At 35.5% G+C, this 72,089-nt stretch overlaps 2 protein-coding genes across 3 annotated transcripts; both read left to right on the forward strand.

Annotated features, from left to right (window-relative positions):
• Window positions 1–29,472: 29,472 nt before the first annotated feature.
• On the forward strand, window positions 29,473–31,263 carry LOC128133504 (uncharacterized). The gene has a single exon (XM_052770972.1). It carries the CDS (start codon window positions 29,473–29,475, stop codon window positions 31,261–31,263), a length of 1,791 nt encoding a protein of 596 aa, XP_052626932.1.
• A 23,087-nt stretch (window positions 31,264–54,350) lies between these two features.
• Window positions 54,351–58,031, forward strand: LOC111899668 (DEAD-box ATP-dependent RNA helicase 9, mitochondrial). Of its 2 annotated transcripts, none has more exons than XM_023895524.3 (8): window positions 54,351–54,951; window positions 55,353–55,480; window positions 55,814–56,225; window positions 56,292–56,390; window positions 56,482–56,706; window positions 56,816–56,977; window positions 57,067–57,531; window positions 57,690–58,031. In XM_023895524.3, the coding sequence occupies exons 1-7, from the start codon at window positions 54,571–54,573 to the stop codon at window positions 57,517–57,519; spliced, it is 1,860 nt and encodes a 619-aa protein (XP_023751292.2). In that variant the 5' UTR covers window positions 54,351–54,570; the 3' UTR covers window positions 57,520–57,531; window positions 57,690–58,031. The 2 variants fall into 2 exon arrangements, with proteins under 2 accessions (XP_023751292.2, XP_023751291.2); XM_023895523.3 differs by having other exon boundaries at window positions 54,352–54,951; window positions 57,687–58,031.
• The last annotated feature ends 14,058 nt before the right edge of the window (window positions 58,032–72,089 follow it).

The raw sequence follows: 72,089 nt of genomic DNA on the forward strand, positions 1-72,089 counted from the left end.
TGTACACCCTTTTGACAAACACTTTCTGGCTTTCATCATGGAGATCATTCCAGAATTTACTCTACGTTTGTCCCTATACACCATAAATGGTTTTCTTCCAGGTGGTTTGATCACTACAATCTTCTTTCTAAATTTAATGTCGGCATCGTTCACACTAAGTCAATCCATTCTGAATACAATGTTGAAGCCGTTTAACTCAATTGGCAACAATTCCTTGTGGAATTTATTCATATTCAAGTCGATGACGTTGTTCTTTATGCAATCACTAACAGGTACGAATTTGCCACTAGCAACTTCTACTACTAGAGCACTATCTAATTTATCTACAGGAAATGCTAATCTTCTACCAAATTTATGCTAAGGAGTAATTAGCTCCAAAATCAATCAGTATATTGGCAGGAAAATCATTTACAAGAAAGGTATCTAAAGCGACATCGGCATGCTCCCTTGTTGCTTCCAGAGTCATTTGGAATGCTCTTGACTTTGGCCTAGGAGGCACATTAGGTTTTGCAACCTTCTTCTTCCTCGGACAGCCTTTTGCAATAGGCCCTTCTTTATTACATTTGTAACACACCTTGTTGGATGTGCACTCATTGGCCTAATGACCAATCCTTCCATACTTGTAATAGGTCAACTCTTTTCCACAATTCCCATAGTGCTTCTTCATGCACCTTTCGCCCCATTTTGCTTCTCCTCCACCTCCAAACTTTTTGGAACCTGACTTTGAAAATCGATTCTTCTTGTTGGACCTTGAAGATCCATCAAACTTCCTTTTCTCTCCAACCTCCATTCTCTCTAGAATATTCTCCCAAATTTGGGTCACCATATTTTGGCTGCTCTGACAGCTGCCATCAAAGTGGTTGCCATATTTACCGTTGGACTAAAGTTTGTTGGTAGTCTGTTAGCAAAATTTTATATCTTGGATACTTCATTAGGCACCAAGTAGGGGAATACCTTCATCTTCTCGATGAATGAGGCGGCATACTCATCAACGCTTATCTTCCCCTTCTTCAGGTTCTGAAACTCGTTGTTCAAGTCTATCAGATCCACCTTCGAGCATTATTGTATCTTCAACTTCTCCAAGAATTGTTCCCAATACATCCTCAGGGCTTCTCCCTACGACATTGTATCTGCCAACAACTTCCACCAACTTAAAACTTCGGTCTTTAGTTTCCTGACTGCAAGAACGGTTTCCTGCTTGTTGCTGCAGTTGCAGCTCTTAAATACCATCTCCATCTCAAAGATTCAGTCCATGATTCTACTGGCTTTGGAATTCCAGAAAGATTTGGTGGCTTGGCACCCATAAAGTCTTTATACTTACACTTACATCCATCATTTCCTTCATTCTTTCTCTCCGGGTTGTCTCTTCTAACCACTTGAGGTTCTGCTTGACTAATAGTCATGCTATAATTTCCTTCCTTAGACTGTTTCATATTCAAATCAGGTTTCTCAATAGGCATCGTAGGCTCTATACCGTTCTCACGAATTAGTTGCCTCATTTCCTGTCTTTGTTCAGCTAATAAAGCCCTAAGTATTGTCATAGTGACATGTTCAACTACTGGTACTTCTTTGGGTGAACGCTCAATCACTCATGGCTCAGGCTGTTGGTTTCCATTAGCGTTTCCTAAACCGCTGCGTCTTCTCACAATGATGTTCTATACACCAAAGTAGACGTTCAATATCCAGTGACATAAATTTAGGTAGGGAAAACTCTATTTATGATTGACGCATAAATCTCCTTATCACTCCGAAAAATTATATGTCAATTCTAATATCATGGTTAAACATTTAAAATCCTGGACACATAAAATTTCCAGATTCGGTCGGTAATTGTGACATCCCCTAATTTCTCGGCCAGAAAAGACCGATTTTATTTATACTTTTTAAAATAAAATCAGAGAAATCTTTTTAAAAGATGTTGCAGAATTGGTCCCCACACAACATATGATAAAAGTTTATCAAAACCCTTCATTAAGAAGGTATATGTTTTCCATATATATATCAAAACCTCGGGATGTCATGTTCCGATACAGATCAAAAGCATAAACAAGACATTATAAGCCTTTCAACAGTTATTTACCACTACTGGCCTATAATCCAAAAATCTCTCGTTGTCCTCCGACTATGCTCAGGGTCCATTACCTGTAACATAAAAAGATGAGTGGGTCAGGCTTGGAAGCCTGGTGAGCATATAGGGTTTTCAACCCAATATAATAATAAACTTACTAAGTTCATCAATCAACAATAACCCTGATTACCCGTTCCCGTTATCCTCACTTTATGTCCCTAAACACTTGTCACAAGGGACCTAGCTTAAAGAATATTATCGGGATGGACACTACTGCTAAGGGGTTTCCTCAGCCATACAAGTCCTAAAGGCAACCATGAGGGGATGGAGTACAGTGAATGAACACCCAAGTTCATTAACACCTACAGGTTGCGGACCCGCTAATGTTTCCCACTGGACTGTCTAGAAAGTCTGTGGTCGTCATCCAAACTCCGCTAGATGACTGGATCTCAAAACACATCGAGGCCTCTCATCAATTTTATTTTATCACACATCACTATCTACCCATGTTCTACTCAACATATTTGTAGATAAAAATACTTATACGGTTTAAAACTTGTATAAAACATCAACTCAACAGTCACCTCAAATAAACAATTAATATATTTACAGATAGCATGTATTATAAGGTAAATACTTCATATCTATGTGTAAAATGAAAGTGACTATACACTCACTTGATTTGATGATAATCGGCTAGCAATTCGTTTCCTAAAACGATCGTTTCTAATAAAACCAGGAGTTTTATTGAGAAACCGGGCTTTGCAAAAGTCGGGATTCGAAACCAAAAAGATAAATTTTCTGGGCTTCTCGGGCTCTTCGTGGCGTATTCCGGGGTTTACAATCGATATCGGGGCTTCGCGGGATATTAAGATGAAAGAAATATAGGTTTAGGGGTTAAAATTGACAATTTTCCAAAGTATACCCGGGAGGTCTCGCACCCTTGTATTTTTAAGGGAGAGCTTCTGATCGGACGGCTGAGAGGGATCCACGCCTCGTAGATCCAAGGGCTCGCAGGGAAGGCTCGCACGAGGGTAGCATGTGCGAAGGGGCTGCTGGCTTCTTGTGATTGGTCCGAAGCGTGTGTCCGAAGTCAGCTCCGGTGCGCAGGTGGTCAGCACGTGCGAGGGCCTCGGTGGCACTCGTTGATTGGACCGCGGAGTTATGACCCATGTGCGAGGCTCGGAGCTAGGCGATGCGAGGTTCGGTCCATATGCGAGCCTCGGATTGGACCTCCCTTTGGTCAAATCAGATCTGACATGTGGCTTCGCATGACTCAGCAGCTCGATGACTCAGCAGGACACGTGGCACATGCGAGGCGAGGGTGACGTGGCAACTCGTGACTATGCGAATTTTCTCGGTTTTCGCGCCAAAACTTCTAAAATCCATAACTTTCGCATACGAGCTCCGTTTTTGATGTTCTTTATATGCACACGTAGCTAAAATTACGCTCTACAACTTCCGTTTAGACTTTGTCGGCTAATTTTGAATTTAAATTTTATATTATTATTTTTAACAGACCGGGACAGGAAATCCGTTAAAAATTCATAACTTCTTCATCCGACGTCCGTTTTCGTCAGACTTTTTACTGTTGTGCTCCTAATGATGAGACATTCAATTCTCGTTTAGGTTGTGTCGGCTAAAAATCGCTCGATCTAAAATTCGAGTTTTTAGTTTTCTACTGCTAAGCTGAAACTTTGAAAAATCATAACTTCCTCATACAAAGTCTGATTTGGGAGTTCTTTTTATCGAACTTCTCGGTTTGACGAATACTACGACTTTCATTTATATTACTAAGGCTAAAAAGTAGTTTATCAAAAACTCACTTTTTACGACATTTAGCGTCGTGCCGGTTTTGTCGCGAAACTTCGACAGGTCATAACTTCTTCGTTATAACTCGGATTTTGGTATTCTTTATATCCCCGAAATCCTTGTTTCGACCACTACAACTTTATGTAAAGATATCGGGCTTATCTCACACTTTAATTTTGACGCTTATTTTTATTCTTAATTAATTAAACGCTAATAATTAAGCATAAAACACATAATTCACATAATATTCACATAATTTCTTTTCATTTCTTCAAAATGAGTTACAAAGGTTAACCTAGACTATCAACTCAATATAAATTCCTAGGCTAGAAATATGAGTGTTACAGTAATAGACCATAAATCTGATCAAATAATAACATCCTAAAGCATATAAGGCCTCTTATAGCTATATCATAAATCATTTAGCACATAATAGCAATTTAGGCATCTTCCCTAAAATAAGCTAGTGCTCGTGTCTATTCAAGCATACTTCCTAAATCTAGCAGACACTCATCTCACAATCATCGATTAGCATTCTAAGTATAAGTCTATAAATCCTACAAATTCCTAGGTCGCTTAAACTAATGCTCTGATACCAACTGTGACATCCCCAAGGACCGGAGTGATCTAGGCTTGGGAGCCTGGTGAGCACATAGGGTTTTGAACATACAATTACTATATTATTTTAATTATATATTTTCATCAAAACATTCAACCCAATTACCCATTCCCATTATCTTCACTTTTTGTCCCTAAAACATCTAATTTAGAGGACCTATCATAAGGATCATCCTCGGGTTAGACAATAATACTCATGGGATTCCTTAGCAGTATATGCCAATAAGGAAACCATAGGGGGATGGAGTACACCTGGTGAACACTTAGTTTAAAAACACCCACATGTTGTGAACTTGCTAGCGTGCCACTAGACTATCTAGAATAGTCTGTGGTCATCTTCTATACTCCGCTAGACGACTAAATCATCTTTAAAGTCAATGACTCTCATCATCTATTTCATCTTTCATCTATATTATCCTTTATCTACCCATCTCTACCATATATATTTATAGGTATAAAATACATATACAGTTTAAATCAAGTATAATATGTATAAATCGTTCATCTAGCATTGATATCAGAGGTAGGTTTCGTTTGGTATACATAGTATATTGTTAAGAAATCACACTTTAAACACCTCACTAAATCCAACCTAGACATCATCCCCTTAAGTAGATTATGTTGGATTAGGTGTCTAAGCCCATAACTATTATTGATATATATTTAAATTGATAATAGCATAATCCTTTTGGGTTGCCTTCACTCTTGCAACTTGACTGTGACAACCCGAAATTTCCATTTGTTTTATCTCCGTATTTAAGCACTTCAAAAAAAATAGCCAAATTTATCCCAAAATATTTTTGGCCGGATTTAAGCCTGTTAGAATATTTTAAATAATATTCGTCAAGCGAAACAAAAATAAGGAGGTATAATTTAAAATTTGTCGTGTTTAACAGAAGTCGCGAAAAACCCTGTTTGCGGTTGGTGTTGGATGGACCCCCACCAAGGTCATAAACTCAACCTTATATAAGGGTTGAGTGGGTTTCATCCCAACCTTTTCACACTTTAGGAACCTCCTCTCTCTACTTTCTCTCTCTACACAATCGGGTTTTGAACAAGAATCGCCCCTTTTCGAGCTTCACAACGGTAAGTAAACCTTCCTAGCTTCTTGTGTGCTTAGTAGGAACTTGCTTACACCCGAAAATCATCATCTTCCCCATGTTCTTATGGGTTTACGGTTTGGGGAGGCCATCCCAAAACCGTAAACACCTCCAAAAGGTGTTTAGATGTCCCTAATGCCTTCAAATGGTTGTGTAATGGAGTAGAACCTTACTTGCATGAACTAGGGACCCTAAGAACATGAAATGAAGGGACAAAGATGAGTTTACAGTTTGGGAAGGTCTCCTAAAACCGTAAACACCTTCTAAGGGGGTTTAAGTGCCCTTAACACCTTCCAATGCTTATATAAGTGACTAGAACCTCGCCTACATAGCCTAGAACCACCAAAGCACAAAATAAATGGACTAACATGAGTTTACGACCGTAAACTCATGTGTTTACGGCCGTAAACTCCCAAGGGAGTGGTCCAAGGGCCGTAAACTCCAAAGAGTGTCCATTTTGAGCCCCAATCACTTCCTAAGCCCTTGATTTGAGTTTAGCATAATTCCTTGAGTGAGTTAAGACCTTTGAGCATCCAATGACATCACTTCCATGAGTTTACGGCCGTAAACTCATGGGGGAAGTGGTATGAAAACCGTAAACACCCTTAAGGGGCACCATTTGAGGAGTAAACTCTAATGTGAGTCCATACTCTCCTTATAGGCAACCCTTGGTACTCCTAGCACTTATAGCAAAATGTTTTCATGTAGTAAGACATCCTTACTTGCTTAATTAGTTATTTAATGACTAATTGGATACTTAAATGTATCATTACTTGCTAAATAGGATCCAAGTGTGTGTTCAAGACCTCAATTGACACATAGCATCCTATATCGTCCGACCATCCGAGTCGCCCACGACAGGTGAGTTCATACCCCTGAATCAACCTTTTAAATGATTTTAACTGTTTTTATGGGGGGAAATACAAGTTGAACTATACAATTATTAGATAAATCACATGTGATTAATAACTGTATAGCCAAAATAGATTTTTGCTTGTCAAACTGCTTTACCCAGCTGAAGGTTTTCAAATCTCGTTTTCAAATCTTGTTTTAAAGTATAAATTTCTCTTTTAGATTATCAAAGATTTTCCAAAGGTTTTCCGAAGGTTTTCAAGGCTTGTTTTATAAACTGACACCAAGTCATAAATTCTTATTTGTAAAGTTTTCCAAAGGTTTTACCAAAGTTTCTTCTATGCTTTTATATTGTTAAATGCATGCCTATATATGTATAGTTATATAAGCAATGTTTGAAGGACTTAGGAAGGCTAACTTTGCTTAAATTCTTTTTCCTTGTTTGGATGTGGTTTAGAGTATCGGTTATCCGTCCGAAGGTCGTCTAAACATTGGTTATATATCATGTATACATATGTAGTCATAAAAGCTCTCTCAGCCAATTCATTTCCTTTGGGTAGCAAAGGCATCCCTCCATTCATTATTCATATTTCTAGAACATTATTAACTATTACAGGAATAGTTAGGAGATTCTATTTACTCTTTCTAGTATGAAGAATTACACAAGAGCCAGTTCATTCGTGAGTCTATACTATTACCATATTACTTTAAATAGAATGTGACGTACAATTTCCCGATGCGACGTTTCCAAGCGCCATCGCCGTGTAACCAGAGTCTCCTGGAGGGAGAGCGGACATAATGTGTATAGATCTATATGGGATAGACACTCCCGCATCCTGACTGCTAGCTACAGTCAGAGTCGGTAAGGCCCATGGGTGACATATGTCACAATACATCGCATGACCTGGAGGGTCAGCAAGGATTCGATCGTCAATCAGCAGGGTTACATACGAGTTCACATTCACCCTTTTATCCACCCTTTTATTTAGACTGCGCCAGGCGTATCGTTCATTCGATACCCTCCTGGAGTCTATGTTTTCCCCTGTTTTAGACTTTGCTAGCTGTATCTTTCATTTGATACTGTCTGGAGTCTGTGCTTCCTTGTTTTAGACTGAGCCAGGCGTATTGTTAATTCGATATCCTCCTGGAGTCTATGTTTTACTTATTTTTAGACTTTGCAAGGCGTCCTGCCTGAAGTCTATGATTTACTTACCTCTAAGCTTTGTGAGGCGTTCCGCCTGCAGTCTAGGTTTTATTTACTTTTAAGCCAGTAGTGTTCATACTGAAGAAAAATATGATTTTCCTTATTATTTCTACTTGAGGCTTTTCTCATAACTCCTTTAAAGTAAAAACTATATTTTGATAATGATAGTACTTTTAGGGAAATTACTCCTTAAACATAAACAATTTGGTCTTGGTAGAAGACTACTTTTATTTATAAAATATGGGATTTTCTGGAAAGAATTCTAATACTCTGTAGATTCTAAACTACCATCTTTCATGAGGTTATTTTGAATAAAAATGTGTATTTATACTAATACTTATGAACTCACCAGCATTATAAAAATGCTGACACTCGCTTTCAAAATAACTTGTATTCTTAGATCATCGAGAGAAAGGTACATCCCGGGAGCTTTTGCGAAGTCAACCTAGAACCAAGCTGCATCTATATTATGCTTTGTATTTACTTTAATATTGCTATGTAATGTAACCCATGTAAAATTATTACTATTAATGCAATGGTTGTTGTACTTTGATTACTATACTGCATATGTTGTGATACTTGACATGACGTCCTCCACCCCATAACGTATTCCGCCGTTCTCGGTTTTGGGATGTGACATTGACAGAATGACTTTTGGAGAGAAGTTAAGTTTATTATTTGGAATAATAAATCTAGATAAATGATTTATTAATATGTTATGAAAATAATATATTAATTGGAAATCATGTTATTTAATTAATATTTAATCAGAAATTAGGTTAAAATTAATTTTAGGATTAAATGAATTAATTAAAAGTGCAGGGGCTGATAGTTACGAAATTGGGCTCTTGGACTCCTTAGATAGGAGTAGACGAAAATTATAGGGAGGCCCCATAAGTTTCTGTCCAAGGCTTCTAGAAGAGGCGTCTATGGACTGCTTAGGCCTTAAGCAGGAATTTAGGGTTTCCACTTGCAAACCCTAGCTTTGGGACTAAGCAACCTTAAGTATATAAGGATGCTAACCCCTAAGGATTTCGGCCACTTGCTTCTAACCCTATAAGATCCGAATTTTTGGTGCATCTCCTCCTATCTCTTTCTCATCCTCTTGCAAAGAGTGTTTGTAAGCCATTAGAGATGTCACGTTTGAGGCACTTGCTTTCAAGAGTTCTAGATCTACAAGGATTAATTGTTATTACTACGTAACAATTGAGGTATAAATCTAAACCCTATTATTTGGTCAATTTCAATTATACAGATGCATATTAGGGTTTCTCCTTTGTATTCAAGTTTGCATGTTCAACTAGTGAAAACCTAGATCCAAAGCAATTAGGGTTGCATGAACACATATGATTTGTAGTTATGCTCAAAACCCATCAGTGGTATCAGAACCTAGGATGTTTTTCAGTTGAATTTGATGCAGTTGTGAATTGTTCATAGGAGAAGGGAGCATAATTGTGATTCTATTCATAGAACTCGATGAGTTCATATTTGGAACTCGACGAGTTGGCCCAGCTCGACGAGTGCATTGCACAGACTCGACGAGTGCATTGCACAGACTCAACGAGTTGACCTGTCAGATCGCTAATTTTTCGATTTTGATAATTTTGGCTTGATTAGGATTATTACCTTAATTCGTTTTTCTGCCTAAAATTGGATTTTAATTAAATGTAATTGTATATCCTTATCAAATTTAATGATTTGGTTTAACTTTTGATAAAGATAGAACTAATGGTTAATTTAATTATCAAAAATTTAACCTAGTATTTTTTAAAAGTTTTAAAAATGCCCCCTTGGTTTTGAAATTTAAAATTTAATTAAATAGTTTAATTTTGAAATCTTAAATTCTAGAACCCGAGTATTTTAAAAGTTTAAAATACACTCTTATATATATATATATATATATATATATATATATATATATAAGAAAAGTCAATCTTACCGTTAGTAGGCCTCATTCACGAAGCTGGTCTGTAAGGGGAGTTTAAGCAAGCGGCCTATACAATGACCGACATTTGGTATCCACTTTTACCCACCACTCTCTTGACTAGTGAAGGGTCGTTAGCCAAACGGGTATGATAGGACATTAAACTCTCATTAATAAGTATAATGAAGTAAATAGAGTAACTAAATGTTTTCATGAAAATTCTCAATCTTATTTACTTTAGGAAAATGTGAATTTGAGCTAATCCATGAAATTGCACATTGCACTTTCTAAAAGTCGTTTGTAACATCCCGGAATATCAAGCGTAAAGTTGAAGGGCTAAAAGTGTAATTGGGAAAGGGCAACTCGGCGAGTCCACGAGTGGACTCGGCGAGTAGGGTCGCGATTTTGGTCGCGTGTTAAGTGGCCAACTCGGCGAGTCGGCGGCTGGACTCGACGAGTTGGTGCTGAATGGAGAAAACCCTAATTTCGGAGGATGAGCCCTATATAAAGGACATTATACCCTCTCCCCAGCCTCCTTACCCTCCCTTGAAGTCCAGAAAACCCTAGAAACGCGATTGTGAAGGATTGGAGTGCATTTAAGCCTTGGAGAAGAGATTTTGGAGGAGATCTTGGAAAGTTAGGAGGCTTGGAGCAAGGGTCTTTGCTAAGATTCGGATTTCCTTGCTGTTGGGGCTTCCTTTTGAGGTATTATCTCGTTCTTGGGCTGCTATTCATCTAGATTCATCATTTTTAGGATGTGTGGGAGGTTTAGCTTGTGGTATTTTGAGTTTGAAGGATAGATCTGAGGTTGCTACCTCAGATCTGGAATGAAGAAGGTCTAGAGTGCATTAAAGTCCCTGTTCTTGAGTGTTTGGTGAAGCCATCTTGTCCCAAACCCTAGCCCTAGAGTGTAAAATGCCTAGATCTCTTTGGATTCACGTAAAGTTTGCCACTTTACGTGATGGATGGGTTGTAGGAGGGTAGATCTACGTTTTGGATCAATTGCATGGCCTGGAAGGCTTCTGTATGGGATGAGATCTAGAGGCACTCGGCGAGTCACAAAGGCGTACTCGGCGAGTTGCTTGAAGACGGACTGGAACTCGGCGAGTTGGAAGAACAACTCAGTGAGTAAGTTGAAGATAGCGTTACACTCGGTGAGTCTGTTCTTGGACTCGGCGAGTCTGGTCGTAAGGTCCTAATCCTTCTTCAGGGTGAGTTGTGTACCAGTGAGTCAAGGGATGACTCGGTGAGTCGAGTGAGGAAGGACTCAGCGTTGTTGGACTCGGCGAGTCTCGGGGTGACTCGGCGAGTTGAGTCGCGGATTAGGGGAAACTCTGAGCATGGGGACTCGGCGAGTCATCGGTTTGACTCGGCGAGTAGAGTCAGTCAGGGGTTGACTTTGACTTGTCTTTGACCAAGGGTGGTCCGGTTATCTTCTGAGGGCATTTTGGTAATTGTTGGATATCGTTTTGAGTTTAGTGTTTTGTTGGTTGGTCGGTGGTGGAGATCATATCAGTGGTCGGAGCAGCTCGGGTTTATCTGTTCAGTCGGCAGTTGCGAGGTGAGTTATCCTCACTATATCAACAGGGTCTAAGGCACCATGGCCGGCCCTTTATCGGATTGAGATCCGGGTATTTGTTGTTATGATTATTGCTTTGATATGGTTACATCCTGGTAGCTAGGATGGTATATGTTAGAGACCTGGTTAAGGTCGGTATCCTGTTATGTAGGATGATGCTATGCTAGTGACCGGTTAGGTCGGTATCCTGGTTAGGATGATGATATGTTATGTAATCTGCTAGATCGACTTGTTGACTGTGAATTGTTATATGATTGTATGTTTATGTGCACATGGTTGTTAGAATGGGGTTGGGTTGAGGCGGGTCCTGCTTTGTGCTGTAGGCCAAGATACCCAGGGCGGACCGGTTGTCCCGAAGGCCCAGCGAACGGTCCGGATATGCTGTAGGCCCCAAGAGGGCGGACCAGACGTGTCGAGGCTCGGAGAGTGGACCAGGCCGACTGAAGGCCCGGTGCGGGCGGACCAGTCATACTGTAGACTCAGAGAGTGGACCAGGTGGATTGAAGGCCCGGAGCGGGCCGACCAATCACACTGTAGACTCGATGAATATGGCTAGACTCGGAGGGTGGACCAGGTGGACTGTTGGCCGGTGCGGCGGACCAGTCACACAGTAGACCCGAAGTGCATGGTTGTTCTGTGATCGGATATGATATGGCATGTTATGCGTGTATGGTATATGTGGTTGGTATTTTGGGGATATCTCACTAAGCTTTCGGGCTTACAGTTGTGGTTTAATATTTTTCAAGTTCTTCACGAGATCGTGGCAAGGCAAAGGCGTGATCGTACCGCTCCTAATGTTTATGTTGTGATGTGATTCTGGGAATACTCTAAATTAATTGTATTGAAAACCTTTTTGTAATAATTTAATGAAATTGGGTTGTTTTTGAAAAGTTTAAATTGGTTGGAATTTTTCGGTCGTTACATCGTTGGTAGAGCGTGTGTGGTTAACTGATACACTAACATGGACTAACAAAGGGTGGAAATGGGTAGCTCATAAATTATCATTGATTAATGGAGCGTGTGTGGTTAACCGACACATTAATTAGGTGATAATAACATCAAGAGTATCAAGCTAATTTGCATGGTTATTCACACATTGTTTGTGATCCTTGGTATCCCAGTCACTAATGGAAAGGGTATGATCGAGATTAAATTGGCCATTGAATAGTTCAATGAATCTCAAAAGATCTAGGAATTTCATTTAAAAACCTAATTCGTTTAAGTTTCTTTTTTCGTGGTGAAATTTGTAAATCGTCATTTACCTAACTTTAAATAAACTGCAATTGGATTACGACATCCCTCTTCTGAATTATGAATTAATTAGTTGGGTCCTAGCCTTAATATATCATTTGGGTGTTATATTAATAATTTCTTATCTAATCAAAAACTTGTCCTTCTTTGGTATATGTCAACTTCAAACAACGCTTCCGGTTCCTCCAACAACAACTCCGCGAACACTTTCTCGCTCTTGAGCTTTTGTGCCAAGGTCACATTCGATGCCTCCAACTTTAGCGATTGGATGTTCTACAATAGGATGGCCTTGCGATTCGAGGACAAGGAATATGTCCTCGACAAAGAGTTGAACGAGATAGATGAAAAAAAATCTACTAATAAAGAAATAGTTGAGTATAGGGCTCACTGCAAAGCCGCGACCAAAGTGTGGTGTATTATGGTGGCAACTATGACTCCTGAGCTACAACGATTTTATGAGGACTATTGGCCTTACGAGATGTGCAAGGACTTGATGGAGAAGTACCATCAAAGAGCACGTCAAGAAAGGTGTGAGATTGTCAAGTCACTCATAACCACCAAGATGAAGGACGAAGAGTCAGTCATGCCCACCTGCAACGCATGCAGCGCTATGTGGATTGTCTCTTGAAGCTTAATGTGAACTTTGATGAGGAATTGGGTATTGACATAGTCTTGCTCTCATTGCCTTCTTGTTATGATCAGTTCAAAATGACTTATCGTTTGAACAAAGAGGAAGTCACGTTGAGTCAGCTTCAAAGCTTGCTGAAAACCGTTGAAAGTGGATTGAAAGGAAAAGGTATTGAATCCACTCTTATTGTTGTTGCTCCCATCTTGGCCATTGGGAAATGGAAGGGGAAGAATAGGAAAGTTCCCTTGAAACAGAAATGGAAGGGAAAGTCTCAAGTTGGTTCGTTTAGCATTGGCCCTAAAGGAAAATCTAGTTCTGAAGCTCCCCCTGCCTCCGATCCCAAAGATGCTACCTGCTTCTACTGCCATAACAAGGGGAATTGGAAGAGAAGCTGACCCAAATACTTCCAAGATATAAAGGATGGCAAGATCAAGCCTACCACGGCAGATATTTACACTATTCAATCTAAAAACTCATTGCATTCTAATTCTTGGGTCCTTGATATAGGATGTGGTTTTCACATTTGCTCTGACTTGCAGGGACTAAGAAGAAGTAAGGATGTGGAGCATGGGAAGATGAACCTAATTATGGGAAATAGGAGATTGTCGCCGGTTACCAAGATTGGGATTTACTCTTTAGTGCTTAGTGGTGCGTTAAGTTTAGATTTAAATAATTCTTGTTACTCGTCAGAAATGACAAGGAATATTATTTCTTTTTGTGGTTTGTACAGACAAGGTTTTAGATATTCTTTTAATAACGAGAATGGTTCTATTAATGCTTATTATAATGGTGTATTTTATTTTGAAGCATTACCTTGTGATTGTGTATATAAAACTATGATGGTTGTAGACAATTTAGGAAATAGTGTGTTACAAATTGATGTGTCTAATGGTTTAGACAAAGCATGCTTGTTGCATTGTCTTCTTTGACATATCAACAAGAAGCGCATTGTCCAACTCCAAAAGAATGGAGTGTTGGAATCATTTGACTTGAGGTCAGATGATATATGTGAGTCTTGTTTGCTTGGAAAGATAACTAAATCACCTTTCATGGGTTCATGTGAAAGAGGTGAGGGATTGTTGGATCTCATACACACATATGTGTGTGGGTCCTTCAGAGATCCACCACAAGGGATGCAAATCGATTTTATGTGACTTTTACCGATGATTATAGCAGATATGGATAGATCTACTTAATCAAGCATAAGTTAGAAAGCTTTGAAAAGTTCAACGAGTTCAAGCATGAAGTTGAAAATCAATTGGGCAGGAAGATCAAGATGCTCAGATCTGATAGGTGTGGTGAGTATCTTGGTATCGAGTTCCACAACTACCTCAAGGAATGTGGAATTCTTTCACAATTGACACCTCCTAGGACACCACAACTTAATGGTGTGGATGAGAGGCATAATCGTCTTGGACATGGTTCGTTCCATGATGAGTCAAACTTCACTTCCGATATCGTTCTAGGGGTATGCCTTGGAGACTGCCACCTATATTCTTAATCTAGTCCCGACAAAGAAAGTTGCCAAAACACCTCACGAGATGTGGACAGGGAAGGTTCCCTTGTTGGCACATATCAAGTTTTGGGGTTGTGAAGCTTTCTTTAGACGAGAGACTCGTGAAAAGATTGAACCTTGAAGTGAGCGATGTATTTTCATCGATTACCCGCATAAGTCCTTTGGATACTTGTTCTACAGAACTAGTGAGAATGTGATCTTCGTAGCATGAAGGAGAGTCTTTCACATGAGAGAGATCATATGAAAAAAGGATAGTGGGAGCACAATTGATCTTGAAGAAATTCAGGATTCAAGAAATAAAGGAACCTCTAACACTAGCGCTCAACCGGAGGAAGAAATTTCGGTTAAACCAATTGACGAGTCGTTACGTCTTAGACATTCTAGTAGAGTTACCATTCCTTCTGTGTTGTATGGTTTCCATATAACTGCAAAAGGTGATACGTTTATCAGTGATAGCATACTGGTAAATTTGGATGAACCTGCTAACTACGGGGAAGCCATGATGGGCCCTAATTCTACCAAGTGGAAAGAGGCAATGGACAGCGAGATCAAGTCCATGTATGACAACCAAGTTTGGAATTTGATTGACAATGTACTAGATCGTAAGACAGTTGGGTGCAAATGGATCTTCAAGAAAAAGACCAACATGTACGGAAAGGTACACACGTTCAAGGCTCAACTGGTTGCGAAGGGCTTGACTCAAACCTAAAGGGTTGACTATGATGAGACCTTCTCACTGGTGGCTAAGATCAAATCTATTAGGGTTATGTTAGCCATAGTTGCATTTCATGATTATGAAATTTGGCAGATGGATGTCAAAATGTTTTCCTTAATGGAAAGTTGGCCGAGGATGTTTAAATGAGTCAGCCAGAGGGTTTTTGTTGATGCTAAGTACCCCAATAGAGTGTGTAAGCTTAAGAAATCAATCTATGGATTGAAACAAGCTTCTCGCAGATGGAATCTTTGCTTTGATAAGAAAGTCAAAGAGTTTGGATTCTCTAGGAGTAAGGATGAGTCTTGTGTATACGTCAAAGCTAGTGAGAGTATAGTCAGCTTTCTAGTATTGTGTGTTGATAACATACTACTCATAGGAAACGACGTTCCAACCTTGCAAGAGGTTAAGTCATGGCTTGGAAAGTGTTTCACTATGAAGGATCTAGGAGAGGCTGCATATATTTTGGGAATAAGGTTTTTGAGAAATAGGAGTAGAAGACTAATTGTACTTAGTCAAAAGTACGTATTTGGATAAGGTACTAAATCGTTTTAGCATGGAGAATTCAAAGAAAGGAGAGCTACCTATCCAGAGCAATACCAAACTAAGTAAGACTCAAAGTCCGAGTACAGATGCCGAGATAACGGAAATGAGTCGAGTTCCATATGCTTCCGTCGTTGGCTCGATCATGTATGTTATGACATGTACTCACCCTGACGTGGATTTTGCTTCGACCATGGTTAGTCGATATCAGGGAAATCTAGGTAAAGCTTATTGGATAACGGTTAAGAACATTCTTAAGTATATGCAAAGGATGAAGGATTGGGTCCTTGTGCTTGGTGGCAATGATGACTTAAGAGTTACTGGGTATAGCGATGCCAGCTTTCAGAGAGACAGAGACAACTTCCTTCTTATTCAGGCGCGGTGTTTACCCTTAATGGAGGAGCAATAACTTGGAAAAGTTCTAAGCAAGAGATCGTGACAGATTCAACATGTGAATCAGAATACATAGCTACGAGCGAAGAATCAAATGAGGCTATATGGTTGAAGAACTTCATTAACACCTTGTATTTTTGCCAGCCATGAAGGAGCCGATGGATATTTTCTGCGATAACGAAGGAGCAGTTGCATTTGTAACGCCCGCAGATTCAGGCTAGTCAATTTAGAGACAATAAGTGTCGAAAATGACTTTTTTATAGAAGATTATTTAGAATAAATAATCTTAACTAAGTTGTAGAATATGTCACAGGGGTTCCGTACATATAAAGAAAGCCGAAATCTGAGTTAGAACGAAGAAGTTATGGCTTGTCGAAGTTCTACGGCAAAACCGGCACGGCACCGCGTAACGTAAAAAGTGAATTTTTGATAAACTACTTTTTAGCCTTAGAGATCTAAATGAAATTTGTAGTATACGTTAAACCGAGATCGTGCATAAAAAGAACACCCAAATCTGACTTCGTATAAGGAAGTTATGATTTTTCTAAGATTTGGAATAACAATGCACGAACCGAAATTCGAATTTTAGATCGATCGATTTTTGGCCAACGCAACCTAAATGAGAATTGAAGATCTCATTAGTCATTTAACAGTGTAATCTTCTCATACTGTTAAATTTAAAATCGGTCAAGAATTAGCTGATGGAGTCAAAAGGAAAGTTGTAGATCTTGTCATTACCTATGCGTGGATATAAAGAACGTCAAAAACGGAGTTCGTATGCGAAAGTTATGAATTTCTAAAGATTGGTTGTTTTACCTGCGTCTTGTGCCACGTGTCAGCACTAGGCATTGCCTTGGTGCCTATGCAAAGCTCACGACGTGAGCACCCTTTCTCACAACGTGAGAGGCTCCAAACAGCCTATAAATAGAGGCATAAATCACCCCCAAAACTCACACCTTTAATATTCTTTCTCTCCCATTACCCCCAAACCCTCTCCCCCCTCCCTAGCAGCTTCTAAGTGCTAGAGGCGAGTTCTGGAGTGCCAGAAGGCTCCAAGAAGAACGGCTTTCGGCTCAAAAGTTCTTCCCCCGCAGAGCCCACTTTCTAGCAAGCCTCCCGGTAAGTGAGTTATGCTTACCCAACTTTAAGTATAACTTATGTTTAAGTTCATTATCGTTATTATAAACCCATAAAAAAAGATTTATCAGTGATTCCAATTCGTTATAATGATTGATCTACTTACGGGGATGATATGTAGGCTGTGATTTAGTGAGGTGTTTAATGGGATTTCCAAACAGTATACTTCGTATACCAAACAGACCCTACCTCCAATATGATCCTACTTGGTTGTTCCTTACTTGATAGATCATGAAAGTAGACTTTGAGTTAATGATGATGTAACGCCCGTAGATCCGGGATAGTCAAATTAGAGACGATAAGCATCAAAAATGACTTTTTGATGGAAGATTATTTAGAATGATTAATCTTTACCAAGTTGTAGTATATGTCACAAGGTTTCCGTGCATATAAAGAACGCCAAAATCCGAGTTCTAACGAAGAAGTTATGACCTGTCGAAGTTTCGCGACAGAACCGGCATGACCCAGCGCGACCCAACGCGACATAAATAGTGAATTTAAGGTAGATAGATATCTATCCTTAGTGATCTAAAGGAGAGTCGAAGATGTCTTCGATAGTAGTCCAACGATAAAAAGACAGACGAAAACGGAGTTCAGATGAAGGAGTTATGAGTTTATAACGGAGTTTTCCTGTCCCAGACTACTAAAAATAATATATAAGTAATATAATTATAATATATTAAAAATAAAGTAAAAATTAGCCAACGGAGTCTAAACAAGAGTTGTAGAGCATAATCTCACCTTCGCGTCGATATAAAGAACGTTGAAAACGAAGTTCGTATGCGAAAGTTATGAATTTCTGAAGTTCGGGGCGCGAAACCCCGAAACTGTCAGAGACCACAACGTGGCAAGCAGTGCCACGACGTAGCAAGTCTCCTGACACCTCCGGGAGTCCCCCAGATGCAACTTGCGATGACGCATGCAGTGACGACCAAGCCCACGATGTGGCAAAAGGTTCCACGACGTGGAAAAGGCCAGTTTTGCCCTATAAATAGATTTAAAGGGCCAGCCGAGTTTGGTTGCTCATTCTCTCATCTCTCTCCCATATTACATCAATTTACATGCAAAGAAGTACCCCCGAATCCCCGGTATCAACCCCGAGACCTGAAGCAAGTCCCAAAGCCCGAAGATCCCGAGAAGAAAAGAGTTTCCGAGCCGAAGCTCTGCCCGCAAGAAACCCGATGTGTGAAGTGATCCCGGTTTCACCGAAGAATACTACTTCTACAAGCCGTAGTGTTGTCCGATCATCTTCTGATCAAGTGATTGTATACTACCTTTCATAAACACGATAATAATACAAGTATGGTTTGAGTGTATTAAGTATATTGTTGTTTATATGTGTGAGTGTGTGGTTACTTTCTTCTAACACATAAGTATGAAGTATTTGCTACGAAATACGTGCTATGTGTTTATATATTGTTGTTTATTTGAGGTATTGGTGGAATGGATGAACTATATAGATTTTAATGAGTTAAACTATATATGTAATTTATATCTACAAATATGTTGGGTAGGACATGGGTAGATGAGATCCGTGAGTATGGATCAGATCAAGAGGTTAGTTTTAGATCCGTGAGAAGGGATCAGATCAAGAGGTTAGTTTTAGATCCGTGAGTAGGGATCAGATCAAGAGGTTAGTTTTAGATCCGTGAGTATGGATCAGGTAAAGAGATAAAACTTGTTATTAGTCCGGGAGTATGGATTAAGACTAAGTTAATTGTCCCTAGTCCGGGAGTATGGATTGGGCACAATTATTGATCCGGGAGTATGGATCATATCAGGAGGTTAGTTTTAGATCCGTGAGTGTGGATTAGGTAGTTTTAGATCCGTGAGTATGGATCAGGTGAAAAGGTTAGTTTTAGATCCGTGAGTATGGATCGGGTGAAGAGGATAGTTTTAGATCCGTGAGTAGGGATCAGGTAAAGAGGTAAATTTTAGATACGAGAGTTTAGATCGTGTCGTTGTGAGGATCGATGGGGTGGGATAAGAGTTGACTTTATATGGTAAAATTGTACAAGTTTGAATGTTTTATATTTATAAATATATGATATAAAATTGTGGGATGAAAACCCTATATGCTCACCAGGCTCCCAAGCCTGACCCACTCAGTTTTCTTTGTATCACAGGTATCGATATGAAGACATATTTCACAGAGAGATTTAAAGGAGATATAAATCATTAGTGTAATTGAATGTAAGTTCTGTTTATGCTTATATGTCTGTATCGGAACATGACATCCCGAGGTTTTATTATTAAATGAAAATACATTCTCTTTGAGAAATGTTTTGATAAGTTATTATCATATCTTGTTTTGGGAACAAATTCCGCAACCGTTTTCTTTAAAAGATTACTCTGATTTTATAAAACAAATCATAAACAAATCGGTCTTTCCTGGACGTGAAAATGGGGATGTCACAGTTGGTATCAGAGCATTTGTTTAAGAGAACTAGGAATTTGTAGGAAATTTCTAGACTTAAACTTAGAATGCTAAGTAATGATTGTGAGGAGTGTGTGTAAAATATGTTAGGTAGTACACCTAATTTGACACAAGCACTAGTTTATTTTAGGAATGATGCCTAAAATGCTTTTATGTGCTAAATGTTTTGTGTGATTGCTATTTTGATGCTATTATTTGTTCAGATCTATGGCCTGTTGCCGACCGGATCTGGAAACCTTATGTGTATAGGATTCTAAGTGTACGTCTACGATATTAGAACTAGCATGTAAATGTTTCGGAGTGATAAGGATGATTTGAATATCTATTTTGAATAAGGATCTAATTTCACCTTATTGGGTGTGTAGATCAAAAATGGTGAGAACAAGAAGTGGAGTTGGAAATGCTGATGAAAACAGGAATCAACCACCAGTGATTGAGCAAATACCTATCGTAGCAGCAGCACCTGAGCTGATAACAATGGTTGGTGTACAATTGATGATTCAAACGATTTTGGATCGTCAAATAGAGGAGACTAGACGGTTGATTCAACATAATCGTGAAGAACTGTCAATTCAAGTGGAAGAGCCCGAATTAAATGAAGGGCACTCGGAAGGTGGAAACTTCAGTGGATCGGTTGGTCAAGCCAACCCACCGATAGTTAGGCAAAACAACCATGATGGAAGGAATGATGGAATGGGATGCAAGTACAAGGACTTTCTAACTTGCAAACCATCGACCTTCACTGGAAAGGAGGATCCGATCAGAGTGATGGATTGGATCTCCGAAATGGAGTTAGCCTTCATGACTTGTGGCTGCAGAGGCAAGTTGCAGACTACCTATGCAGTGCGTCAGTTCCGAGGTGGAGCCGTTCATTGGTGGAACACTCTAGGGAAGACTTTAAGCCCTAATGAGCCACTGCAATTGTCATGGGCAGAGTTCTTGGCGCAGTTCAAGCACAAGTTCTACTCGGCTCAAAATCTGTTGGAATTGGAGAATAAGTTTCTGACATTGACGAAAGGCAGCATGTCAGTTGATGAATACACTAATAACTTTACAGACAAGATGGATTTTGCTTTGCGCATCGTTCTAGATGAGCTGGCAAAGGTTGACCGGTACGCAAAGGGACTCTCATGGGAGTATGCAGTGCCAGTTTGTCAGGCGCCTAGTCTAGAGGCAGCTATCTGGGCTGCTAAGTCTGTTGAAGATATGATTAAGGGAAGAACCGCCAGAAAGGTTGAAGTTGGCGAGAAAAGAAAGATTAAAGGATCTTCAAGGTCCGATGAGAAGAGAAAATTTTCGAAGTCTGATGCGAAGAAGCTCGAAGAAGGAGCACAATGGTGTGACAAGTGCAAAAGGAAGCACATTGGGGAATGCTCTAAAGAAATGAAATGTTTCAAATGCGGGAAGACAGGTCATTACGCCAGCAAATGCCCAAACAAAAGAGAAGCCTGCTTCAAGTGTGGTGAAGAAGGACACTTCAAACAAAACTGCCCAGGAAGGGAAGAAATTACAAAGCCAAATGTGCCGCCAAGGCCAAAGGCAAGAGCATTTCAAATGATCCTTGATGAAGCAGATGGCAATGCAAGGAATCAGGAATGAGGATTTTATATCCAAAGATCAAGTTATAAAGTAGCGATATGAAAAGTAACATGTGGTGTAGCCTATTAGAGGCATAGTATAGGCTGAACTTGAAATTTTGTGTAATCATTTCAAGGAATTAATATAAACCCTAGTTTTACTAACTGATGTGTTGAATGATTGTCTGATTTTCTTGTATGGTGAATTGGTCGACTGCGGGACAATACTTGGGACAAGTATGAGTAGGTGTGAAAGGTAGTAGATGCATATACTACCGGAAGCACAGGACTCGCATTTGGATCAGGGAAAAGTCACAAGGTTACCAAGAAGCTAGTAATTGATTTCGTTTTGTTCAAATGTGTCATTACCCTTGTTTCGGTAGTGACTAGTAAGATGATTGTTAATCCGACCCTAGTGGTCATATTCAAATTGAGTCCGACTACGGTGAGTATGTTACGTGGTTCAAAGAACCAAGTTCGAAGTAACACTGGACGTAAGTCAGAGATTGAAGTTAATGCGATCATTGGTATCGCACTCGTTGTTCATAAAGTTTGTAGCTAGAAATGCTACATGCTGGAATGTGATTATATCACATTAGAATATGAAGGAAGGTATATTCCATTCTGGAATTTAACTTTAAAAAGACCGATTCTAAGTGTTGCATTGTGCGATGAGAGGTCAATAGAGCACGACCTATCGATCTGTTACAATAGATAAAGGAAAGTATTTATACTAAAAAGAAGAAGGAGTCCACAATAAGGACTTATTTGGTAACTCGAAGGTTACGATCGAAAGTACAACATAGTACGATAAGCAGATGCAAGATTGGGCATCGTCTGCGGTCAAGAAAGCCATAGAGTTAATTACTCTATCGAGGAAAACATAGAAGTTACAGTTATTACCTAGGATGAAGAGATAATGTGTGGAATCATTATGCAAGCCCTATTTCGTTGATGATTCCGGGACGTAATCATCCTAAGGGGGAGATAATTGTAACGCCCGTAGATCCGGGCTAGTCAAATTAGAGACGATAAGCATCAAACATGACTTTTTGATGGAAGATTATTTAGAAGGATTAATCTTGACCAAGTTTTAGTATATGTCACAAGGTTTCCGTGCATATAAAGAACGCCAAAATCCGAGTTATAACGAAGAAGTTATGACCTGTCGAAGTTTTGCGACAGAACCGGCATGACCCAGCGCGACGTAAATAGTGAATTTAAGGTAGATAGATATCTATCCTTAGTGATCTAAACGGGATTCGAATATGTCTTTGATAGTAGTCCAACAATAAAAAGACAGACGAAAACGGAGTTCAGATGAAGGAGTTATGAGTTTATAACGGAGTTTTCCTGTCCCGGACTACTAAAAATAATATATAAGTAATATAATTATAATATATTAAAAATAAAGTAAAAATTAGCCAACAGAGTCTAAACGAGAGTTGTAGAGCATAATCTCACCTTCGCGACGATATAAAGAACGTCGAAAACGGAGTTCGTATGCGAAAGTTACGAATTTCTGAAGTTCGGGGCGCGAAACCCCAAAACTATTAGAGACCACGTGGCAAGTCTCCTGACACCTCCGGGAGTCCCCCAGATGCAACTTGCGATGACGCATGCAGTGACGACCAAGCCCACGACGTGGCAAAAGGTTCTACGACGTGGAAAAGGCCAGTTTTGCCCTATAAATAGATTTGAAGGGCCAGCCGAGTTTGGTTGCTCATTCTCTCATCTCTCTCCCATATTACATCGATTTACATGCAAAGAAGTACCCCCGAAGCCCCGGTATCAACCCCGGGACCTGAAGCAAGTCCCGAAGCCCGAAGATCCCGAGAAGAAAAGAGTTTCCGAGCCGAAGCTCTGCCCGCGAGAAACCCGGTGTGTGAAGTGATCCCGGTTTCACCGAAGAATACTACTTCTACAAGCCGTAGTGCTGTCCGATCATCTTCTGATCAAGTGAGTGTATACTACCTTTCATAAACACGATAATAATACAAGTATGGTTTGAGTGTATTAAGTATATTGTTGTTTATATGTGTGAGTGTGTGGTTACTTTCTTCTAACACATAAGTATGAAGTATTTGCTACGAAATACGTGCTATGTGTTTATATATTGTTGTTTATTTGAGGTATTGGTGGAATGGATGAACTATATAGATGTTAATGAGTTAAACTATATATGTAATTTATATCTACAAATATGTTGGGTAGGACATGGGTAGATGAGATCCGTGAGTATGGATCAGATCAAGAGGTTAGTTTTAGATCCGTGAGTAGGGATCAGATCAAGAGGTTAGTTTTAGATCCGTGAGTAGGGATCAGATCAAGATGTTAGTTTTAGATCCGGGAGTATGGATCAGGTAAAGAGATAAAACTTGTTATTAGTCCGGGAGTATGGATTAAGACTAAGTTAATTGTCCCTAGTCTGGGAGTATGGATTGGGCACACTTATTGATGCGGGAGTATGCATCAGATCAGGAGGTTAGTTTTAGATCCGTGAGTATGGATCAGGTAGTTTTAGATCCGTGAGTATGGATCAGGTGAAAAGGTTAGTTTTAGATCCGTGAGTATGGATCGGGTGAAGAGGATAGTTCTAGATCCGTGAGTAGGGATCAGATAAAGAGGTAAATTTTAGATACGAGAGTTTAGATCGTGTCGTTGTGAGGATCGATGGGGTGGGATAAGAGTTGACTTTATATGGTAAAATTGTACAAGTTTGAATGTTTTATATTTATAAATATATGATATAACATTGTGGGATGAAAACCCTATATGCTCACCAGGCTCCCAAGCTTGACCCACTCAGTTTTCTTTGTATCACAGGTATCGATATGAAGACATATTTCACAGAGAGATTTAAAGGAGATATAAATCATTAGTGTAATTGAATGTAAGTTCTGTTTATGCTTATATGTTTGTATCGGAACATGACATCCCGAGGTTTTATTATTAAATGAAAATACATTCTCTTTGAGAAATGTTTTGATAAGTTATTATCATATCTTGTTTTGGGAACAAATTCCGCAACCGTTTTCTTTAAAAGATTACTCTGATTTTATAAAACAAATCATAAACAAATCGGTCTTTTCTGGCCGTGAAAATGGGGATGTCACAGATGAATCTAGACTAATAATTAGTCGCAATGAAGATTAGACTAAAACTTAGCGATAATAATGTTAGGTTTCGTCGAAGGAAAATAGAATTGTTAGAAGCGAAGTGCATCCCGAGTTTGGAATCATCACTTTAACAAGTGAATGCATAGTTACTTTCATCTTATACATAGATATGAAGTATTTTATATAAATTATGTGCTATGTGTGCATATAACCTGTATACTTACTATCTATGCTCGATGAACTATTTTATACATGTTTTAAATAATTTAAATTGTATATGTATTTTATATCTACGAATATGTTGGGTAAAACATAGGTAGATGAATGATGAGAGATGAAAGATGATATGAGTGAATATTGGAAGCTATAGACTTAGTGCCTAATAAATAACACTAACAGCTATGGACTTCATGCCTATTGGATAACATTGGTAGCTATGGACTTAGTACCTGTTAGATAAATGTTGGTAGATATGGACTTAGTACCTATTAGATAAACACTAGTAGCTATGGATTTAGTACCTGATGAGTGAACTTTAGCAGCTATAGCATTAGTGCTTTACGAACGAGCATTGGCAGCTATGGACTTGATATAAACCTTGGAAGCAATGGACATCGGAATGAACGAATGCAGGATAGATGATTCTTAGGGTAGACCCTTAAGAGTAAAGAAGATAACGGGGATGGGTAATTAGGTTGATTGTTTGATGTTTAAACATAATAATTATATTATTGTGGGTTGAAAACCCTATGTGCTCACCAGGTTTCCTAACATGACCCACTGAAGTTTATTTGTATCACAGGTGTCGATATGAAGCTAGTTTACACTGAGAGATTAAGGAGATGTAGATCACTAGTGTAAATGAATGTAAGGTGTGTTTATGCTTATGTTTTTGTATTGACGATGACATCACCATTCTGAAACAAAACACATAATCATCAGGGTCATACATAACCTCAGAGAGCCTCACATACTACAAGTTCCCTGGTTCTATCTTGACCCTCCTTGACTCGAGTACAGATCCTCTGCTTTCAGTAGTACGGGTCCATACTACCTTCCACATATATCCGTATTTTCCTCAAGGATTGCTTTGACTTCACCAAGCCCCTTCTACTATTACTACTCATTACACTAATCTCATCCTAGGCTTACCCTAGGGTAACTCTCCGCCATCAGCTGCATAAGAAGTCCCTATCATCTCTCCCTAACTAGCTTGCGAATACCATTACATATTACTAAGACCAGATAATTCTTCAAATGAGAGGTCCTGCCCTACAACTAGGACTCAAACAAGAGCTACGAAATAGGGCTAGACCTAAACTTCTGAAATTATTTCATCCTCATAATATGTAACTTAACATATTCGTCTACTAGTTAATTAAAGATAACTAGGACTCCTAAAAACCACAAAGCAAGCAGCATTCGGGCATTGAGTATCCCAAACCAGCATATCTTATCCAGGCCATTATATCATTGTCTACTCAGTACTATCATGCAACTCAATAAGCACATACAACAGGCATATATTCATCCTCCTAGTTCCTTATCCCTATTCTAGCATGCAGTTCACATACACATACAACATGCATAAAAGGCATCCTTCCTAGATCCTTAGCCCTAATCTAGCATGCAGTTCTCATAATCATATCATAACATAACATAATGTATGGGTATCTTGGGGAAAACTTACTTGAGCTCGGTCGGTCGCATGCATCACACGCCTTGTTCTTTTCAAAGTTCTTTGCTCTTTTACATTTCTTTTGAAACTCCTTTTTTTTAAAAAAAATTACTTTTGAAAATTTTCATACCAAGTCCTTAGTTTGAGTTTAGACACACCCGAGAGTACACCCGAATCCCTCACACCAATGCTCTGATACCAACTTGTAACATCCAAAACATCATGACCAAAAATTTTATTTTTAATTATTTTACTTATAAAAACCATTTACCGAAAACATCATCCATATCATATTAGCCCGTAATCTCATAAGTCAAATATCATAAAACATGTTGTGGAATAATAATAATAATAATAACAACAACAACAACAACAACAACAACAATAATAATAATAATAATAATAATAATAATAATAATTATAATAATAATAATAATAATAATAATAATAATAATAATAATAATAATATCAGAGTACAATCCCATCGATCTCAAAATGCGGAATCATATGGCTGATGCGCTGCTACCGTGCCAGCTCCTTCCTCTTCGACGAAGAGGTACCTGAAACCAAAAGTGAAAAACCGTAAGCACGACCTAGCCCTGCTAAGCATACTGGGATGCCTAACCTACCCCTATTAGACATACCGGGGTGTCCGACCTACCCCTCCAGTTTATCTCAACCGGTTACCAGGACTATTTCACCCTTATTACTACCACATAAACATATCATAATCATACTGTCAAGCATATCGGAGTTCCTAACCTACCCCTTTTGCCCTATCGACCAGATATGGGGACTATTCCCCTACTACCACTATCACATAACATCATATTAGGCTATCACATAATATATCAGATAGTTCAAACCAGACAATTATCACGAAGAAAATTATCAATAATCGCTCCTACTAGTGGGCTGACATTGTGGCCTTAGACCCACTTCTACTGGAAGGTAACTCACCTTAATGTTGTGAAGTGTTTGAATTGTCCTCGCTACCGGATCAACTTCTCTCAATTCCTACACGTAACAACCTTCCTTAATTTACCATTACATACTCTTAACCCTTACAAGGGTTACTCAGGTCAAAGCCAAACTCAAGGTCAACACCTTGGTCAAAGTCAACTTTGGGTCAAAGTCAACGTCTGGTTGACTTGACTCGCTGTTAGGTGCATTTCATGCATTCATTTTTATAGTTTTAGTTCATAAAAGTGCATTACATTTAGGTTTAAACTCATGCATTTTGTATATTTTCGGGATTTTTCATGATGCAATTCCATTCACACGCTTTTAGGATATTTCAGGGACTTATGAAGGTTGGATCTTGTTGGAGGAAGTTATCAAGAGTTGGAGACAAAGTTGTAGAAGTTTTGGAGCTTTGAAGAGAGAGAATGAAGAAATGAAGAATTTGGCTTCACAGGAGTTTACACGGCCGTGTAAATGTATACCTATAATTTACACGGGCCGTGTAAACGTATATGCAAGGACATTCTACTTCGAAGACCTGGAAGAATTAAGCATTCTACTTTTCTTGTTTACACGTCCGTGTAAATGGAACCCTTTGGTTTACACGGGCCGTGTAAACGTCTCGGCAGTTTTTAAAGTGGTTTTGTCTTCTTATAATTCAGACAATCAGTTTTGATGAGAGTTAGGTCGGATTTTGGGAGGAGAAGAGACGATTTTCAGAGCCTTTACAAGTAGATTAACACTTGGAAAACACTTTAATTTCTTTTTGTAAGTCAATTTGAAGTTTAAACTTGTTTGATTTGTAGTCCAACCTAGATATGTGTGGTTGATTTTATTATCATTTCCGAATCTGGATTCTTAAGTATGTGTTGTTAGGCTATGACTTGAATTTGACTTGTGTTTAACATCTAGTAATCTTTGATTTGATCTTAATCATGTGTTTGGTTAGTTCTCTTTTTCACTTGATCAATGAACTAGGGTTCTATTCAATCTAGTTAATCAAATCATGAAATTCGTATATGTTTTATGATTTGATGTTAGTAACACTCACTTACTTGGTTGTAATTAGATCAAAATTAGTGCAATCAAAGATTAAATGTTTATATTCCCAAGCTTAAGAGGAATGTTAAACATTGTTGGTAATTAGTGCAAGAACCTAATGTCATTTAATGATTTAATGCAAGAACTTATTTGGGTTGAATCAATTAAATGAAGTTTTATTTAAAGAGCTTATTTTGAATAAAATACTTTTGCCAATTTGGATATTAGAGTTTATTAATATCCAACTTACCAACCTAGATTGAACATGAGTTATAATCATATTACATCTTTCAACATAATACATATATAAGAGTCAGAATCGGAAATGTACTTCTTTTACTGCGTTTGTTTTCAATCTTTCTTATTTATGAAGTTTAATTCAAGTTTAAATACAAACCCCCATTTTAATATTACTTGTATTATGTGTGAAAATATGGCAAGATAAAAAGTCCTGTATCTTTGTGGACCGACCCTGCTTACTCTGTACTATCTTTAGTATTAGAAATAGCAGTGATTTGAGTTATATTAATATTATTTTATCCCATCATTTGTTGGTTTGACACCCAAACAAATTGGCGCCGTTGCCGGGGATACGGTAGTACTAATTGTTTATGCCAAGATCTTTTCACACAGGTACACCTTTACCAGTTGATTTGGAAATAGAGAAATCTACTAAACAGAGAAGGAAGCAAGCCAGACTTTTAAAGAAACAACAACAATCCAGAGCTTCTTCATCAAATCCATCAACTACATCCTCTCCAACATCCAAAAGTATCACCCCACCATCTTCACCTACTCCTACCATGGCAGACAACCATGGAGGACATCAAAATCCTCCACATCCACCACCTGAACAAACCTTTAGACAATGGGCTACTCAAGATGTCACCCAACAACCTTTGTGCATAAATTACCCTGCAGCAATAAACTTTGAACTCAAGTCTGGACTCATCCATTTGTTACCCACATAAATTCCTTAAGGAATTTCATGTTGTTTGTGTGGGTATGAAGCCACATGAAGTCACAGAAGATCAAATCAAGTTAAGGGAATTCCCCTTTGCTTTACAAGATTCAGCCAAGGAGTGGTTGTATGATTTACTACCGGGGTCAGTCACAACATGGAATGAACTTGCAAGGATGTTTCTGGATAAATATTTTCCCGAAATGAGAGCTTCAGCTTTACGCAGAGAGATAATTGGAATCAAGCAACAAAAGAGAGAAGCCTTGCATACTTATTGGGAACGGTTCAAGAAACTGTGCTCAAAATGTCCACAACATGGGATTACCGAGTATCAATTGTTGTAGTATTTTTGTGAAGGAATGTCATCTTGGGATAGGAGATTACTTAATGCATCAAGTGGTGGATCTATAGCTGATAAGACTCCAACAGAAATTAGAGTTCTTATCAAGAACATGGCAGAAGAGTCCAAGCATACAGTCCAAGAAGAAGAATGGTACATGGATGCACCCCGAGGTGTAAAGGAGGTCCAAACTCCTCAAATTGAAGCTCAATTGTCCGAACTTACGAAAGTGGTTATGATGCTAGCCAAAGACAAAGGTGTGCAACCCACACCCCGTCCATGTGGTATTTGTACTCAAGTGGGGCATCCAACCGACATGTGCCCTCAACTTCAAGAGGAAGATTATGAAGAAGCAAAAGTCATGGGAGGTTTTCTTAGGTCTAGTCAAAGGGGATATGAGCAGCCACTAGGTGATCAAAGATGGAACAACAATCAAGGTTGGGGAGGAAATCAACAAGGGAACTATCAACCAAGTCAACCACATCAATACCAACAAAGACCACCTTTTCCACCACAAAACTTTCAGCCAAGGCAACCACAACACCCTCCTCAACAAGCGGGTTCATCAAGTATGTCTTTAGAGGACATAGTAAAAAGTTTGGCAACTAGTACAAAAGCTTTCCAACAAGAGACAAGAGCAAGCATAAAGAACTTAGAGAAACAAGTTTCACAGCTTGCTATTTCCGTAAGCAAACTAGAATCTCAAGGAAAGTTGCCTGCCCAAACTGAAGCAAACCCAAGGCACAATGTGTGTGCCATCACATTGAGAGGCGGGAAAAGCTATGATGGTCCAAAATTTTCGGTTGATCAAAAAGAAGATGAAATAGTGGTTGAAGAGGCAACCAAAGAAGAGAAGGAGGAAGAGAAAACAAGCGAAAAGAAGCCTTTCATCGTCGAGTCCAAAGTCACACCTGCTCCATTTCCCGAAAGATTAAAGAGCACGAAGAAAGAACGGGAGGAGAATGACATCATGCAAATGTTCAAGAGAGTTCAAATCAACATTCCACTCCTCGAGGTCATCAAGCAGGTACCTAGATACGCAAGGTTCCTTAAGGATCTTTGTGTATCTAAAAAGAAATTAAAAGGAAATCAAGTCGTAACGGTTGGGGAGCATGTATTCGCGGTTTTGCAAAAGAGGATGCCCCCAAAGTGCAAGGATCCCGGTGTCTTTACCGTGCCTTGCAAGTTGGGAAATCTTTATGTACCCCGAGCTATGCTTGATCTAGGTGCATCTGTAAATGTCCTACCATGTTCTCTTTTCAAATCAATTGGTGTAGGAACATTGAGCAAAACCGGTGTGATCATCCAACTTGCTGATCGGTCTTTGGTACACCCAAAGGGAGTATTAGAGGACGTGTTAGTGCAAGTTGATGAATTTGTCTTCCCGGCTGATTTTTATGTCTTAGATATGGGAGACGATGACTCTCCAAGTTCAAGTTCCATTCTTTTGGGTAGACCTTTTCTTAAAACTTCTAAAACAAAAATCGATGTCTACAATGGAACCTTGAGTATGGAATTTGATGGTGAACTTATCAACTTCAATGTGCATGAAGCAAAAAAGACTCCTTTTGATGTTCAATCTGTTAATTTTGTCAATTTGATCCATCCATCAACAAAAAAGGGTTTGAACTTGTCTAACAATGAATTTCTGGAGTTAGTTTTGTCACGAAAACTAGACAGGGACAAAGCCAAAGAGCTTGCAAAGAAGTTTGATATGGATAATGAAGTGTTGGAGATTTTAGAGTTTATTGATGACAAGAAGCATGTGAGGAGTTATGATATGTTAGAGAGTCCCACGTATCGAGACTGAAGCACAAATAGTTGGGGTCCAAGTCGAGTCAACGACATTAAAAAGGGGCGGCTAACCGGGAGGCAACCCGGGGGTATTTTTGTCATTTCGTATATTTTCATTGTATTTTCTTTATTTTCAAACTTCCAAGTTGTTTTTCATGCTAAAAAAGGGTTAAAAATCATTTTTCGGGTAGTAGAGGTTTAGCGGGTTGCAATTTCAAAAAGTGAAAAAAATCAAGTATTTTGGCTTTCTCAGAAGTTTACACGGCCGTGTAAACTAATGCCTTGCATTTACACGGGCCGTGTAAACGATTGAACACGGGTTTTATGATTCAGGGATTTACACGGCCGTGTAAACCCTCCCCTTTGATTTACACGGGCCATGTAAACGCAAAAACAGGGCTGAACGATTTTAAGGTCAAATCTCGATTTTTCTAACTCATTCTTCACTCAATATCTGCGATTCCCTCTCTCCCTACTGCCTCCTTCGAAAAAAACCTTCCAAATACTCAATCTTCCTCAACTTTGCATAAAAAATCAAGCTCCAAGGTATGAAATTCTTCCCTTTTCTTCATCTTCTTTATCTTTCACATCTATTTCAACCTCTCATGGCCGATTTTGGGGTTTTTGAGCAAAACCCTAGAATTTTTGAACCTCAAAATTTCGACCTAATGCTTGAAATTTCTTGTAGGATAATCTTGGGGATAGCTTGGGGAAGCATTGGATATCATCTTACCACCATTATCAAGCACAAATTGGTATAATTGTTCCACACTCTTACTTTGTGCATTTAGATAGAACCTCATTTTTTTGGGTGATTTTTTTTGTGAGACTTGCTAGTTCTTGTGCTTCTATTGTCTTAATTGTGTGCAACTCTTTGTTGATTCATTTGGGTAATGGCTTCTCGGGGTAAAAGACCTAGAATTGGAACTTCACGAGATGAACAAGACCCACACCCCATGGACAACCCTTATGAATTTGGTCTATTTTTTAGACCAATAGACAAGAGTTATTGTATGCAAATCTTGTTACAAGAACCATGGGTGCTCAAAAATTTGTGGATATCCAAACCCTCAAAGATTTGCATATCTATAAGGGTGTCCACAAGCTCTTTAAAAACATAGGATGGGAGGGTCTTTTGAATCTTCATGCAGTTAGTTACCAAACACCGATGTTGGAACTTTTGTCTTCGATTACCTTTGACTATCAAACTCATCTCCTGACTTTCCGTTTGCTCAATCAAACCCATCAGTTTCATGCTGACATTCTCTGTGATATGATTGGTGCTCCCGAAGCAAAAAGGGATGTATACACAGCAAAGGGCAGAAAAAATATCATTTTTGAGCAAAACTGTACACATATTTGGAGAAGCATTTCTTGTGAGTATGATTATCAGTCAGGAACAGCCAAAGCTTCTAGCATTATCCATCCGGTCTTGAAAGTCGCCCACCGGATCATTGCTTCTCTCTTATTCCCTCAAGAAGAGATTAGCAAGGCTAATAAGAAAGAGCTAGAAGTCTTGTGGTGTATGATTCATAAGCCTGCTGAAGTCCCTCATTTTGGGTGTTGGGTTATTCAAAAAATGCTCAGAAATGCTACGAGCCATGGTGGGCAGTTACATTGTGGAGGCATGGTTATCCATGCATTATCCCGTTGCATGTAAATTTTGTACATATTGCATTGCATTGCATTATTTTTCTTTGTCATTCTTTAGAAAAAATTTCAAAAACCAAAAAGATTTTCTTTCTACTCTATTTTTATTATACTTTTTGCATTTTGCATCTAAATTTTTGCATTTTCATTTAACTTGAAAAAAAAAAAGTAAAAGTAAAATTTTTTGATCCAATTCGAAGCAGCCAAATCTTCTCAAAACAGTTGAGATGGTAAGTGAGTTGTGTGCCTTGAGATTTTACTTGCTATTTTTATTAAAAAAAAAATCTAAAAGCAAGTTAATCACACGAGCACATCTCCCGAAGCTACTTGTACAAAGCAGAAAATGAGAAGATTGTCAACACTGGAGCATAACAACAGGTATGAGTCGATTCTTTGGGACATATGACCGGTCTTATGAGTAGTAATGCTCAATTGAACTTAAAATGCCAAATTCAAAAGTTCATAAAAAGAATGCAAAATCTCAATGTTCCGCCTTCCGGCGCTCTTAAAAGTTCTTTCTACTTATTCCCTTTTATATACCCTCCTTGAGGACATAGCTTTCAACCATATTTACGGGTTTTTGCATGTTAACATTTAGTCCCCCGAAAAATGTCTAGAAGTCACTCACGGTAATAGACCGTGAGATGTCCCATAACAAAAAAGTCAAGGACGAAAATATAAAGAAATCGGCCAAATAAATAAATAAATTAAGTGTTATGTGTTAATTTAGTTATTTGTATTTAAATAATAATAATAATAATAAATCTTACGTATATATGAAAAAAAAAACTATTATTAAGTTAATCTGTGACCTTTGGGATTCGAACAAGTAAACTCTGAGGGGTGTTTTACACCTAATCGCCTAAAGCTAAATTGTTTGGGACTGATTGAGTTGAAAATTCGTTACACGGGTTCCATAGAAAGTCATGAACTTAATAATAGCAAATAAAGCTAATCTGTGGCCTTTGAGGTTCGGGCAAGTAAACCCGAGGGATCTCTTTAAATCTAGCACACTAAGGTCATTTGATTTGGATGTGTTGGTTGAAAGCCTGTTACACGGATTTCAAAGAAAGCCATGAGCTTTATTTGTAAAAAAAATGTAATTAGAAAGTTTGTACATAGTTGTGTTTATAGTTTAATTAGATGTTGTGTTTAGGAAAAATACTTGGCTGTCAAAAGATTCCCTTGGACTTGGATTTGAATTTATGACATTGGACTGAATGTTAATTACTTCGACTGGTGTAAGTGGTTTGAAGTTTGTAACCAATCTGGATAAATATTAGGGAATTTTTAGAAAAGATTTTTCAGAAAAAGATTGTTGTTGACCAACAAATAGCTGGAATCGAACATTGTTATATTTTATGAAACAAAGATGGTTGAGCATGTTTTGTCACATATAATTTCACGAGAGTAAGACCATAATTTGTTCCAAGAATTGACTTGATAATATTGAAAAGGAATAAGTGTTGTGATCTTTAATTCTGTTGAGTTGTACTGGGGAGTGGCCAAAGTCTTGTTTCTATTATCATTTAATATTTTGAGACTAAAGCAAAGTTAACTCAAGGCATGAAAGGTACATTCTCAACTATGGTACAAAACAGGGTAATTGGGTTGGATTTTTTCATGTTTGTTTTGATTTCATGCATTAAGTTTTAAATAGTTTTAACTTTAATTTTCTTTTCTTCTATTCTATTTTATTTTTTTTCCAGTTTAAATCTTCTTATTCTTTCTTGAGGACAAGAAAGGTTTAAGCTTGGGGAGATTTGTTAGGTGCATTTCATGCATTCATTTTTATAGTTTTAGTTCATAAAAGTGCATTACATTTAGGTTTAAACTCATGCATTTTGTATATTTTCGGGATTTTTCATGATGCAATTCCATTCACACGCTTTTAGGATATTTCAGGGACTTATGAAGGTTGGATCTTGTTGGAGGAAGTTATCAAGAGTTGGAGACAAAGTTGTAGAAGTTTTGGAGCTTTGAAGAGAGAGAATGAAGAAATGAAGAATTTGGCTTCACAGGAGTTTACACGGCCGTGTAAATGTATACCTATAATTTACACGGGCCGTGTAAACGTATATGCAAGGACATTCTACTTCGAAGACCTGGAAGAATTAAGCATTCTACTTTTCTTGTTTACACGGCCGTGTAAATGGAACCCTTTGGTTTACACGGGCCGTGTAAACGTCTCGGCAGTTTTTAAAGTGGTTTTGTCTTCTTATAATTCAGACAATCAGTTTTGATGAGAGTTAGGTCGGATTTTGGGAGGAGAAGAGACGATTTTCAGAGCCTTTACAAGTAGATTAACACTTGGAAAACACTTTAATTTCTTTTTGTAAGTCAATTTGAAGTTTAAACTTGTTTGATTTGTAGTCCAACCTAGATATGTGTGGTTGATTTTATTATCATTTCCGAATCTGGATTCTTAAGTATGTGTTGTTAGGCTATGACTTGAATTTGACTTGTGTTTAACATCTAGTAATCTTTGATTTGATCTTAATCATGTGTTTGGTTAGTTCTCTTTTTCACTTGATCAATGAACTAGGGTTCTATTCAATCTAGTTAATCAAATCATGAAATTCGTATATGTTTTATGATTTGATGTTAGTAACACTCACTTACTTGGTTGTAATTAGATCAAAATTAGTGCAATCAAAGATTAAATGTTTATATTCCCAAGCTTAAGAGGAATGTTAAACATTGTTGGTAATTAGTGCAAGAACCTAATGTCATTTAATGATTTAATGCAAGAGCTTATTTGGGTTGAATCAATTAAATGAAGTTTTATTTAAAGAGCTTATTTTGAATAAAATACTTTTGCCAATTTGGATATTAGAGTTTATTAATATCCAACTTACCAACCTAGATTGAACATGAGTTATAATCATATTACATCTTTCAACATAATACATATATAAGAGTCAGAATCGGAAATGTACTTCTTTTACTGCGTTTGTTTTCAATCTTTCTTATTTATGAAGTTTAATTCAAGTTTAAATACAAACCCCCATTTTAATATTACTTGTATTATGTGTGAAAATATGGCAAGATAAAAAGTCCCGTATCTCTGTGGACCGACCCTGCTTACTCTATACTATCTTTAGTATTAGAAATAGCACTGATTTGAGTTATATTAATATTATTTTATCCCATCATTTGTTGGTTTGACACCCAAACACTCGCTGAGTTGACCCAACAACTCGTCGAGTCCCCGAATCCTAAACAGGTAGGATTATATCGGATGTAGGGTCCGTTTGGTCTACAAATTATACTATTTGGAAATCCCACTTTAAAAACCTTACTAAATCCAACATAGATATCACTCCCGTAAGTAAATCAATCAATATAACAACTTGGAATCACTAATAAATCTTAATTATAGATTCATACTAATGACTACGACAATAATTAAAAGTTACACTTAACATAAACTAAGTGTAGTTTAACTTATAGAGGTTTTGATGAAAACTGGGATCTAAATGGACAGGATACTGACTCGAGATCTCCTACTCGAAGGCTACTATTCAGATGAGTACTCAGGGGTGTCGCAGGACTTTGCCGTAGGCCAGAAACAAAGGAAAATGGGCTTAAAGTAGAGCAAAAGTTGAGAGAATATCGACTGAAATGGTGTGAGGACGAAGGAGTGAATGAGATACCATAGTGAGGTTTGGAGCTGTGCGCGTCGCGCTCCTGGTCGGAAGAAGGTGACATGGAAAGATGTTGGCCTAACACGTGGCGTGAAATAGGTGGGGTTGCGTGGTATTTTCGTGTGTGTCGTGCTCATAACGCATACACATACTGTTATTTAGATTTTTTAAATTGCGAGATCTTATTCATACGGGTTCCGTTTTTGGCGTTCTTTATATCTAAGCGTAGCTATTGACGAAATCTACAACTTTCATTTAGATCCGTCGGCTAATTTTGACTTTATTTATTTTACACAGGCTTAGACTGCTAAAGCCCGTATAAAATACATAACTCTCTCATCTGATGTCCATTTTCGATTGTCTTTATATTGACAAATTTCTATTAACGAGATCTTCAACTCTCGTTTAGATTATTACGGCTAAAAATCGACCAATCTAAAATTCGATTTCTGGGTTGTATACTCCTACGCTTAATATTAGAAAAATCATAATCTCCTCTAATAAAGTCAGATTTAGACATTCTCTATATAAATGTTTAAATATTTAAGAAATTTTGATTTATAAAAAAATAAGAAAAGTAATGAATTATTAAAATTCATTTTTTTATCTTTTAAATTTAAATAAAAAACAAAATAAACCAATGAACTTTAATTTTGGAATTTTGAAATAAGAAGGTAAGTTCATTAATGAAATTGATATTCATTTATTATTACATTTATTGTAATTATTACATTAAAGTATTATGTGGAATTTATTAAAATAGAAAAACTCATAAAATGACATGTGAAACAGAAATTAATTCAAAATAACAACAAAATGATATTTGACAAATTAAATGAGGATGTGACATTTAATAAAAAAATCTTTATTTATTAGAGTAGATACTCTTACATTGATCCCACTGTTTATTTTTTCTTAAACATCAATTTTTTCATATTAAATAAAAACTTTATTAAATTTATATTTTTTTTGTTTCGGATACTTGGATTGAAAGTGGATTCAATATAGAATTCTTTATATATATTTTAATCTTAACATTTAACATGATGAAGTGTTTTACTTTTTTTGACTAATATTTTCATTTTTTTTTTGTCTGTTTGAAGAAGATCAGAATAATAACTTATATTTGAAAGATACTCGATAGTGAAAGGTGAAATCTACATCATTATGCATTGTATCTATAGAATAATCATTCGTATTTTTTAAACCGATATATCTAGGGGTGTTATTTGGTTCGGTTTTCGGTTAGATCGGTTCGGTTTTATTAGTTTTTTTATATTTTAAATCTAATCATAATCAAACAAAATAAGGTTCGGTTTACTTGGTTTCAGTTTATTCGGCTCGGGTTACCAATTAAACCAAATAAAATCACACATAAAAAGAAAAATTAAACTAAAAGAAAAAAAAAACTTACTAAACTATTACCAAATAACGAACATATAATAATATATAGCATATTATATTCAATCTTTCATAATGTCATGAAGAGTCTATACAGACACATAAGTTTTAGAGATAGGTTACACATAAGTTGTAGAGATAGGTTAATATAACTTTAGTCATATATGAAGATGAGAGAAATGACTGAAAGTTAATTTGTGTTTGGTTAATTTGTTTTTTCTTTTTAGAGATAATTACAAAATTAGCCAAATACACTAATTACCTTACAAATTTAGCCAAAAAAAAATAAATAAAAATTGCAAATTTAACCACTGAAATTGCAGATGGAAATGACCCATCTGCGATTTTGGGTTTTTCATCTGTGAAGGTACAAGCGCATGTGCTTTAGGCACTTGTATCTTCGCAGATAAAATAGTCCATCTGTGATTTACCCTATTCCACCTGCGATTTCGGAACAAATGACTATAAAACCGTTTTTTTTTCCTTCATTTTTCACTCTTCAATATAGAAAAACTATCTCTCTCGGTGATTATTTCTTGAAAAAAATAGACGATTTTTTCAACAATCCCGAAAATATGGTTAGATTTTAACTTTTTTTTTATGTTTTAATTAACATTTATTTAGTATATGTTTTTATTATTTTATTATTTATTGTATTAGTTAGTATAAAAAATGAAATTATATTGTATGTGATTAGGTAATTTTGTTGTATTTGTTAGATTTAATATTATTTATTAGTAAACTTGAAGTTTTAATGCTATTTTGTTAGTGGTTATATGAATGTACAAATATAGACTGCGTAGAATGTACATTGGCTAGTTGTACATTTAGTAAAATGGTTATAATAATGTTTACAATATGTTTGGTTAATGGTTTACGTTCAAAAATTGATATAACATGGTTAAAATATATTATTTGTCGTTTTGTTGAAAAGTTATATATACTTATCGTATAAGTGGTCGTATAACTTGAAAAATAGTTATAATAATGTTTAAAATAGTCGTTTGTATATTTGTCGTATAACTTGAAAATTTGTATATACTTGTCGTTTAAGTTGAAAAATTATTATAGTATGGTTAGAATATGTTTTTTTATTTAATTTGAAAGTTAAAAATCGTTTGTATACTTGTATAACTTGAAAAATTGTATATAGTTGCCATTTAAGTTGAAAAATTGTTATAATATGTTATTGTTTTTCAGCGTAAATATAGAAATTATTGATTAAATGTTGGTTTTTGCATTGTTTATGTTTGTAATTTGAATGTTGGATTATTATTGCATTTAATATTATGATATTTTAAAATGAAATAGTTGTTTAGTTTTCTAATATGTTATTGTTTTTTGTGCAGCATGATTCTAATAACTTCAATGTTAAAGCTATTGTGAACTTAAAAGGATCGGGGTGTAACATATGGGAATTATTTGATGTGTTAGATGGTGCCAGACGTGATATTTTTAGACAAACAGTATTTGGTTACTTGTTGGACGTCCCTCGTTTACAAGGGGACGAATTGTTATTCCACAAGATGTTTCTTCATCAGATACGGCCGAACATTGTTTTATCTCCAGATGAAATAAAACGGTTATATTTTAGAGTGGGTGATACGAAAATGATATATGGTCCGGAAGAGTTTTGTTTGATAACCGGGTTAAATTTTGGCGAGTATCTTAAAATGTACTAAAAAAAGATGTTTATTGCGTGAACGTCTATTTCCGAACCATACAAATAGTTCGGTGAAAATCGGTGACGTGAAAAAATTTATTTTAAATCATCAATTTTTAGAAGTTGGCGACACTGATGCAGTTAGATTATGTTTAATATACATTTTATGTGAAGGTTTTTTGGAAAAAGAAATAAATGATTTTATTGTTATGTTAGTTATTTTAATTTTAACTTTTATTACTATAATTGTAAAAATTGTAGATATGGATATTTGAGATGCTTCCGGCTGTTCGTGCCTGTGGATTTGTATTGAGAAAAAATAGAGATGCTTCCGGCTGTTCGTGCATGTGGATTTGTATTGAGAAAAAATAGAGACATGCCTCGGATGAAACGATGGATAACACAAAAAATTGAAATTGGTTGATGTGAACAAGATTTTTTCAAAGACACAGGTTTATAATTTTTTTTATTTTTAATAAAATTCATTATTATACTTTTATATGCATTTTTAATATGTTTAATTTTTTAGGAGAGACAACGACTAAGAAATAAAATGTCACCAAGTGATGATAAGATGACATCTTGTTATTATATGTCATTTTAAGAGTATGTATATGGTGAACGGAAATCAGTTCCATCCCCAGTACAGGACCATTTTAGGAGACAAGACGAATATTCGGCTAGTATGTTGTCTAGTGGTTGCTCTCACGGTAGAGGTGGGCGTAGTGGGAAACCCAGCTTAGAGGAGGTGTTGAAACGGCTACATGCACCGGAGCAACATGTGTTTATGAACTGAGAACCTACTGAGGTGTTTGTTGAAGAAGTGAATAATGAAGATCTATGGAATAACATCAGTTTTGAGGAGCCTACAGTATTCCAAACAAATTTTAATCAACCGGTTAGGTACACGCTACATTTTTTTTATAATTTATTAACATATTTGAAAAATTTTGTTCATATTTTATAGTTGAAAATGTATGTTGTAGAAGATGAAGTGATGAATAAAAATAATACAAATGAAAATGTTTTTGGTGATATTGAAGATGATAAAGTTATTATATATATTACAATTACGATTTTAATAAATATATTTTAAGGTGTCTTTCGTTAATAAGTATAATGTGTTAATTTTAATGTAGGAGTTGGCGAAGAGGAATAAGAATGTGGATTGTAGTAAGAACAAATTTGATGATGATGTGTTGATGTAAATGATTATAATGAAGCTAAAGAGGTTGATATACTTACATTTTTTTTTAGTAGATTGAAACATGTTTTAATTAGAGATTATTGCTTATTAATTTAGGTGTCGGAGGAATATGATTTCATAATTACGGGAAATGTAAATTATTCTGATGCTTATGGTTTTGATGGCAAAAAAGTTACACCCGATAGACCGAGGGCTCGAAATCCATCAAAGTATCTGTGCCCTCCATACACAGAGGTATTCGTTTAATTTAAAAGCTTATATCGTAATAATAGAATCTTATTTTTATGTGAATTATTTGAAAGATAGAGATTTAAACATTTGAATATTGTTTTAATTGCACACGACACAGAAGCAAAAAAGAAGACCAAAAAAGAAGATTGATATCAAATCCACAAGCCCCGTTCCTCCTCCAACATTTGCTGTTGTTCACGACTTCTCCGTGTTGCGCCTGCAACCTTATGTAGCAGGCGGTGAGGTTGTGATCCAAAATTATTTATTTCATTCATATGACGTGCAACATTGTTTGTTTAATTTGATGTTAGATAGAGATTTTTGGAGCGTCTTATTTGGGCATACACACGACGGATGGTTGGAGGCAGCGGTAAAATAATTTTTAATTTATTATTTTAAAAGTTTTTTGTTTTTTAGTAATAACAAAAGTATCATAATTTTGTGCAACATATCACCATTTGGGCATTTGGTATAGACTACTGATGGAGAGACGTTTTGATAGCGACCGACATACAATAATGTGTCCAAATTTTTTTGTTTCCCATGTTTTGGAGGATGGGTACGATTGGAGGGCGTTTATGTCTGGTATTGCTACATACCCCCAACTTCATGGTTGCTTGGTGGGATGTCGATACGGTAAACTGAATTTTATTTTTTGAAAATTTTTTCGTTATTGTCGTTATGTTTTTGTATCCTGATATGTAAACATAATTTTTTTTATCCTTATACAGGTCCTAATGCCGATTCATTCATCCCCTAATCACTGGTTATTTGGGGAACTACGATTGGCGTCAATGGAAATCCATATTTATGACAGTCTCGGTAGAGGGGCTTATGAAAAATTCAACTTTGATGGAACCTTTACCAAATTTGAAGCCCGGGTGGCAGATTATTTAGACAAGATTGACTATTGGGCCCGAAGGAACATCCCAATGATTCCATTGAATATGCGATTCATTTTTGAAACAAATGTTCCCCAACAAAGTATTCATTTGGGAGATTATGGTGTTTTTGTTTGTATGTTTATGTAATAATTAGTTTTAGTCCAACCAATACGTGTACTTATTGACCCAATGAACGCAGCTTTAGAGTTTCACCAACGGATGACAAAAATTTATTGGGGGTCGAGTCTTGGTCCTATGTAGTTGGATACATATTTGTATATGTAATTTTAATGTTGGATTTAATGACCTAGTAATAACTTCAATACTTACAACATAACAACGACACCACCATTTGTTTTAATGTTACAAGTACACTACTCTAAACATAACAACAAATACAACAATTTATTGACGTAACAACTTCAAAACTATCAAAACAATATTAAAAAGTTTACAACTTGTAAACAATAATTGCCAAAAACAACACCCAACTACAAACCAAGGCTATCTTTAACTTCTTATTTTCTGATTGAAAGTGCTTATTACAGTTAGCTACTTTAGTTATTACCATAGATGATTGGTCCTTCTCTTCATCAACCCAACTGATAAACCCACATTTTGGTCCCTGTAAATTTAAACATTGACAATAAGAATTGTTTCCATATAATCATGAGGGTGTAAATATGAATGAAGTTAAGAACATGATACCATATATGGGCAAGCGTAAAATAATCTTCCTGGGTTTTTAGCTGTACCCGAAAGCCTAATGATACGTTCACCTCCGCAATTACAGTATGCCATTCGCCTTATTTATTCTATCAAATATGAATTACTTTCACAGATAAATTTCATGGAGTGACTTTACACCCATGTATAGAAGAAATTTTATTACAGACAGGTATGTTTGACTATGAAATGAACTGGTTTGACTATGAATTCAAAAAGTTGAGTTATGAACTGCATACAAGTACATTGTCTTGTCTTGTTGGTCAGTGATGTTTGACAATAAAATAAACTGGTTTGACTATAAATTTAAAAAGTTGAACTATGAACTACAGACAAGTACATTGTCTTGTCTTGTCAGTCAGTGATGTTTAACTATGAAATGAACTGGTTTGACTATGAATTTAAAAAGTTGAACTATGAAGTATGAACTATAGAGAAACACCAATTTGTATATAATTATAATTGTATTTGTGTGATGATTGTAAAACACTTTCATTGCTTGTGAAAATGAGTACTTACACCGAAAGAATCTTTTCTCAACTACCAATATTCTTGCATAATCTTCAAAGAACAAATCCTAATACCTTCACAGCCATCAAGAAAACGGATACCAACCGCTTTCAATTCTGTTTTGGGGCTTTAGGTTGCGTGGTATAACATATTTGTTTTATTGAGTTAATTAATATTTCTTGGCAATGTATCTCGTTTACTCTTTACTTATCACTAATATATATGTTTGTTTTTTTATGCAGATTCGTACCTTCCTTAGGTGCATGATACCATTAATATATGTGGGTTATTTACCCTTTCTTGGGAACTATCTAACAAAATGTACTTCACAGTGGCTTTAGATGGAAACCATGAACCCCTACTCTTAGTAATTGGTTTGGGAACCTTAGAGTGTGAAGAATCATGGAGATGGTTCATGATGAACTTAAAAGAGTGTTTAGGTGAGGATACATAGGTTGTTTTCATAAGCAACCTCTATGATAAAATAGACTTTGCTTTTTAGAGTGTCTACCCAGATTCGTATCATGGATATTGTCCTAAAGATATAACTCGAAAAATACGTGATTCTGTCGGACATAATGATACGGAAGTCGAAACATTGTTTTGGAAGTCATGCAATGCATATAGTGTTCATGATTTTTACTTGTGTCTAGAAAGGTTGCCAAGTGCATGTAGGAAACCACCTTTCTGCACCTTTCTTAGGAGTCTAATTTTCTGGCTTGACGATATAGCAATTTCAAAATGGACACAAATATCTTTCCCAAAAGTACATTACAATGTTAAATCGATTTATGTCCTTGAAATGTTGCAAATTATATCCACGTCCACACGTGAGTTTCCTATAACACCGATAATTGAGTTAATCAATATGTCGATACAATCAAAGTATATTGAACGGGCTGAAGTGGCGGTAACTTTATAATTATATTTAATTTTTCCTTGTATTATTATTTTAAAATTAACAAATTTTGCAAGGAGGTTGTCTGGTGGGGTGGCCCCTTATGTTGAGAATAAGGTTCAAAAACGTGTCAACAAGTCTTATAATTGGGTGGCAAGACGTTTTTATGGGGATACATTTGAAGTCGATGACAATTTTGCCACCAGCAAAGTACAATTTGAACATAGGGTATGTAGTTGTGGGAAATGGCAAAAAAGCGGTATACCATGTAGCCACGCAATAGCATCTCTAAGAACCCATACGTCTGAAGCCATCCACGAAATGGTTGATTATAAGTTCATTGCTTTCGTGTATCGAGTTGCATTTAGATCTGAGTCGGTGAATTCTATACCATCACATGTGCACTGGGAAATACCAAATGAAAGGGTGGTCCTGTTACCTCCTTAAAAGAAGTAGTTATTCATGTACCCTATTTGCATTTTATGTCCTATTATGTATTAGTTATTTATGTACGACGTTGCATTTTATGTCATGTTATGTACTAATTATGGGTTAATGTTTTAATGAATTGATTATGGACCTGTTATCTTAATTCATTTTTAATTGCGATTGAGGAAACAACATACATTAAAAATTAAGGGAGATTTATTAACTACTCACAAAACACACGTACAACAACAAGCAACGTAACTAACGAAAAACAAACAGCTTAACCAACATGCATATTAAAAGTGAGGGACATTTTTTAAAAGATTCCATGCATCTCCGTGAGTAAACTCTCTACCATCAGATTCGAAATGGTATAGTTCCAAAGCCACCTGTATGAGAATGTCTTCATCCATATTCACATGTTTATTATCCAACTCGTTATAAATACGTTGAAAATGCTTGACCTTTATTTTCAAATCTAGAAATTTCGCTTTGACATCTCTTTTTCTTCGATATTGAGTATGCCCCATTTGATGGTGAAACAAATGACAGACACGAGATCAAAATGATCTAGCGCGAACTTCTGGCGGACCCGGTGGAAAATCGTCCTCTACAGTTACAATCCAAGATTGAACCAAAGGGACATCCTCTTCATTGCTCCATCTATGTGGTACAGGTGAGTCCATAGTTGCAAGAGGAAAAGTAATGTGATACAATTAAAATGGATATGAACAACTATTTATAGCGACTCCTTATTTTCCCGGTGCAATGGCTTGTCAACTCAAGTAGCAGTGTATTGTGTTGTCATTCGATGCAATGGCTTGTCAACTCGAACAGTGATCTGTTGTGTTAACAGTTAGTACACTACATTCTTCAGTTAAGTTGGACTATGAATTGCAAACAAATTAGAAGATTGGATTGCAATATTGTGTATAAACTACTATAAATTGACATTAAGTTAAAAAATGGTTTACTAAATGATTTTAGAGTTATTCATGTATTATTTTTGAAATTTTACTCTCTTTGTTTCACTAAAAATGAGTTCTATACCATGGATTAATGAGGAGTTCTTGGTTCTTACACATGCATATATTCATGTGTACGAGACCAGCAAGTTGAACGATCCTATGTTTTGGACTCGTTTAACCAATATCTTCAACGCTGAAAACCGAATGACTACAACAAACAATCGTGATGAACTGAACATCTTAGCAAGATGGTATGAAATGAAAATTGAAGTTCTATTATTCAACGTTCTTTATACCAAAATTGACGACACCCGTTTAAATGCTACCAAGGAGGTCATCTTGGAAGCTGCTAAGGAGGAACACAAGTCATTAAGTGACGGGTTGGAATTTCAGTTTGAAGCCCCTTGGAATATTTTGAAATATATCCCATTTATTTAATATCTATTTCAATTTATTAGGTGTGTACTAGGTTATTTTCATGTATTACGTGTGTATTAGATGCAACCCCTATGTTTAATTTTAATTAATAAATGCTCATTTCATTAGTTTTCACGATACATTACAATACATTACTAACAACAATTTCATGAACCATTAAACTTAAAACATTACAAACATTACTAAAAACAACGAATTAAACTTAAACTATTAAACTAACAATCATTACATGAAACATTAAACTTATAACATTACTACAAACAAAGCATCAAAATAAAAAACAAGTCCATGGGTTATTTTTAACGAAAAATAGAGTGGTCTACATGAAATACTGATTATTTTTAACAACCTTCCAAACTTCCTCATATTCGAAGGCTCTGCATTTACGCTCACAAATGTAAAAATCTGTAACAACTACCAAGAACTCTTCTTCATCCCGACAACGAAGTTTGGTACTTTTCGCATAATTACACGCTCGATTGAACCATGTGACTTCTTCCTTTACATCTTTCCATTTACTAACAACATTTGATTTTTGTCGTTGTTGTCCTTCTCCCATCTCATGGTTGAAAAAAGTTGTTATGCGGGTCCATTCGTCACCTACTAGGCAATGCAGGGGAGCAAGTAACGGTACACCCTCCTTAACACTTAGCCAATGTAACACCCGCAGATCGGGCTAGTCAATTTAGAGACAATAAGCATCAAAAATGAGTTTTTGATGGAAGATTATTTAGAATGATTAATCTTAACCAAGTTTTAGTATATGTTACAAGGGTTCAGTAAATATAAAGAACGCCAAAATCCGAGTTATAACGAAGAAGTTATTACCCGTTGAAGTTTTTCGGCAAAACCGACGCGCCACCGGAAGACGTAAATAGTGAATTTACGATAGAGGACTTTTTAGCCATAGTAATATAAACAAAATTCATAGAATATGTTAAACTGAGAGCGTCCATAAAAAGAACGCCCAAATCTGACTTCGTACGAGTAAGTTATGAATTTTCTAACATTTGGCATAGCAGTGCACGACCCGCAACTCGAATTTTAGTTCGAGCGATTTTTGGCCTACGCGACCTAAATGAGAGTTGAAGATCTCATTAATAGGAACTCAACGGTAAAAAGACAAAAAAAAAAAAAACGGAGTCTGTATGTAGAAGTTAAGAATTTTACGCGGACATTTAACAATATTATGTCCTCATACTGGCTACTGTTAAATTTAAAATCGGTCGAGAATTAGCCGACGGAGTCTAAATGAAAGTTTTAGATCTTGTTTTTACCTACACACAGATATAAATAATGTCGATAGTAGAGCTCGTATGTTAAAGATATGGACAAAACTTGGTCCCTACTCTTTGAGCGCGATAAATTCGATACAGTTTTGTAATATGAGATAAAATGAGAATTAGCTGACGACGTCTAAATGAAAGTTGTAGTACTCGTAAATACCAACGCGTGGATATAAAGAACATCAAAAATGGAGTTCGTATGAACGAGTTACAAATTATAATAGCATATTTACGTATTAAAATAAAGTATAAATCATATATACGTACACACACACACACACACACATATATATATATATATATATATATATATATATATATATACAAATGTATATATCATTAGAAAGGTATCGACGATGCGGTTATTATAAGACTAGTGTTGAGTACTTTCGACATTAGTTTAGTAAAAATATCGTTAAATCTATTTAAAATAGTATTATGAAGGGGTGTTTAGTCATTTATATAACTATACGCTCATTAAGTAATTATGGAGGGTAGTTTTTGTAAATTCAATTACTATAAATAAGAGGCTTGGGATCTCATATTTCTTGCACCATTCTCTTGATTCAAAAGTCTTTCTCTTCTTATCCCCCGAGCATTTCGGTCCCTCGTGATTCGACTTATCTTTCTGTAGTTTTAGTATAGTAAGGTGAGCGTTGAAGCGCTGCACGAATCTTTCTTAGAAAGATTCAACGACGAAGTTCTGCCCCTGCAGAGCCCGACTCCTAGCTAAAACCCCCTTGTAAAGTAGTTATGCTTACCCTATTTTAATATAGCTTATATTTAAAATTAGTATTGTTATTATGAACTTATAATAAATATTTGAGCTATTATTATATAAGTGTCGTTATAATATATTTTTAACTACTCGCGGTACGGGGAATCTGGTTTAAAGGGCCACATAGGGTTGTTGAATTTCAGAAGTGCTATATGCCAAAATGGTCCTGCCCTCCGGTGTTTTATGTATGGCCCATGTCTGTACATAGTGGTTGGAAAATATTATTTAAATGCTTATAATAATAATAATAATGCTAAGACTAATAATTAGTCACGGTAAATATTAGACTAAAATCTAGTGGTAATAATACTAGGTTTCGTCGAAGGAAATTATGTTGTTAAGAAGCGAAGCGCTGTCCGAGTTTGGAATCATCACTTTAACAAGTGAGTGCATAGTTACTTTCATCTTACACATAGATATGAATTATTTTATATAAATTACGTGTCATGTGTGCATATTATCTGGATACTTGCTGTCTATGCTGGATGAATGATTTTATATATGTTTTAAATGATTTAAACTATATATTTATTTTATATCTACAAATATGTTGGGATCAAACATGGGTAGATGAAATAGTTGATGTGTGATGAAATAAAATGATGAGAGATAGGTGATGATAATTAGGTGAGGATAGATAGGTGATGATGAATCGGTGATGTAGGATGAAAGATACTATAACCTTGTCCGACAATTTGGAGATGTAGTCATCTACCAGAGTATGGATGGCGACCACGAACTATTATAGACAACTCCGTGGAAACACCAGCAGGCTCATAACCTGTACGTGATGAATTACGAGTTCATGCGATGTTGTAACTACGGATTCATGCAATGATACTCTAACCCCTTACTATGAATTACGAGTTCAGGCGATGTTGTAACTACGTATTCATGCGATGATACTCTAACCCCTTACTATAAATTACGAGTTCAGGCGATATTGTAACTACGTATTCATGCGATGATACCCTAAGCCTTGTTGGGCACGTATTGAGGAGTAATCCATGAATCAATACTGTCTATGCGATGTAGGCGATGATCCTTAGGGAGAGTCCTTAGAAACAAACATATAAGGAAATGCGATGTAAGGAGATGAGAGATAAATATGATGTAGGAGACGGCCCTTAGGATAAATCCTTAGGGAAAGTACTTAGGAATAAAGAAGATAATAGGGATGGGTAATTGGGTTAATTGTTTGATGATTAAACGTAATAATTATATTATTGTGGGTTGAAAAACCTATGTACTCACCAGGTTTCCCAACCTGACCCACTCAGTTTACTTGTATCACAGGTGACGATGTGAAGTTATATTACACTGAGAGATTAAGGAGATATAGATCACTAGTGTAAATGAATGTAAGTTTTGTTTATGCTTATGTTTCTGTATTGACGATGACATCCCAAATGTTTTAAAAGGAATAAAAATACATTTATTCGGAAATGTTTTGATAATGAAATTATCATGTTTTTCTAGGAACAAATTCCGCAACGTTTTTATTGAAAGAAATACTCTGATTTTTATAAAGCATAAACAAAATCGGTCTTTTCTGGACGTGAAAATGGGGATGTCACAACCAACATCGTGTTAGAACCAACACCTCATTTCTCTTCCATGGTCGTTCAAAATTGGAACCAGGTACCTCATTCGAAGAAGTTGCTGCATTCGACGACATTTCTAAATATGGGAGTTGGTTTAGTTTAGGTGACATGGGTGTTTGGTTTGTATATCTTAAACATCTATTTATATTAATAAGTACATGACTATGAATTACCACTTTGACTACGAAATGGTTGCATTTAGACTATGATTTGCAGGTTACTGCAGTGACTTATCATGTCAAACAGTCACTTTTGTCTTGTCACTTCAGCGTTTGACTACGATTTGCAGGTTACTACAATGACTTGTCATTAATGTGTAGTCATTTCAAAGTTCGACTATGAATTATAACTCTGACTACGAAATGGTTGCATTTGGACTAGTATGTATAAATGCCACTTATAGCACCAATTTATTATAATCTCGACTTTATTATGAGTTCCTCACAAAATTTTGAAGTTTGCTCATGGAACGAAGTAGATTGTTACTACCGTGATTTAGCCAACCCTTTTTTACACCCTCTTCAGCCGGCCCATATACGTCAGATGAAAATTTTGAAGAATTGAAGAAGGCTGAAGAACAACAAGAACCGGACAAAGAGTCATCCCGACTTCTCACTCAAAGTGGTAATGATATTGCATCGAAATGCAAACAAGCTCAAGAATGGATAGACCTCAATAAAAACAAAATCAAAGAGCATGAATAATGGATAAAAAGGACTAAGAAGGCAATCAAAACGACTGAAAAATGGCTTCCTAAGAAGGACGAGCAGTTGATACACCTTAGGGTGCAAAATGATCGTTTGGAAGATAAAATGAGAATTAGGGATGACTATATAACAATCGAGAAAGATAAGTACCCATTGTAGTTCCCTGAGTTTAAAAATTAGTTACAAAAATGTTGTAACATTATCATGATACACCTTAGTGTGCAAAAGGATCGTTTGTTGTTTTTTTTTTAAAAAAAAATAACATCTTGTAATTGTTATAATCTGCAAACTAAATATTATAATATAAAAGCTTCATTAATTGTTATAATATGCAAACTAAACTAAAATATGAAAGCATAACAATGTCTTGTAAGATTTAATACAAAAATTACAATACGTAAGTTAACAACTCTTCATTTCAAGGTTGTTTCATATCAAAATCAACATCATAGGTTTGTGAGCAACTCGCTGAACCACCAATATTATATGTCATTTCTGCAGTAGAAATTGTTGTGCGACGTGCTCCACTACCGGACGCCCTTCCAATATAATTGTTTCTTGTGTGTCCTAGTTGACCACATGTAGACCATTCTTTTCTAATTGGACCCTCGCCTTGGGATGAAATGCGGTCTGTGTTTCTTGGCCTGCCTGGCTGACGTTTATCCATTATAGGTGGCTTAACAATCATCAAATCATCGGGGATATCCCATTCGGATGGCTTTGGCAAAGGGTTTATTGATTCCTCATACGTTTTCCTCAATGTTTCGGTAAAGTAAGCATTTAATGCATACCTCGAGTAGTCTTGGTAATTGTTCACTGTTAAACATCTTATGACATGACCACAAGGTATCCCATCAAGTTTTCAATGCCTACATGTACATGTTATTTGTTGGAATCAACAATCACGTTTTGTGCCCCCTTTTTGACCTCACATTTCGTATTTAAGATCATGCGAACATCCCACTTACTAAAAGTTTTTTTGTTTTCTTTTACAATATCATCGGCCCAAGGGGTAAGTGTTGTTGTTGCTTCCGCTTAAAAAACAGACAAAATGAAGAAGTTAAGATCAATAACATTTAATAAAACATTAATATTAAAAATTAACTTAATATCTGCAAAGTTACGTCTTTGAAACCACCACTGTTGCATTGTTGCACGAAAAAAATCGATCAACATAAGTATCGGCACCTTACCTGCGTGTCTAGATAATGCATTTATAGACTCCGCACTATTGGAAGACATAAGATTGTATCGGTTCCCTCTAAAATGTGCCATAGACCAAGTTTCTGGATTTATACTTTTTAAGTACTCCCATACTGGTTCTTTTGTCTTTTTCATAACTTCTATGGCAGCGTCAAAAACATCAACTGTGTACGCCCTACAAGCCTCCCAAAAAAAATCCTTTACCTGGGTTACTCTTCCTGAATCTAGATACTATGTTGAAATACAAATGGACACCACGTATTCTGTGATGAGCGTGAGGAAAAATGTTGGCAACAGATGTTGATATAGATGGAGACCTATCAGATATAATTGTAAGCTCCTGCATATTGCCTATGCAATCATGTGGTTTTTGAAAAAATCATGTCCAAGAATTTGTGCACTCATTTTTTCAAATACCATATACAACCGGTAATATTTGGTTTTGTCCATCCTTAGTAACTGCAAGTAACATGGTACCTTTGAACTCGCCCTTTAGGTGGGCTCCATCTACTATAAGGGTCGGTTTACAAAAATTGACAAAAACGCGTACCTACAATATATTGTATGTCTATTCAAATACACCAAAATAAAAATGAAAAAAATAATAAAATATTAAAATACTAACCGAACAACCAAATGCGACGTACAAAAACTCAAAGCGATTATGGTCATCTGTTTTAATATGTCACCGTACCTGGATTATGTTTGACCAAATTGTGGAAATAAGCCATAAGTTTGGTAAAAGAATCCGCTTTCGTACCTCTTAACAACAACAATGCATATTGCTTCGCACACCATGCCTGATGGTATGAGATATTGATATTCAATTGAGCACATATATCATTAATAATATTTTTTCCTCGATAAACTCTACTATAATCTTCGGCCAAAACATTAGCAAAATATTCACCCAAAATATATTTGTTTGCTTGTCGATGATTAGGTTGCAAAATTGTTGAAGAACATGTGTGTACATCAACAAATTTATTCACTTGGAAAAGTCCATCAGAATTTTTAATTGCTTTTTCTCTTAGTAACCAAAAACAATTTTTCGAAACACACACAACCCCATAGCTTGATTTGGTGGATCTATTTGTCCTCGTCTGAAAACTTTCTCGAAGACATTTTTTTTACCAATAGCCCGCTTTAAAAGTTCTTTGTTCTTAAGTATACTCTCACATTCAATCTTTTGAAGATTGATGTTTACCATCTGTGTTGGGATATCTTCATTAATATCAACTGGGCATGCTGGTAGAGGAGGCATACCGTAAAAAATGTTATCGGGAAACTTAGGTTTAACTTCATCACCTAACTCATCTCAATCTGAATTGCTTTCTAAGTCGGTTATATCTAAACCTACATTAGCAACATCAACATAATCCCCGTAAACATGCTTTTTTTCATCTTTTTGACGCATGATTTTTTTCTTTTTACTTTTATCTACTACACGCCTATTTATAACTTTAACTTCTTGTTCGGGAACATCAACACAACTACCACCCACGTAATTTAGATATGTACCAACATCATCATCACCAACATACTTGTAATTCTCAGGATCCACATAGTGAATAGGTGAATAACTAACCTTAACATTTTCAGTAACACTATGAAATTGAGGTACACTAGGAGTATTGAAAGTACCTATCAGATCGTTGCTCCCTTTATAGCTGCATAAATTACCAACCGACTGATTTCCACTTTGAACAACCTCATTAACCTCATCTCCTTCATCAACCACCACAAGCACTTTCAAACCCTTCTTCCCACTACATTTGATTACATTTATCAACATTCTAATATCCATGTCTTCAACTATGGCTATATAATAATTCAATTCAGGATGATGAAAACGAAGACTAATTCTATATTTGTCTAACAAACCAATTTTGCTTCTCACCAAAGATACAAAATCACTATAACTAATATACTCAGAAAATATCAAAGCGAATTCAGAAATACCTCCCTGTAGACATACGTATTCTAGATTTTTTTCAATAACTTGCCATCTCCCACCGGTTACAAGACAAACCAAGTATTCAATCATTTTTTTAGAGAGATTTTAAAGAAATTTCCTAAAGAAATAACAAGTAAACTGATAATTTTCTACAAAAGTTTATATATATTAAAGTTATTTCGTAGTCAAACCTATTGATTTCATAGTAAAAAAAATAATTAAAAAAAATTAAAAAAAAAACATAAAATCGCAGATGAAAGAGAGAGGAAATCGCAGATGGACACAGTCTATCTATGATTTTAGCCTGGTAAACCCTATGTATATACAAAAAAAATTAAAAAAATACCCCACCTGCGAATGTACAAGTGGCTAAAGCACAACTGTGCTTTAGCCATTTGTACATTCGCAGATGGGATGTGAAAATCGTAGATGGACCATTCCCATATGTGATTTCTGTGGCCAAATTTGCAATTTCGATTTTTTTGGCTATTTTACACAAAATAATTAGTATATTTAGCTAATTTTGTCATTTTCTCTTCTTTTTAATATAAATTATAAAACAATTATAAATTTATAATAGTTAATAACTAAATAATATGTTATAAAAATCTTAATAACTAATCTATAAACTTATTTATAAAATATTAATAGTTAATAACCAAATAATATGTTATAAAAATGTTCTTATATTTTTTCGGTTTAACAAAAACAATTAAAATTTAACCATAAACAAAATAAGAAATCATTATTGAATTAAACGAAAACCAAATTAACTGAACATCATTTGTTTCGGTTTGATTATTTGGTTTTAGTTTTTTATCGAACCCTGAACCGATGATTCAACCGATCAACCCATTACCTTTCCATCGATCAATTAAAAGCCGTTTTTTTTTTTTTTTTAAACACAAATGTTATTAAACTAACCGTACGAGGGTAAAAATGTGATCTTCCATATGCCGAGTATAGCTAGCCACCGCCCTTGGCAATAGGCGAATAACTTCCTTTTTAAGTTTTTTTTTTCCTCTCATCTCGTAAACCCTCACCCCCATCCAAATTAGGGTTTTACACTCCCTCTTCGTCTCACACAGTACCCACACACACAGAAGCGACAGACGATCTGAAATCGAATTACAGAGATGAATAGTCTCCTCTTCAAAACTTCTTCCAAGAGACTCACTAACCTTGCTTCCCTTACTACTTGCAACCCACTCAAACACCTTCTCATTCCTTCATCCACACCACCCTCACCCGCAAATCGTAAAGAATCTCCTAGCCAATCTCAAACTTCCCATCCAAAGTTTGGGTTATTGAGGAGTTTTCATGGGTCACGATGGGCGAGTATCAGGGCTTCCGATATGTCAACACAGGCTGCGGGATTTGCGGTCGCCGCCGATCACGCATACGACGGTGACAGGGGTACGTCTTCCGATGGTCTCGAGATCTCTAAGCTTGGGATAAATCAAGAGATTGTCTCGGCTCTTGCGAAAAAGGGTATAACCAAGCTCTTTCCCATTCAGGTAAATAAACATTCATTACATGTTTTCTTTTTCGTTTCTGGTTTGTGTTTTAATGTTTACATATTATCGTTCATCAAGTTTCGTGTTTGATCACTACCTTGCTTTCATATGTCTAATTGTGCATCTTTGGAAAGTGAAATTACAAATGGTAGTTGGTGTCAGTTTCTGATTCTTTATCGAAGTACAAATTGTCACTGCAAATGGAAGTTGGTGTCAAAAGATACAACCTTTAGGGGGTGTTTGAATCAAGAGACTTCAAAGTTATAATCTTTATAATGAGATATTCTTATAGTGTATACATACAGTTGAGTAGCGTCAAAACTATGCATTGTATATACATAAATCATATGAAATCTCATTTGATTTCTACTGACAAACCAAACATGATCTTGAATTCTCAGAGGGCTGTGCTGGAGCCAGCAATGCAGGGGCGTGACATGATTGGGCGTGCTAGAACTGGAACAGGAAAGACTCTTGCTTTTGGCATTCCCATCATGGACAAGATCATTAAACACAACGATAAATATGGGTGATTGATTGATTTTTTTGTTTTGTTTTTAATGATCTGTTTTTTCAAAATGGCACTTTCATTGCATGTAGAATCTTTCTGGGAAAATTGCATGAAATAGCCACACTTGTTACCTATAATAGCATCTTTTACATTTTCTTTAAGCATAATAGCAACATACTTACAATTCCTTATAATTGAAAAATAGTCTGTGTTGCTATTTTTGGTAAAGAAATGTAAATACATTGCTATTGTATGTAAAAATCAAATCCATTAGCAAGAGTAAAGTATGTTGTTGTTTCTTTCAACTTACCCATTTTTATTAATTCAAATATTTGTTGAAAACTACAATAGAAGAGGAAGGAATCCATTAGCCATTGTGTTGGCTCCTACTAGAGAGCTAGCTCGCCAAGTTGAAAAGGAATTCTATGAATCTGCACCGAATCTAGACACTCTGTGTGTCTATGGGGGATCACCCATTCAACGCCAGATGAGCACTCTTGATCGAGGTGTTGATGTGATTGTAGGCACCCCTGGACGTGTTATTGATTTGATCAAAAGAGGTGCTTTAAATCTTTCAGAAGTTAAGTTTGCAGTTCTTGATGAAGCTGATCAGATGCTCAATGTTGGATTTGCTGATGATGTTGAAACAATCCTTGATTATTTGCCAAAAGAACGTCAAACCATGATGTTTTCTGCTACTATGCCAAGTTGGATTATCAAACTTACCCATAAGTATCTCAAGACACCCTTAACAATTGATCTTGTACGTTATGCACCCTTTAGTATGCTACTTTCATCTGTTCCTATTATAACAAGTTTTTGGTTGTAGGTTGGTGATTCAGACCAAAAATTGGCTGATGGGATAACACTATATTCTATTTCATCAGAAATGCGGGAGAGACCATCACTTATAGGACCACTAATAACAGTATGTGCTGTTATTTTGTGATTGAATTTCCTCATATTTTGTTGCACTTTATATATATTATTTGTTTACATTTTTTTTTTTTGGGTTTTAGGAGCATGCGAATGGTGGGAAATGTATAGTTTTCACCCAAACAAAGCGTGATGCAGATCGATTATCATATGCATTGCAGAAGAGCTTCAAATGTGAAGCTTTGCATGGAGACATTTCACAAAATCAAAGGGAGAGAACTCTTTCAGGGTTTAGAGATGGGCGATTTAATGTTTTAGTAGCCACTGATGTTGCTGCACGTGGCCTTGATGTTCCTAATGTTGATCTGGTGAAACTCTTTTTTCCTTGGTATCTTGAATATTATATGCAAAACTAATTAGTTTTTTTTTTTCACTTTCTGATTAGAAACATTTTTGTTTTGTTTTTTAATTTTTTAGATTATACATTATGAGCTTCCCAACTCATCAGAAATATTTGTTCATCGATCTGGGCGAACGGGTCGTGCTGGAAAGAAAGGAAGTGCAATTCTCATGTATTCTTCTCAACAGTGGAGAGATGTCAAGGGATATGAGCGTGAAGTAGGATGCAAATTTTCAGAGGTAAATTACAGAATTACTGAAATACCCCTCTTTTTTTTCTTTCTAGATTTATCATGTTGAGTACTAGTTTCTTTTTTTGATTTGTTAAGCTTCCTCCAATTGCTGTTGATCCTGCATCAAGAATCGAGATGGGTGGTGGTTTTGGTTCTTCTGGTGGCAGATTTGGTGACTCTGGGTTTGGTGGTAGATCGGGTGGTTTTGGTTCTTATGGTGGCTCGTCACCACGTGGTGGTGGTGGCGGCGGCTTTGGTAGGCCTAGTTATGGCGGCTCAGGTGGCGGTGGGTTCAGAGGGCCGAGCTCTGGTGGACGGTCTGGCGGCTTTGGTGAAGATTCGAGTCGGTCGGGTGGGGCGGGTCGTAGAAGTGGGTTTGGGGACTTTGGTTCGGACCGGTCTGGCGGTTTTGGTGGCGGCCGGTCAGGTGGGTTCGGTGGTGGTTCGGACCGGTCAAGTGGGTTTGGGTCAGGTGGATTTGGTAGTCAGCGGTCTGGTGGTGGTGGTGGTGGTCGGTTTGGTAGTTTTGGAGAAGATAAAGATTTCTAATCTGTTTGTAAGGTGAAGTCAATTTTTATAAAGTTTCTTTTTTTGTAGTTGGTTTATTAAAGCTATTAATTTTATAAAAAGCAATCAAACTTTAGAAAGTTAAGCCACACATACACACATATAACTTATATATAGATTTACTGATATAGATCTTTTAATATTATCAGCAGGTTAGAATGAATGATAATGATTGTTGAAGGCAGCTTTTAAAGTCGTATATGGAAGAAGTGGATGAGATATTGAGTTGAAAGCTTGGTGAAAATGGTAGAGTAATAGAAAACCCAAATTGGATGTGCTTCCGAATTCCAATATGATCTTAGTTGTTTTTTTGGTTATTATTATTATTATTATTATTAATATTAATTAAGCATACGACTAGTAAAAGCATGGTCATGGTGATGGTGTTTTAACATTTTAGTTAAGTAGACGAAAGAGGAACCAATCCTATCTGTAAATCTATTTTGGGAGTTATTTGGGTCGACAATAAATACGTGGATGAAGCTTTGTTATGAGTTTTTAACGAAAATGTCTACTACACAAAATACTATTGGTTGCATATTGGGCTATCCTTTAATAGAAAACCAAATTACTTCAAGTACGACTGATTGTTTCAAAGTTTGAGTGAAACTGTAAACTTTATTAAACCACATGGACCATCTGTGTAATTTTATGGTGCAATATAAAAGTCACAAACCAACCAGCTAACCATATCAGCATCATATTCTCTCACCACTAAAACCATTTGTTATACATCTCACAGGCCACAAACCACCTCCACCTAGCCATCACGACCACTGAACAAACTCTGCTATACCTAGCACGACCACGAAGAGAGAGAGAGAGAGAGAGAGAGAGAGAGAGAGAGAGAGAGAGAGAGAGAAGAAGAAGAAGAAGAAGAATAAGAAGAAGAAGAAGGCTGACTCTCTCTCATAGATTGTTGTGGTTCGTCTTCCTCACCACAAACCACCACAAAAACTCCCGACCACGATAGCTAGGGGTGGTGTGCACGAACAACGCTCGTGGCCACGTAGACCACGAGCCTCTTTGTCATTTGTATACCGGAAGGTTTAACAAGAGATACCTACCATTAACATACCTTTCCATCTCCTTTTATTTATATTTTTTTTTTAAATTCAAAAATACAATAAAATCATTTTTAATACTAGTTTTCTATTAAATTAAAATACCAAATTACATTAAATAAAAACTACATTAATAGAAATAAAAAATAAAAATAACATTAAAAATAAAAATAACATTACTTAAAATAATAAAAATAACATTAAAAAAACCTAAAAATACCAAGCATAAATAAAATAAACTACTCTCTATGCCTATGTGAGGCTTGAATCGATCTTTCATCGCGAGAAAAAGCTCTAAGTCTTCGTCATCGAGGTCGTCCGCTTTCAATTTCAAGATTTTCATATCGGTTTTTGTTCGGATTTTCGCTTGTGTCTCTTGAAATGATGTTTATGCTTCAATCATTTTTTGTTCCATCCGAGTCATCACCTCGGCCTTTATTTCTTGAAGTTGCACATATCTATCAAATTTATCGCTAAAAAGATCCATAACACTAGAGCTCAGAGATGTTGAAGCCGCTTCTTTTTGCTTTATTTCTTCCAACGGGCCGACGAAGAGGTTGCTCTTTTTCAAGATCTAGCGGATCGTCGTTGATGTCGATGTGTGTTCAGTCGTCCGATTGTTGGGAAATTCCATCGGGGTTTCTCGAACGCTTTGAACCGGAAGATTGCGAAGTTCCTTCCGTTTGCTGTTTCCATTTTGGAGCATCTTTCAGTTTTAGCCACAATTTCGTATACGGAAAAGCTTTACGTGTTGAAGTTGTTTTTTCAAATTGATCCATGGCCGCCTTGAAACATCAAAATCGTTCGAGCCGCTTTTGCGTATGTTTAGGAGGTTGTTGTAGATTCTTCCAAATTCGGTGTATATTAGTCAAATATTACGCAATTTCGACGTAATTTGATCGGCATTTCGAGTTTCACTTTCCATTAACTCGTAGAAAATGGCTCGAACTTTCTCCCAAAAACTTCCGTAAGGTTGACTATCCCCTACAATTGGGTTTTGGGAAGCCGACACCCATGCCTCCACTAACTTTTCTTCTTCGTCTTTTGTCCATGGGAACCTTTCTTGGGTGGTGGTGGGTCGGCCCGTTTTTTTTTTTCCTTTTTTCTTTTTTGGTTGAGGTGGTGGTGAAAGTTGCGTTTCCGAAACAAAATCCGACGAAAGTGGTGGTTGTGTCGCTTGTGGTTGAAATTGTTATAGTTGTTGGAATTGTTGGTATCGTTGTTAGAAGGTCGGAAAATGTTGATATTGTTGTTGGAAAAGTGATGTTTGTTGGATAGGGGAATCGATTTGAAGCAAATTGACAAAATCGCCTTGAGGTGATTCCAAAGTCGGAAATTGGCGATGGGTTGTATCTAACGCAAAAACGTTATCGAGTTTGCGATTTCTATAGTTTGGAGGGGTATTTTGGTTGAGATCCGTGGTTTTTGGTTGTGAAGATGTAGTATGTATTTTGTGTATAGAGAAAGAAAATAATGGTGTAAGAAATAAGGGGTAAAAGTGTGATATTTATAGGTAAATAAATTTGTTAAATTTTGTTTATTTTTTTTAAATAAACTAGCCATTGAACGACTATAAACATTTGGTCAAAGTGGGTTGCGATCTTATTGGTCGTTTGCATTTGTTATTCTGAACACGAGCTATCACGGAAACAGTCAACCACGAAACAACGGGGTGGTGTGCACGGCCGTCGTTCGTGGCCAACTCAACCATGACCGGCCTCGTTGCATGTATACGGGAAGACCTTATTTAATACTCTCCGTCCCAAAATTATTGTCCACAGACAAAAAACACAAAGATTAAGAAACCATCAATTACAACTAACTTTATATAATAAAATGACAGTTTTGTCATTTCTTTGTATTTAATATTTCATTAAATGCTTAGCTGTTTAAGTAATAATGAGGGGCATTTTGGTAAAAATTTTATTTATTTGTAACAGTAGATTATTATTTTGGGACAAAAAAAAATATGGACTATAAGTTTGGGACGGAAGAAATATATTATTACCGTTTCAAACTTTAATTTGCACAAATATAATATTTCCTTTTTAGCAAATAGATATTTTATACTAAATAAAAAACGATTATATTACTTATCAATTGTTGGTCTTTATTAAAGAAAACATCCATTAATATAAGAAAGTAAAGCAATGATTAAACATGAGAAAAAATTAAAATATTTCTTTTTAAGTATTTGTTAATTTTGTTTAACTATTATACTAGATTATAGCCCGCGTTAAACGCGGAAAACGCATAAAAAACATATAATCGTTTATAGATATTGTATAATGATTATAAAAAAATATATGGTTATTGGTATTATTGAAATGTGTAGAAAATACATTGAAAACGATAAATATATATAATCATTGAAAGATCTCTTTGTAGACATTATTTTTTGTTTTATTAGTTGAACGACTTTCGTCGTCTCATATAGTTATAATATTTATATATTTATAACCATTTTAATTAGACGCTTCTTCCATAATAATGTTACCTAATTTAAACATATATTGACAACCAATATACCGTTTTTTCTATTACATTAAATATTGACAACTATTTCATTTATTCAAATAAAGTTATGTAATATAATTTATAAAATGTTAAATGTTATATAGATTTAATTTTAGTATATCATCAATGGAGATTCTTTTCTAAATCATGATTGATTTATTTTAAATTGATTATGAATATAAATGTAAGCTTTTATGTTTGTTCTTATTTATTTGGTGTTCGCAATAACTTTGTATTAGTTGTGGCGCAACTTTGAATAATTTTAGTATATCATCAATGTAATTTGATATATCTTTCAATTACATGAAATATCAAATAATGACATTTCATTAATATTGTGATAATTTAGTTTATATATTGTATTTTCACTAATCTTAACGGTCTTATTTTTTCTAATAACAGTAACGCTTTTACTAAATGTACTTTTTACAAATCTCCTAATATCTTATAATTTTTATCTTACTTTATAATTTTTCATAACTACATATTTTTAAGATTGACTGCTTTAATAGTGTTTTTTTTTTCAGTCTATTCAATTTTATATTTCATTGTACAACATCATCGTTTGTATGCATTTTAAAATTTCACTTTAAAAATGCTTAATGTTTACACCTTGATATTAATTTTTTTTAATAAACTCATGTAATAATTATGGAATATATATCTCATTTTAATTAACATTCACTTCCTTTATTATATCAAATTCCTCATTAAACGAATATATTTTTAGAAAATAACAATTATAATAGGGCAGCATTATCTAAGACGTAAATGTTTGATATACTTTTGGAGAAAAAAAATCAGGATCATTAAAAAAATTTATATAAAGAAAATACAAATTTAAATTTGTTGAAGTTATGGATGAAATTACTGGCGAAAATTTATTTTGGAGGGAGTTGTATTTTGTAAGGTATAATAATATTACAAAATTTGAAATATTTATATTTGTTGTGTAAATTAATAAATTTTATTGTTATTATATAAAGATAAAAAAAAGTGGGTTGATATGGTATACAAAAACATAATAATTTCAATGATATTTTATAATCATGCCAAAATTAACCGGATTCTTATGACATAAAAACTAAAAAAAAATCATAATTATCTCTAATATATAAAAGTAACATTTTCGTAATTAATGTCAGTTCCCAATATAGTTAATTTTTGTTTTGTTAAAGGTACCTAATATCTTTTCATGTTTATTTGAAAAGTTTCAGAAAAGTAGTTAACTGATTTCATGTAATTTGTGACAAAGAAAATCGAAATATATGAATACATACATTTGATATGGGAACAAAAAATAATCGAAAAAAATATAAAAAACGAAAGAAGGTACTGACCTTCTAGCGCACAAGAGCGAATGTTTATAGCAGAGAATGGTGATGGAAGTTATAAGCAATATTAACGATGTTGTAGGAGAAGGTTTGAAGAAAAGAAACGATTGAAAATAAATGTGAGTCGCAGATTCAATGATGAATCGTATATGTATGTGATAATTTGAATATGATTTTCCGGTATTAATGATTTCCTAATAAAAAAAGATTTATATTAATGGTTAACTAATATAAACGGATTTATATTAATGGTTGATATTAAGGCTTGATTGAAATGATTTGTTAGTAATATGTTTTTAAAATTGACCATATTAAAATCTTCATAACTGAAAATTCAAGATGTAAAATATGGAAAACTTTTATTGGAATTAAATACATTCCATTTCAATGAATGTAAGTTATTGATTGATGATTGGAAAACATTTATTGAAATTAAATACATTCCATATAGAGATGATGATGTCAGCAATTCGATCTAAGGGTGAAAAAATAAGATTGAAATGCAATCAATGGTCCAGATTATTTAAGATGATGTCATAAGGTTTCTCTTTTAATAATATTTAAGATTTATGTTAAAAATATATTATTGGGATTTTTTTTTTCTTAATTGGCATTTTTCGTCACGTGGTGCGTCACTGAGAATGGATTCATGTGTCCCATTTACTTTCTTTAATTAGTTTAATTTCCATTTGCAATTATTTAATTATTTTCTTAGGTCTTATTGGCAGTGCCGCGGCGACGGGTAATCGATAATCGTGTTTCTTGCCATCTTAATTAAAAATTAGCATTACTTTATTATCTTATACCACAATAAACAATCTAACAACTGCAGTTAAACTGTTCTGGAGGATAATTAATGTTTTAGAACCTTGGTATTATAATCTCGTGTTTCTCCCATTTAAAGCGAACAAACGTTGTCTTTTAATATTGTAAGTAATATTTCTCACAAGTCACAAATATTACATCATACTATGATTGAACTATATGAAAGTATGTTTAATATCACGATAGAATTACTAATTGAAGACTTAAATTATGCTTAATTAAAGATTTTTTTTGGTATCATCATATAGACATTATATCTTTATAGGAGATCATAGATCATTGAGCATGCTCTGTCTTCTTCACTTTTTTTTTACTATTTTTTTTTTCTTTTTTAGAGGTTTTATATGCAAATAGCTAAGGCTACCTGCCATTTTTTAGAAGATTTGAGGTTTTTTATACGTCATGTAGGCATGATGAGTGAATTTGAACAAAGAATAATGTTAATAAATTTATCACATCCAAAAACATTGAACTGCATGGGACAAATATTTGCTCTCGATCTCTATGTGCTAAATACAGAAATGCTCTCTTTATTTTCATTGTAACAAATAGTTCTAAAAGTCTTATCCAATCTTATTACAATTCAATCATCATACTCCATGTAACAAATGCAACACTAGTATGAGAAATTAAAATATTGCTAAGTACTATTAATTAATTAGTAGTTGGAAAAGATGGTGGAATCTTCGATCTTGCACCATATATAATGATGTCATTAAAAAACATGTCAACAAGGATGGGACCACTTGATTCTTAATTAAGATGATGTAACTATTATTCTATTTCAACATGTTTCCATAACTAAAAGTACTTATACTTTTTTATTAGGTTATAATCAAGGTTCATATGAAATAATATTGTTTATTCATGATGTAAGAATGCATTCCAAATAGAAACTATTTTTTTTGGGTGATATGGCATTTTGCGATTGAAAGATTTATTTTAACTTGTGTCATATTTAAAACATCATTTTTAAAAAAAATATTTAAAACCTTTAATTTAATTATTTTTTGTCCCTTAATTTGAAATACCAAATATACGCATGTTTGACATAGCATAGAGAATTCAAGATATTTTGTTTAGCAGTTTTTAATATATTTATCAAGTTCCATACTAAAGTCAAATATTACATTTATTTGAAACAAAATAATAAGGTTTAAAGTTTAATCTCTTATGTGATATATATATATATATATATATATATATATATATATATATATATATATATATATATATATATATATATATATATATATATATATATATATATATATATATATATATATATATATATATATATATATATATATATATATATATATATAAACTTATTTTTACTATTTGATTAGTAATTAACATATTTACAAAATCCCCGTCAAAGACATAATTTAATGTTTTGTGGAATGGGAGTTCATAATTAATTGTTGATTGCACGTAGGCAAAATGGCTTCCACTCGTTTATAACTTTTTTAATTGACAAAATAATGTTGTTGATTTGTCAAAAATTGTAATTTTGGTCGGTTAAAAGTTTTGATTTTGTTGTGAGTTTAATCTAATTTGTTTGATTTTTTCTTAAAATGACATCTTTACCTTTTATATTTTTATTTTTTTATTTCTTTTATTTAATTTAACAATTTTTTAAATTAAAAAAAGAAAATAATCACTCCACCCCTACCTATTACCAACCCACCCACCCATCCACTTGTCGTGATAACTACACACACACATACCCCTGAACCAGACGACGTATCATTTTATGATTGATACATCCTAACACACTTGATATTTTTCTTCAACTTATCTGTTACCTGAGAATACAAATTATTTAGAAAACGTCAACATATATAATGTTGGTGAGTTCATAAGCATGTTTGATATAAAATTTGTTTGTATCGCTTGTAAAACCCAGAAAATCCAATATTTTCTGTACAAAAACTGTTTGCGAAAAAGATGCGATGATTCCATAAGTGCATATGTATGTGATTTCAAAACAAGTAATAGTGGTTGTTATTCCAAATTGATTATTGTATTATATTTGTTGAGAGTAGGAGTGAGTAATGTTGTTTCCCCAGAAAACCCGATGTTTTCCGATATAAATAGTATGATAGTTTTTGGTATTATAGTATCATCACAACGAAGGAATATGCTTTCTCATGATTACTTAGATGGTATTGGATCTCTATGTGAGTCGTTATACCCATGCATAATAATGACTAGTTCGTCTGTCTTGACATTCTAGCGAATGCCCGAATTGAATTAAGATTTTGTCACCCTAGACTGGTCGAGTCTAACTGTAGCGAACAGCTCAGGTGTGGGGGAGTCACCCCCCGTATAGATCTATATACAAACTCTCGCTCTCCCTCAAGGAGACTCTGGTTATGACTACAGACTACGACCGACACTTATTAGTGTCACCCGTTATTTCCCACTAAATCCAACTGAAATTGAATAACCTTGTTTAACAATCTAATTTATGTTTACTTGAATAAAAGGGATAAGCCTAACAGACGAAGAGAAGAGGGCAGCAGAGGCTCACTAATCATGTATGTTATTATAGGCTGCCGAGTATGAGACGGGCACGTTAGCCCATCACGCATATGTTTGATTTGAACCTTACTAGCAATGCAAATGGGCCACTAAGGCCCAATAGCATGTAAAAGCCATTGAGGGTCCCTTAGGCATGTAATTGGGTCACAGGAGGCCCAATAAACACATGTTAATATATCGGGCCCAATAATCATGATATTGGGCCACAAAGGCCCAATATCACATATATAAGGTATTTGAGCCCAACCTTTGAATCGCTTATGTTTTATCGAGTTTAAGTTCGTATTGTTGGTATTCGTGGTATGCTAAATGTTTATTTGCAATAACGAAATATTTTGACGTTTGATTTATAACGAAGTTTTCGTTATATATATATATATATATATATATATATATATATATATATATATATATATATATATATATATATAACCATGCTTTATAAACTTGATATTTTTAACCCAAAAATTTATAATCGTATAGTTGGCCCAAAAACATTTAGATTAACCATCGTGGCCCCCTTTTTCTATAAAAATGACAGTTTTAGTCCATTTTTATGAAAATTGACATTTTTGGTCCTTAAACCATTTTTATTGACATTTTCCACCCAAACTTTATTTGAATAGTAATTTCAGTCCAAAACTATTGCATTTGTCATTTCCAGCCTTTATTTGAAAAAAGTTACATGTTTGGCCCAATTTCCGTAAGTTTTACAATTTTGACCCTAAAATCAAAAACTTTGCATTTTTAGTCCAATTTAGTAATAAATTCTTTTTCAACCCCTGAAAAAGTTTATTTATGTTTTAGACTCATAGTTTGTTAATTTTTCCATTTCAGCCCCTCAAGATTTCATTTTTTCGCAACCTTGGGCCCAAAAACTCGTGAGGCCCAATTTAAAGCCCAATATGCCAAATTTTATGTTTTTGACCTTTTGAAAAGTATGGTTTTCATAAAAATCAGCTTTTATACTAATAAACAACTTATAACCCCCATAAAACCGAAAATTAACAATTTACACCCAATCTTTGTTATTTTTGCAAAAATGACACTTGTAAGGTTCTTTGGTTTTGTTTTTCACTTTTTAAACTTAAGAACCCTTAGATCTATGATGTATGTTTGTTTATTAAGTTTTTGTTCATGATTCTTTCACCTTTTTTGTTATAGATCTCGAAATATAACAAATATTTCATATTATCACAACCAAAAACTAAAGAATTCACATATAGCATGCAAACACACATAGATCATCACATAATACTTGTATTCTCCCCCCAAAAGCAAGTAAAAACCGAAAAAAGGGGGTACGAACTCACCTTGCTTAGTTGTTTCGGTTTTGAAGAAGATGTGAAGAAGATTTTTGGTCCTAGCAAGCCTCCTAGAGTTGATTTCGAATTTGAGAAGCTTCTAAGGAGTAGATCACAAAAATTGTATGAGTTAGGAAGAGGTTTTGATGAAATAAAGAAACTAGGTTATAGATCTAAACAATAACTTACCAAAGATGATGATTCTTATGGAAGAACCTCCTTGAAACGTTCCAATATCTCAAAATTTTGGATGGAGAAGAGGATGTGCTTGAGAGTGTTTGAGATGAAAGTTTGAAGATGTGTGTGTGTTTGGTGGTTCTCGGCCAAGAGGAAGAAGAGTGGGGAGAGAGAGAAGTGAAATGACCCTTATGGATGCATGTTGGTCCATGCATGGAGATATAGGGTGTAATAAGGAGGTGTCACCTCCCAAAGTCAACCCTCCCCATTTTTATATCTTCCCCCCCCCCCCCCCCTTTTTGTTTTCTACTTGGGCCGAGAGAGAGAGAGAAGGAAGAGAATGACTTGGGCCTTTTGTGCTTGAGTCTCATAATATGAGGCCCAATTTTATGGTTTTCAGCCCATTGGGCCTTTAAATTAGTTCATGGCCCAAATCTTGCATAAAAGAATGGATTTGAGTCCATTAAGGCTAATTGGATTTGTCATGGCCCAACAAGGCCCATTAAAGGTAAACTAGTCCATTTTAGACTTAAAAGGCCCAAAAAGGTTAAGTCTCATGAGATTGGGTCCAATTAGAGCCCATTTAAGAGTTCTAAGCCCAAAATAGTCAAATTGGAAGCTTATTAGTCCATTAGGCCAAATTAAGGAAATCCTAGTCCATATTGGACTTAAACCGAGATTTCTAGGGTTTCCAATCTTTTGTTGACTATTTAAGTGTTTGTATAGAGTGTTTGATGAAATTTTGGTGTCATTGAACAAACATCATACATACTTTCAAGTTTTAGTTACGAATGTTATCATTGTTAATGTTTTCAGAAGCATAAGAATTCCTAGTTGTGACATCATCCCCCCGTTAGAGGGAATTTCGTCCCGAAATTCTTTTTGAAGCTAGATTTGATAATGCGAGAATAGGTGAGGGTACTTTTGCTTCATCTGGTCTTCGCGTTCCCATGTGAATTCCGGTCCACGTTTTGCGTTCCACCGAACTTTCACAATCGGAATGTGACTTTGCTTAGTACGCTTCACTTCCCTGTCCATGATTTTAACCGGTTCCTCGACGAATAGGAGATTCTCGTTGATTTCGATTTCTTCAAATGGGATGACGAGAGTTTCTTCAGATAAACACTTCTTCAAGTTGGAAACATGGAACACGGGGTGTACACTGTTGAGCTCGACAGGTAGTTGCAGTCTATAAGCCACTGGACCGATTCGGGCGAGTATCTCGAATGGTCCAATGTATCGTGGATTTAGTTTTCCCCGTTTCCCAAAACGAATCACCCATTTCTAGGGAGAGACCTTTAAAAACACCCGATCCCTGACATGAAATTCCAAGGGATATCGCCGTTTATCAGCGTAGCTCTTCTGTTGGTCTCGTGATGCTTATAGTCGAGCTCTGATTTGAACTATCTTCTCTGTCGTTTCGCGTATGATTTCTGGTCATGTTAATGCATTTATTGTTATTTAGAATACCTTATTAATAATATCCATATATTTTGAATTTTTAATGTACCAGATGTGTTCTTGCGTTTTCAGCATTTTAAGTGTTCTCATTGGATCCTATATATATATATATATATATATATATATATATATATATATATATATATATATATATATATATATATATATATATATATATATATATATATATATATATATATATATATATAGGGGATAGTTCAAATAAAAACAGTAAATAGTGTGAGAATGTAAAAACACTATTTTTATGTTATTATTCTGTAATGAATTTTGTATCCACAACTTTATGTCTTTATTCAGCAATGAATAAATAAATTGTCACATGTTAAAACTAAATTTAAAATTTACTACAAAAATGCATGCACGTACATAAATATATAATATAATAGTAGCATTGTAATATATATATATATATATATATATATATATATATATATATATATATATATATATATATATATATATATATATATATATATATATAATGTTGTTATGTAAAATAATTTATGATATTTATCATAAAAATTGATTCCAAAACTTATAGAAGTTCATTCTATGTTTTTTAAAATGCCCAAAATAATAGAACGTCTTGGTGTTTTATTAGAATTGTTGATGGATCAAATGCAGAGGTAAATCAAAATTGTATCAAAATCCAACCCATAAGAAACTTATCGTATTTATTATGTTTATTATAAACTAATATCAGTTTACTTTAGTAACTAATAATGGACACAATAATCCAAGAGACGCAAGTTGGATTAAACTTTTGGCATCATATTTAATTTAACCAATGAAACTATAAATCGTGTTGCGAAGGGTTTGAATTGTGTATAAACCAACCAAATTTAGTCTATGATATAATAAAATAAATAAATAATAATATTTAATTAATTAAGAATATGATTCCTAGACGCTAATAAAATAATAAATAGCAAAAGACTTATAGCATAACGATATGAGGTGTTGTCCTCATTTTTGTGGCTGAAGGTCAAGTCTCGTTTTGGATATAAATGAAATTAGGTGTTAGTTTAAGAATAATTTTATATATTTGTCGGTTAAAAAAAATAAAGGTTATTGTCACTATAGCCCATCAATGTTTCGTATATTGGTTTAAATGGTCCATCGTGACTTTTTTTTGCCTTTAAAGGGTACGAACTTGTGTTTTACCGGTTAATTTGGTACCTTTACCTATTTTTGAAGGTTAAACTGCATTTACCTGCCAACTAAGCAGGTGAGTCAACAATGACTCATTGGTGAGTCGACTCATCGTTGCCACGTAAGTAAAATTGACTGGGGAGGAAAAGGATTGCATCTGCCAAACGAAATCGGAAGTAAAATAGACTGGGGAGGAAAATGATTGATCCTAGTCGCTCCAAGGGGAAAGAGCAATCGCAGATGTGTGATCGATTGAAAAAGTGGGAAATCAGGGTCTAGAAATCGATTAGTCAAAGGGGAACGACCGATGATTGGCTAGAAGGAAGCACGTAGGTGCGTAGTCTGCTACTCTGGATGCCTTGGCCGATCGTGTTTGCCTATGGGGCTTGACGAGGCCGAAGGGAAGGAAGAAAGGGGAAGGCATCGAGGTTTTTTGCTTCGGTTGTGGTAGCGAGCTGTGAAAAGGTGTTCGATGGTGTTGATCAAGGAAACGATCAGCGACAGGGCTCGAGCTCGGGTGGTTTGGCAACGAGGGTCGATGGGATGGAAAGGAAAGGGGATCTTGTCTTTGGCGAGCCGTGGATGTGTTAATAGTCATCAATCATCAACAGGTAGAAGAAAATTATCCATCTTCTTCTCCCAAGTGGACTTGCTTATTGACCTAAGTGCGTGAACAACTGACATGAAATTTGTTTTCAAAGGATCAATGCCCATTTCCACAACTTCTTCCATGGCCTTTTTGAACTGTTCTTTAGTATCTGAAATATCTCTAGGGTGGTCAGTTAATACATAAAGCATCTTTGATCCAGGCACACCAACATCACACAATAATTGCATATTTGAAATCATATTTGCTTGGGAATCCAAATCCACGACCCACGCACACCTCCTGATTGCAAGAAGAGTTTTTTCATTGGATTGGAGTAAATCTCTGAGTAAGTTAAAGGTAGGTTCTATACTATTCTTCAAGCTTTTACGAAGGGATTTGGGTCTTGCAATTAGTATCTTGACAATATCAGAATCTGAAAGTCCTACGGAACGTAAGAACTCAAATTTGGGAAAAAGGTTTGTTTGGGGATTACATGTGAGAGCCCTGGGAAAATTTCGCACTAAATGAGATATTTGGGTTTCTGTGAAGCCTTGATTCTTGAAAAATGCTATCACAGAGTCTGCTCGATCTGGGGTTTGGATGTTTAAGCATTTGGAAGCTGAAATCGCCTTGTCTAGAGGGAATCCGCATGAGTTTATTAGGGAGGAAACTGTGAATGAGTTATATGATGCTGCATGTGACGAATATGAAGTGCGAGGAAATAATCTATGAAATCGCCTTCTCTCTCTCTCTCTCTCTCTCTCTCTCTATTGTTCTTGTCAAAAATTGAAGAATGAAATGGGTGCTGGGGTTATTTTTTGATAGGAATCGATAGAGGAAATGGGTGTTTATTATAAGACAAAGAGGGAGGTGGAATGGTGGTAGGGTGTGACGGTGCAAGGTGGTTTTAGGGTTGTAGCAACCACCGATTGCTGCTGTGAATTTGATGGGAAGCCATATGTTCTTGGCTGGGAATGAATAAAGGGAATAATATAGGCAGTCATCGGTGGAAGGAAATGGGGAATTAGGGCTTTCCAGCGTTGTAAGCATGAGAGAGAGAGAGAGAGAAAAAAAAAGCTTAAATGATAAGAGACTTGATGAGGTGGCCTTTTTTTAACTTTAAACCTGCTGACGAGGAAGGGTTCACCGGGTGACCCATTCATTTTTTAAAAGAACTTTTTAAACCCTAAAAACATGAATTCGTACCCTTTAAAGGCAAAAAAAAGTGACGATGGACCATTTAAACAAATATAAGAAACATTGTTGTGCTACAGTGACAATAACCTAAAATATAAAAACGTAATTAAATTTGTGTTAGATCTCCTACCAAAATCATACATTTGTATAATATGACCGTTTATGTATCGTCTAGACAATTATATACAAGATGTTTTAATAAAAAAAAATAGAATTCATTACAACATAAATAAATATTCAATAATTGTGTCTTTATTTTTATTTTTGTTTTTTTTGTTTTTTTTTTATTTTATTATTATTTTTTTTATATCTACCACAACTGGGTTGTGTATAACCAATCACAAGTAATCCACTAATTAAACTA

This window comes from Lactuca sativa, chromosome 4, assembly GCF_002870075.4.
Source record: "Lactuca sativa cultivar Salinas chromosome 4, Lsat_Salinas_v11, whole genome shotgun sequence".
Classification (NCBI taxonomy): Eukaryota; Viridiplantae; Streptophyta; class Magnoliopsida; order Asterales; family Asteraceae; genus Lactuca; species Lactuca sativa.

Bases quoted from the DNA above. Each gene is read 5' to 3' on its own strand.
- LOC111899668 (XM_023895524.3), top strand. From the start codon at position 54,571: ATGAATAGTCTCCTCTTCAAAACTTCTTCCAAGAGACTCACTAACCTT. The intron at 55,481-55,813 runs GTGATTGATTGA...AAACTACAATAG, and splicing joins AAACACAACGATAAATATGG to AAGAGGAAGGAATCCATTAG. The intron at 56,978-57,066 runs GTAAATTACAGA...TGATTTGTTAAG, and splicing joins TAGGATGCAAATTTTCAGAG to CTTCCTCCAATTGCTGTTGA.
- LOC128133504 (XM_052770972.1), top strand. From the start codon at position 29,473: ATGTCATCTTGGGATAGGAGATTACTTAATGCATCAAGTGGTGGATCT.